Consider the following 72,089-nt stretch of genomic DNA (forward strand, 5'->3'; position numbering starts at 1 on the left):
TTTTATCATTATAATTTTTTTAAATTTTTATATAAAATATAATAAATAATTTAAAATTTTCTAATCTTAATATGAAATTAATATTAAAAAATTATATTATAATAATATTTTATTTATTATTATTTAAAATATTTGATCTCATTTTATCTGAACTACGTAACCAGAGGGAGCTTAATTCTATTATTTGGTACACGATGATCTCTCTTTCAAGTTTTTATTCGAGTTTAAAGTTTTATAAACTTCTGGGTTTCAAGTATAAGCTAGAAAAGAGGCACATCTACGTTTTATTTTATATATATATATATTGTTGTTTATGGGAATTTCTCGGTACCATTAAATGCTCAAAATGATAAACAAAAGGTATATATGGAATGCATTTGTTTTCATAGTCATTCTCATTTTATCTAATTATTATAATTTTTTTTAAATTTTTTATAAAAAATGAATTAAATAATTTAATTTTTTTTTAATTTTAAAATAAAAATAATATTAATAATATTTTATTTAACTTTTAACTTTTATCTCATCATCTCATAAATAAGCCAATCGATTAATGATGAATTAGAATGGCTACAAAAATCATGTGCTTAATCATGACCACGCACTATAAGTTGAAAATCCATTCAATATTTTGAACTCCAAATTGAAGTGCTAACCACGAGATGAAAGGATGTAATTAGTTGATTAAAGTAAGAAAGCAACGCATGACAGCGATACGGCGCCGCCGCAGAAACTAATTTAGTCGACTTTGGTACATAGAAAAGTATAAGTGGAGGAAAGCGATTGGTTGTCATCGTGCCAAATCAGCAACAACCCTTCTTACTGCTTCCCGGAAGGCAGCCTCGTCCCAATCGTTCCCCTACCAACCACGAAAGTTTCAATATATAAGTACTACCATATAATATAATATATATATGTATGTATATATATGTCACTATACTAGATATCTAGGTAAGTTTCCTCCCATTTTCTTCCTTTTATTTTAATTATATCATAATATATCTCTTTAAAAGACATCACTTTCATGCATGCTAGAATATCCATACCTTGGGTTCACATTGTAACTACTTCACATATGTATATATATATATACTTTTCTAATTAAAGTGTGAAATTAACATCCTTGTGTTTTGAACTAGTTAATTTATATAAGCTATGTTTAGGAAAGAAAAGTAACAAAAAAGAAAAAAGAAAAAAAAAAGAACCCTAGCTATTGCTATCTTCATTAAAGCGATTGAAATAATAATATTACTATTTTTTTTTCTTGATTTTGTTACCATTAATATTCATGTATGCCGATCATGTGATATATTTTAAGTGATGGTTAAATATATAAATAATTATTTAAAATAAATATAATTGTATACATACCACAATTCTTAATCTCATGGTTATGCGAGTTGAAGAGGTTGATTCTGTCATCTGGATGTTGGTTTCCATGGACACCAAGCTTACATGCTGGACCTGCTTCAGGAATTCCAAAATGTGAATGGCCATATCCTCCATTGGACATTCACCTCTTACAGTCACACGCAACTCAACCGTGCGCTCTCGATCTGGGCTACTTGATTCCGACACGGCTGAAATCCGAACCATGAGTCTTTCATTCGAGGAACCGGTTTCCTCTTCATTAGCTTCTTTAGCAGGCAAAAGCTGTTGAGCCTCCAAAAGCTGGTTTCTCCGAGTAACCTCTGCAACTTGAGCTTTCAATGAACTTAAATACTCCCTTGTCGAAGTAAGCAGTGAAGCTTTATCTTTCTATTCAATCACAATTAATATTTATGTCAATTGGCGGAAAGGAAGTGATACATATATAAATAAGTAGATATAGAAGACGAGAGAGTTAGAGAGATCTAATACATTGCTAATTAAGAAGAAATGCTGAACTGAAAGTTACTCATGTACCTTAGTTCCGGGAGGAAGAAGTGATCTCAATGCCTGAAAGCTTTCATTGAGTTTTTCACGCCTTTTGCGCTCTGAGATCATGTGGTGCAACTGAGTGCTTGTGGGGCGGGTTGTTTGCATGCGTTCACGAACTCTGAGAAAATTCAAGCTTCTATAGAACAAAACCGATCTATTAAGCATGCTTTGCCTGCGTGCATTATTTGCTCTAATTTGGGTACTGGTTCTTGGTCCTAAAGCCGAAACATAATTCTTGAAAGCACTAGGCTTTGAGTTTACTGGATGACTACCATAGGGTAAATTTTGTTGGGTTTGATTCGATGATAGAGAAGAAGAAGATAGAACAGTGAGAATGGCTCTTGCAATAGCAGAATTTTCAGTTTCAGGTGCTGGGAATTGAATATTTGCTGCTGCTGCAAGTGCTTGGAGGGTTTGATGGTGAGGACTTGTGCTTATTGGCATTTGAGGCATTGTGGGAATCTGATGCTCTCGAAGGGCTTCTGGGAAGTGGGAAGTGCTGGGAATGTTGAACAGAAGGGATGAGTACTCGGGGCTATCGGTTAGTGATCTCAAGGATGACGAAGATGATGAAGGCAGGTTTTGATCCGGACGCCAGAAAGGCTCTGCAATTGGAGAAAAACTTCGGGAGAAATCCTCGGGGAACAAGTTTTTCATTTCCTTTTCAATGTCAAGCTACAAAACACAGTTGATTGGAATCATTTTACTCGAAAGAAAACTTGATGGTATGTATATGGCTTTGAATTTATTCCAATGATTTTATTTTTTGGAAAATATGATATGGATCGATTTAATATTCTGATTACCTGAGACACATTGGCAAAGCCTATCTCAATCTCCCCACTCTTACACCCCATAAAAACTGCAGTCTGCAATCAGTAAAGGCAAACGAATTGCATCTTCTGTTAGCATTCATGCATGCTCTAAATTATAAAGTTTAAGAAACACCGACAAAATTCCAGATTGTGTTTCAGCTACAAACCTTAATCCTCGCTTCCTGTGACAAAGCACACACAAATAATTAATTAATTAAGCTAACATAGGGTCGAAGAAGAAGATCTAAAAACTTAAATCCGTTGTCTGAACCAACAAAATGGAAGACCTCTCCCTCTCTCTAGCTAGCTAGCTATCTATCTATCTGCTAGTTAGTTTCATCAATCAACTAGCAATTACCTGATAGAATTGTCGCTGTGCTTCGGTTGATGCCAGACGTTGAAGGTTCAATTCTTGGACTTCCATATACGGACGACTGTTCCTGAAAGCAAGTCCCGGAACACATCTGACATAATAGAAAAAGAATCATTTAATTTAGAGCAATTTCCTATACATAGCAGCCATGTTCTAGCATGTATATATGTATATATATCCAACATCGATCACGAGTACTGGTATTTTACTTACTCATTTTCGACCATCGGAAACGAGCTCTTCCGGTACTCATCAAAAAGTCTCCGAGCTCGACTTCCAGAAGAAGAGCTAGGCTGGTTGTTCTCTTCGTAAAAGAATCCATCCATGAAGTATAAACAGCTGCAAAGAAAAATCAACATGCAATCAAGCCATCGGGATCACAAACAAACCTATACGTATATATATATGTATGAAAGAAGAGAGAGAAAGAAATATGGCTAATACTTGGAAGGGTGGGGCGAATATAACCAAAGGCAGATGTGAGTGTAGTGCCCAATTGACTGCATTATCAACCGGAAGAAGTTTGCACGGTCGGCTTCATCGAGTAGAAAGGTTGTGTCCATAATCATCAGCTGCTCATGCGGCAGCTAATTCTGCTGCTGCTGCTGCTGCGTGACATCCCTAATTCTGACCTCTATATACACTGCCCTTTTTCTGTGGTTTTTATGATTGCGTACCCGCCTCTGTGGTCATCGGATGATGGCACCGTTTGAAAGCTATGCATATCTTTGCTCTGGGAAATACAGAATACGCATATTTATGTCTAGGGAAAAAAGGGAAGAGAAGGATATTAATGGAGGAAGCTAGCTCAGTTAATTCAAGAAGCTTTATTCAGAGATAATTGGGTTTGGTGGCCGGAATGAACGCAGGGCATCCGACAACATGGTGGATGGATACAGATCAAAGCCAGAAGGCTTATGCTCACTTGACAATTAGTATATGGAATAATCCAAGGGTGCTAGCTAGAGATCGAAAGAGATAGATTTGAAAAGTGGGCGTAGTAGCCAGGGAAAAGGCTACCGATCGATGCTGTGGGGGTGGGGAGGGGGGAGGAAAAGTAGAAAGCAGCAGAGTGCAGGGACCCCACCAAAATAAGGGAATTGCTGATGAGAGATCTTGAGAGAGATAAGAAGAAGTTGTCTATGGTAAGTGTGAACTTGAAAAGTAGTAGAGAGAGAGAGAAGCAGCCAGGCAAGGAATAGGTAGAAAAGTAGTGGTCAAAGTCCACCCTCGCGAGGGTTTGAAATGAGTCAAGGGAGGAAGGCAGTATGTCGTTTTCTTTCCTTCCTTTCCTCATTTTTTTTTCAAATTTTCCTTCACCACAGTTTCCAACCTTCCTTGGTCCCCATACATTATTTGGGGGCAAGACTAATTTTTCTTGCTTTTCCATTTTTGAACTTCAATTACAAACCTGCTACTGACACACCAAACACACAAACACGATGAATACACCAATTATCAATATTTGAACTTCTAAATTCACGTAGACACTCCATCGGTTATGTCATCGCGCTCTTTCTAGTTGTTCAAATTTCGATGGTAAAATTTACCATTTTTTTCTCTAAATTACCAATTTAAATAATTTTTTTATGAAAACTATTCACTCTCACTTCTAGAAATGATTTCTATTTTGATTTGGGCAAGATTTTTTTGTAAGATTCTTATTTTATTACTTGCTTTATTTTTATGTAATAATTAAGATTTTGCAGTAGATTTCTCATTATATTTAACTCTAGCGCCTTGAGGGGTTGAGAACCGGATCTTGAATTTTATCAATAGAATTTACTCTTAGAACTTTCTTTTTGTTTTGCATCTTTTCTCAGTCTCAAACCTTAGTTTATGTTGATTAACTCATGTATCAGAATAACTCTAATTCTATACTACATGATCAATATATATTTGTGTATAATTCAAACACTCCTACAATCTAGTATGACTACTATTTTAAACGAACTTAACCTATGAGATAGGTTTTTTCTTTTTTCTTTAAAAGAATATGAGGTAGTTGATACATGAGGAGGTGCATGCATGCTGAAATTACAAACGGTATAGAATATAGAAAATAGTTTGACCTTTTCATGAATCAAGAGGCGGTCTAGTAATTTTTGTCCCCCAAAGTATCTAAAATATAAGCAGCAGCTAGCACACCTTAAGGCTTATTCATTAAGATATATGAAGATCAGATCATCATCAGCCCGCCCGTTGAATTGACTGTTTGAACTTTTCTTTAATCCATTAATGAATTTTTTTAGGACAAAAAGAAGTATGGAGGTGTACGTAGATAATTTGCCAACGTTGACAAGTACTAAACCCACGACTTGACCAAGAAATTTAGATAAAAAAAGAAAAAGAAAAAGAAAAATGATCTATAAAATATACAAACAAGGATATTTCGTCCTTGACCGAACTTTTTGTTGATAATTAGAATCGATCTCCTGTTTCCTGCCATCTAAACTTGACCAATATTATTACAAACATACCAGTCAAGATTTAAGTACTCGATCTTGAGCTCCTAAAACAATACAAATATTTTCTAATTATCTGGTTGAATTATTAAGAATATAATACAAATAATTAAATTTACATTTTCATATATGTTTAAGTTTATTGGATAAGTGCTAAGAGCCTAATGGATTGATGACATATGATCCGGTTTTCCAAATAGAAAATCTGAGTTTGAAACCTCCCATCCTTGTATTAAAAAAAAGAAAAATTATGGAACAAGTAATGATTTTACATGATATCTGAACAGACATCCTGAATTCACTTGGATCATACACGTGATATCCCAGGATTTTTTTATAACATTACGAGAAGGGAACAGATGATTTGAATTACAACCAAGTTTTACAACTTTTTATTTTTTTGGGCCCATAAATTTTGATGTTTTTCCTCTAAGCTATGTTAATAATAGATGTAGATGGACTAATTAGTAATAAGCTTAACCTTCTTGGCCTTTTATTTTTCATATGGACAAGGTTATAATTTAAAGCTTAATTAATTCTATGGTTAAAATGATCATTAGAAAGACATGTAGATTCTAGAACAGAAAAATACTCCAAAAACCTAAGGAGTGCTTCATGTCAAGTGGGAATTAAACAGCTATGAAATACGAAAGACTACGTAATGTTTTATTGCTTTGACGTTCTCTCCCTCGCGCAAATTAAGATCTCCTTAATTATTTTTTTATTGGATCAATTCATTTAAAATTTTCAGATTATTGCACAAGTTAGAATTTCTTAAATCTTAATCATTGTCTCAACAATTTAATCAGAAAAAAATTGAGATTAAATGAATATTAATTAATACCCATTAATTCTAGATCAACTATACTTTTCATGTATGTAATCCCCATTAATTCTAGATCAACTATACTTTTCATGTATTAATTTATCTGTCTATGCAATAATGATAGCAATAAGAAGAAAATAACTTGTTACATATAAAGTACTTGCAACACTAGGTCGTTGAAAGTTCTAGTTTTCAAATATTGAATAAGAAATGTCGTTGAAAAAGTTTACCAGATTTTATATATATCATCTTTCCGAAAGGTGGATAACAAAAACTTAATTTGATATAATTTCCTATCTTAGTTTACCCATTTTTCTTCGAAAAAAAGTCGATGTAATTAATTATCTGATCAGGACTTTTCAGGACTTCTCCAACACTACTTTTTGTGTATGGAGATTGGCAAGACAATCATGGCCACCAGTTCATATATCTATCTAATTTGCATAGATTTATTTTCACACTCTGATATTAATGTTCTAACCAATTGTACAAACCTGTTTTCTAGGACTATGTTTGTTTTTTATATTTGCGTTTGAGTAGTGAGGTGATCTCAAATATTTTGTAAATAATAGTGAAAAAAATAATAAAAAAAATAATGATAATATATTGAATAGTAGTTAATAATAGTAAAAAATAAGGAAAATAATAAATAATAATAAAATAATAAATAGTAATAGAGTATTTTCAGAATACTTTAATACCCAAACTAGCCAGAAAGGACATTAATGTCGATGGAAACTAGTCTACACTTAGAGTGGTTCGACGGTCTTCATGTTTTTGTTCATTTCAATTGCTTTATTGGTATAAAATGTACATATTGTAAAGGATATATATGTCTCACCACTAATCGTGATCATCAACCTGCAAGTTGTTATGTGGGTGACACTATGTGTTTGTGACAACTTTGATGCTTTAGTCAATAACAAGTGATGGATAATAATTCAAGAATATATAGTTAGATTGTTTAAGAGTTATTACCTGTTACTCTCCCATATATAGGCGTAGAGATCCAAGGGATAAATGTCATAAATAGATTAAGTTCGCTCAATACTTGGTTATGAGGAGGCTTATCCCTAGGGAATCGGAGTTATCTGATCACCATGTCGTGAATATTCATAGGCTGAGGATTCATCCCCCTAATAATTAGGGTGGCTAGGCCTATCTTAAATCACACGACTTCCTTGGATAATTATCCTTTTGTGTTAATGGGCTTGGGTTTTGGTTTGGGCCAGACCAATATTGACCCCTTCAGTTATCTTGCTAATTCCTCTTGCATGTAAGCGAGGAGAATTTACTAATATAAGGCATGTACATATCTTTGTTTTTTTTCCTGAAAGCATTTCAAATTATGAGTTATCACAATAGCTCATTTATTCTCTTGCTTTGTTGTTCCTTCTTACCAAGAACTAAGAAGTGGAATTTCAAACTTCGGGGGACATGCATACATTACCCAGTAACCGTCACCACGTTCCCTTTCCATCTCATCACCTAGTTGATTAGGTAATAATGAGATTTTCCATTTCCTATTTCTCCCTTCATTTCCCGACTTCTTTTCACTTTCATTTTCTTCCCAGTTTCTTTTCACTATCTTTACTTTATTGAATTCTACTTGTTGAACCTAAAATTTCAAGTTTTGTGTAATTATATATCTACACATGGATTTTGATGATAACAAATAAATTCAAAGAATAAAGGAGTCTCAAACTCAAGTTGTCTACACAATGGAGTCAAATACATAAAGGAAACAAGCATGAGCAAGAAGGGAACAAGTTCACATTAAAATCATAGAGTAATGTTGTAAATCTCTTAAAAATTTAAAATTAGGATTAAGACTCAAAATTAATATTTTATCATAAAACATTAAAATACATTTTCCACATGTGCATGAATATTTTGAAAATTAAATTTGAAAATTTTGAAAGATGATTGATTGTCATCTTTCACATATGCATACCTTGATTAAAGGGTTGAATTTTGAAAATATTTAAGATGATTGATTGTCATCTTTCACATGTGCATGTTTTATTTGAATATTTTCAAAAGTGATTGATATTTTTTTTGACTTATGCAGAAGGTATATGATTTTGTTTGAAAAATTTAAAAAGTAAAGTGTGCTCATTTTGTCATATGCAAAAAGTAAAAGATTAGGTTTGAATTTTTTGAAAAGTAAAATGTGCTCATTTTGTCATATGCCAAAAGTAAAAGATTAGGTTTGAACTATTTGAAAAATGAATGATGTTGTCTTTGACAATTGAAAAAATTTGAATTTTTTTGAAAAAATGAATGATATTGTCTTTGACATGTGAATCTTTTTAAATTTGAATATGAAGTCTTATATGCCTATAAATAGATTATTTGAGAGCTTCACATTCACAACACAAAGAGCATACAACATTCATTCAAAATTTTTACTATCTCTTCTCTAAGCATTGGACCTTAATTCTTGTTCATTTTGAGAGATATAGTTTATGCTGTATTGTTCTTATTTCACTCATTGATGAGTGTTTTCTGATAACCTACCGACTATCAGCTCTTGTATAAGTAAAATGATGTGTATAATCCTTGTGCGTGTAGAAAGTGTTCTACATAGGGAATAGTTGAATCATCACGTGTAAGGTGATTGTAATTGTAGAGGATGTTTTACACGGATCTTTTGTTGCGGTGTTGTTCAAAGGTGTAATAAGTTTCTATTTCCACCTGAAGGAAGTTAAATAGTGAATTTGGGAATCCTCAAGGGGTAGCTTGAGGTGAGGACGTAGGCAGTGGGGCGAACCTCATTAACATACTGAGTTTGCTTCTCTCTTACCTTTACTCTTTATATTTATTGCTATTCGTATTTTGTTTATATTTTATATTGTATATTTGATTTATAATTGTTATTTTTTTAATAGAACTTAATTCATCTCCCTCTTGTGTTAGTCATTTGGGCAACAATTGGTATCAGAGCTAAGAGCTCTATTATAAGATTAACTATCTTTTGAGTTAAGATCTTATGGCTAACATTGCAGTTTCATTTGATGAAGGTCAATTTAGTAGTCGGCCTCCACTCTTTTATGGAGACAATTACTCATTCTGGAAACTTAGAATGAGAATATTCCTTCAGGCTTAAGGTCGAGAAATTTGGAAATACATTGTCAATGGACCTTATATTCCAACAAAAGTGGTTGATGGAGTAAAGATCAAAAAGGAAGAAGAAGAAGAGTTTGATCGTGAAGACGATAGACTTATACTTTGAATTTAACTGCTATGAATTTATTATTTAATGCTCTCAATGGAAATGAGTTTAATAGAATAATGACTTGCGCTACTACAAAAGAAATTTGGGATAATTTGGAAGTTATTTATGAAAGAATTTCGCAAGTTAAGGAATCAAAAATTTATATTTTTACTCATGAATATGAAATGTTTAAGATGAATGATGATGAATCTATTTCTAGTATGCACACTCGTTTTTCTAACATCATAAACAGCTTGACAGTTCTTGACAAAGTTTATTCCAAGGTGGAGATAGTAAGAAAAATTCTCAACTCTCTACCAAAAAGCTGGGAATCAAAAGTGACAGCGATTCTTGAAGTTAAAGACCTCAAGAAACTCGAAGTGAATGAACTTATCGGATCAATTATCACCCATGAGTACACATTGAAAAGAGGAGAAGAAGAAAGAAAGTCAAAAAAGAGTTTGACACTTAAAGCTGTTCCTCGTGCAAGTGAAAGTGATGAAGATGAGGAAAATGACGACAAAGATGAAGAAGTTGCAATGATAACAAGAAGAATTCAGAGGTTCTTAAAGAAAAATAAAACTCCTCCGAGGAAATCATTCAAAAAGTTTTCCAAGAAAGATTTAGGTAAAAATGACACTTTAATTTGTTATAAATGTAATAAGCCTGGTCATATCAAGTCAGATTGTTCTCTGCTAAATAAAGATCGAAATAAGGGCAAGAAAGCAATGAAAGCTACATGAGATGATGATTCAAGTAGTTCAGATAGTGAAGCAAGCAATGGAGAATCAGCAAATTTTTGTCTTATGGCTAAAGATGACATTAATGTAACAAATCTTGATAATATTAAAAATCCTTCATATGAAGAATTGCAAAATGTTTTAGAAGAGATATATGAGAAACTTGAAAAATTGGGTATCAAGTATACTGCTTTGGAAAAAAAAAATTTCTTTAACAAACGAAATTGATATTTAAAAAAATGAAAGTATCGTTTTGAAAGATGAAAATCTTGAGTTGAAGAAGAAGAAAACTGATTTAGAAAATATTGTTGAAAATTTTATGAATGGAAAAAGAAATTTTGAAAAACGTCTTGGTAGTCAAAAATGTGTTTTTGACAAGGCAGACTTAGGATATATGCCAAAACAAAAATACAAATCATATAAAAACTTCTTTGATAATTCTTCTACATCAAAGTCTAATATTCAAAATTATTTTCATAGAAATAATTTTGTCAAAAAAAGATATTATTATAATTACTCAAGTTCTTCATATATGCTATATGCTATTTGTAATTTTTGTAATAGAAATGGTCATAATTATCATGCTTGTCCTATTAAAAGAAAGCATACAATGACTATTAGGGCCATATGGGTACTTAAAGATCTTATTTCTTCTAATACTAATAAATAAAAGATCCAAAGAACTTGGATACCAAGAAAAATCATTTTAATTGTTTTTATAGGTATGCATGAAATCCTCCACAAACAAAAACAAATGATTTTTAGATAGTGGATGTTCAAGACACATGATGGGAGACAAGACTAAATTCTTTGATTTTAGATCTAAAGAAAAAGGACACGTGACATTTGGAGACAACTCGAAAGGGAAGATCATGGGAATATGTAAAATTGGTAATGAATCTTCTCTCATAATTGAAGATGTTCTACTTGTTGAAGGTCTAAAACATAATCTTTTGAGTATAAGTCAATTATGTGATAAATGATTTACAGTTACTTTCAAAATGGATAAGTGCATTATTTTGAATAATTATAATTGTAATATTTGTTTTATTACTTTTAGAAGTAACAATATTTATACAATCGATTTTGAAGAAATTACCTCACAATATGCTATTTGTTTTTCAGCTCAAAATGAAACTTGTTGGCTATGGCATAGAAGACTAGGTCATGCTAATGTGGAACTTATTTCCAAACTTTCAAAAAATGATCTTGTGAGAGGTTTACCAAAAACAAATTTTCTTAAAGACAAAATTTGTGATGCATGCCAATTTGGTAAACAAACAAAAACTTCTTTTAAAACAAGAAATATATTTTCACTACTAGACCATTGCAACTGATACACATGGATCTTTTTGGATCAAATAGAGTTACAAGTCTAGGAGGAAAATATTATGCATTTGTTATTGTTGATGATTTCTTTAGATATACTTGGGTCATCTTTCTTGCTCATAAAGATGAGGCACATAATGCTTTTACCAAGTTATGTAAGAAAATTTAAAATGAAAATGGTTATACTATTTCAAGTATCTGAAGTGATAGGGGAAGAGAGTTTGGTAATAAAAACATTGAAACATTTTGTGATGAAAATGGTTTTGTGCATAATTTTTCTTCTCCTCGAACTCCTCAACAAAATGTGGTAGTAGAGAGGAAAAATAGATCTCTTCAAGAGATGGCAAGAACAATGCTCAATGAGAACAACTTGCCTAGTTATTTTTGGGCCGAAGCGGTAAGCACTGCATGTTATGTTATAAATAGAGTTATGCTAAGGTATAAGTTAGATAAAACCCCCTATGAGCTTTGGAATGAGAAAAAGCTCAACATTGGTTACTTTCAGCCTCTAAGAAAAAGCCCAATATTGAGAAAAAGCCCAATATTGAAACATTGTAGCTGCTGAGAAAAAGCCACAATAGAGGAGGAGTAGCGAGTCCCAAGACTCACCAAGTCGTAGATAGCATCGGAATTTGACTTATTAGCCAAATTATTATTTTTTTGTTGCAACATGGCACCAATGGCAGTTGCAGAAATGACAGGAGATTGAGGTGCATAATACCTCATGGATGAATGTAGAAGAATGTTAGAAGAATGAGCCATTGAGAAAAGAATTGAGAGGTTAAAGTGAGAATGTTGAAGGAATGCAGATGAGTTATAGAGATAAAAAGAAAATTTGATGCGGATTGGATGAACTTTAAGACTGATTTTATAGATAGAGCATAAAGAACAAGACAAATTATTATCCAAGTCAAGGAGAAATGTGATTTTTTTTACCGATCGGTGAAAATGACATTGTTTTTAGAAATTCAGAGCCTTCAATATCGTTTGTCAATAACATCAGACGATTTTTTCAAATCGCCAGCCACACTTGTCGGGTCCTATTTTTTCAACTATCTACAGTTTCTACTAACGCACCGTTTTCTTCAGTCCATTTACTTGTTACGAATCCTTTTTAATGATGCCAAAAGGGAGAGAAGTGTTAGACTAAAATATTAACATTGTTTGAATTGCTAAACTTGTTATATATGCTTGGAATTATATTTATACTTTTGCTTGAAAAACTAACGCACATTTTCAGGAGGAGTTTAAGTATTAATACATGTTTCAGGTTCTATCAAGTATTTGTCATTATCAAAAAGGTGGAGATTGTTGAACCTAAGGTTTCAAGTTTTGTGTAATTATATATCGACACATGGATTTTGATGATACCAAATAAATTCAAAGAATAAAGGAGTCTCAATCTCAAGTTGTCTACACAATAGAGTCAAGTACATAAAGGAAACAAACATGAGTAAGAAGGGAACAAGTTCACATTAAAGTTATAGAGTAATGTTGTAAATCTCTTAAAATTCGAAATTAGGATTAAGGCTCAAAATTAATATTTTATCATAAAGTATTAAAATACATTTTCCACATGTGCATGAATATTTTGAAAATTAAATTTGAAAATTTTGAAAAATGAATGATTGTCATCTTTCACATGTGCATACCTTGATTAAAGGGTTGAACTTTGAAAATATTAAAGATGATTGATTGCATCTTTCACATGTGTATGTTTTATTTGAATATTTTCAAAAGTGATTGATGCTTTTTTTAACTTATGCAAAAAGTAGATGATTTTGTTTGAAAAATTTGAAAAGTAAAGTGTGCCCCTTTTGTCATATGCAAAAAGAAAAAGATTAGGTTTGAATTTTTTGAAAAGTAAAGTGTGCTCATTTTGTTATATGCTAAAAGTAAAAGATTAGGTTTGAAGTATTTGAAAAATGAATGATGTTGTCTTTGAAAATTGAAAAAGAAGAACCTTTTATTTGAATTTTTTGAAAAAGTGATTGATATTGTTTTTGACATGTGAATCTTTTTAAATTTGAATATGAAGTCTTATATGCCTCTAAATAGATTATTTAAGAGCTTCACATTCACAACACCAAGAGCATACAATATTCATTCAAAGTTTTCATTCTCTCTTCTCTAAGCATTGAGTCTTAATTCTTGTTCATTTTGAGAGATATAGTTTGTGCTGTATTGTTCTTATTTCACTCATTGAGGAGTGTTTTCTGAAAACCTACCCACTATCAGCTCTTGTATCAGTAAAATGATCTGTATGACCCTTGTGCATGTAGAAAGTGTTCTACGTAGGGAATAGTTGAATCACCACGTGTAAGGTGATTGCAATTGTAGAGGGTGTTCTACATGAATCCTTTGTAGCGGTGCTGTTTAAAGGTGTAATAGGTTTCTATCTCCACCTAAAGGAGGTTGAATAGTGAATTTGGGAATCCTCAAGGGGTAACTTGAGGCGAGGTCATAGGCAGTGGAGTCGAACCTCGTTAACATACTGAGTTTGCTTCTCTCTTACCCTTACTCTTTATATTTATTGCTATTTCGTATTTTGTTTATATTTTATATTGTATATTTGATTTATAATTGTTATTTTTTTAATACAACTCAATTCACTCCTCATCTTGTGTTAGTCATCTGGGCAACACCACTATTGTGGCCCCTTACTCTCTCTGCAACCTCTCATTTCACTCTCATTTTTGCTCTCTCTGCAATTCTCATTCCACTCCCCTTTTTGCTCTCTTTGCAACTATCCAATGGCTCAACTAAGCATATCACAAACCCCTACTTTTCTGGAGTCTTCTTCTGTGAAAGTGTCCCAACCTTCGAGGATTATGGGTGGCGCTCCTCCCTTATGGTTAGGGATTTGAAGAACTTGTGCAGCTAGTAGGGGATCCTAGATTCGGTACTCCCGAAACTCCCTAATCGTGGCTGTGTCGACCAAGAAGGGTTGGTAGAAAAGTTTCCCTTCCTGTTTGCGCCCTAACTCAAGGTTTGAGATTCCTCTTTTGTTGCCCTATACGCAATGGTCTTGATGTTCTCCGGATATCCCTTGCACAACTTCACTCCCATGCGTGGAGGGTTATCCTTTGCTTGTGTATAGTGTTTTGAATGGTTTTGAAGCACTTTAAAGAAGAATACCCCGATCCAATTGCATGAGAGTTCTTGGCATTTTACTCCCTGAGACCTTCTCCGGGCAATATTCTGAGCTTTTGCATCAAGAATTAATGGCTGGTCCGTTTTAAGGGTTGCCATTCAAATGCCAAGCATTGAATGTTTCTTGATTTCTACAACTGGCTGGGAATTCCCTAATTTGGAGGCCATTCAATAAAATTTCCTCGTTAAGGCTTCCTGGAGTAAGGTTCCAAATGTAAAAGGCTTGGCGACAGCCTTGGAATCACTATCTGAACTGGAGCGAGCCCGTATCAAGATGGCATGTGCTTGGGCAGCCGACCATGAGGATGCCCTTTGGATCAAGGCCCTGCTAACCCTCACCAATATCGATCGTTTTTTGATGGTGCCTGACCATTAGAAGGTCAAAGGGTGTCTTTTATTAATTAAGGCCATGGTGCCACCTCTTCTACTGAAGCTTTCCTCAGCAGCTACCCAAAAGCTTCACGGAAGTGCTCTTGCCCCACCAACACAAACACATCTTCTCTTGCAGCGAAGAGGGAGGCTTTAGGCACAGGTGGTAGTGCCTCCTGTGCATCCAACAAACCTAAGGGTACTCCATCTTCCACCCCCAAACACTTGCCAGTGAGCAGGCCCTCTCCAAGCCTTGACAACTTCAAGGGCTTGATGGGCCAAACCCTTTCTAACTTGGCCACCTCACTTGATTTTGACCTTCTTGTTCAAAATCTTGATTTTGTGTCTAGCCCCACCTTTGAATTTTCCATATTTAAGATCCGATTGGGGAGAGCAGCGAGGTCAATGTTGACATTGAAGTCTCCTTTTCCTTGTGTTTGGCTGGCAAGGGGCGTTTAGGTGAAGAGAAGGATGTTGCTCTAGGTAATAAGGAGGGTCTCGCCTGGGGCGGCAATGAGGATGTTGCCCAGGGCAGTATGGAGGATACCACCTGGGGTTGGCGAAGAGGTCACCGCCCAAGGCCACAAGAAAGATGCCACATGGGGCAAAGAAGAGGGTGGCAACAAGAAGGACACCACTTGGGGCAAAGAGGAGGGCGGCTAGGCCGTTATCATGGAAAAGGTACCAAAAGAGGGCGAGGGAGGAAGTTCCACTCCTCACTTTTTGCCGACCACTATTTTTAGGGGAGTCACTCCTCCACTTGACCTAGGTGTAAGTGGCGAACAAGTTTATATTCCTTTTCATTTCCCTTCGTCTTTCGGAGATGATGTCGAGTCCTTTCTACTAGAGGAGGGTACTCGTCTGGGTGGCCTCGTGAGTGAGGGCGTTATCTATGCAGACCTTGCCTACGATAATGCTTCTTGCCATATGAGGAGTCTTGGTGAAAACCTTGCGATAGGTATGGGTTCAGTGGCGTTGTTGCCTAAAACTTTCTTTCTTGGCCCTCACTATGTTCCAGAAGCTAGGGGGATGGGGAGGTTTTGGGAGGTGCCTTCTCTTCCACTGCCACTGCCCAAAGTGAAGTTGTTGGCAACATGGCCAACCGGCTCAAGCATTTTCTCTCTAAGGCACTTCTAGTTCTCCTTCTCTATTTTATTTACTCTCCTTTGGTCTTATCTTTGTAGGGCATTGATGACTTAGTAGCCTGGATTATGGTGAACCAGACTGACTTGGAAGATGAAGTTTGCTCTAGGCTTGTTTTCTCTTTTTAAGCCAAAAGGAAGTTTGAAAAATGTAGGGCTGAGAGGGCGAAGTTGGAGATCCTGCTTGAGCAAGCTGATGGCTACACCCACTCCCTAGTGAGCGACCTAGAAATTCTCCTTGACAAAGTTTTCTACCTTTGAGATGAACTTCGTCGTGATTGGGAGGTGAAGGTTTCGGACAACTTTTTCCTTGGGGCTTCTAGAGTCAGAGTGGGACTTTGCGAGGACTCAACTTTCCCTCGCTCAAAGGGAATTTGAGTTAGAGCGAGGTCGCGTCAGTTCTGAACTCTCAACCATTAAGAAAGAGCTCAGATCTATCTGCTAGGAACTATCTAGTTCCCAATTGCGTTGCTCTAAACTTGTGGAAGCATTGGCGGCTTCGGAGGAGAAGAGGCGGCAAGTTAATCTTGATCTCTTAGAGGCACGCGACTCTCTAGAGGAGTTGAAACAACGGCACGAGGAATACAAGGGAAGTTGAGCCAAGCTTGATTAGCAGTAGAGGAAAATTCATGAAGTCCTTATTCACAAGGATATGCGCCTGAAGGAGAAGACTCAAGAGACACATGCGTTGGAGTTTGAATTGTTGGCATAAGGGAGGAAGTCATCCACCTTCACCCACAGTTGGCGTCAGCACGTGCTGTGAGGGATCGTGCCTTTGGTTATGCTTATGGTGTTGGCATGTTGTGACTTACGTCTCATTTGCTAGTCAATCCCCTTGCCGACTTGAGGTGCCTAGATCTAGAGTTGTTCAAGCCTGATGCAGCCTCACTTCAACTTGTTGATACCTTCAGCTAGGACACTATGCTCAATGTGTTTGACAGTCCTCCTCCACCTCCATCTTCTAGCGGCTCCACTACTTGTTTTTTATAATTTCTTTTGTTTGTTGTACAAATCCCTGTAAATAATACAAACACTTTCATACTTGTACTTTGGGACCTTTTAAGGGCTTGGTAAACATACTAAACTTTGCTCTTATTGCTGCTTTCTTTTGTACTTTTATCGTTGTTGTCATTTGTGCTTTTCTCATCTTTTGATGGTGGCGTTTTCTGCTGACTTATGTGCCCTTTTTTCTTGGAAATGCGAGTTTTTGGACTCGTCATTGGTGTTTAAGGGTGGTGTGGCCTGCTAACTTTTGCGCTCTTTTTACTTAGCATCATGAGTCTTTGGACTCATTATTTGTGTTTAAGGGTGACATGGTTTGCTAACTTCTGCGCCTTTTTTACTTAGCACTGCGAGTTTTTAGACTCGTCATTGTTGTTTAAGGGTGGCATAGTCTATTGACTTCCATGCCCCCTTTACTTGGCACTGCGAGTCTTTGGACTCATCATTAGTGTTTAAGCGTAACTCAAGACTAGCATGGAATGGACACTTTATTCATTAAAAAGAAAATCAATAATGTTGTTCTAACAAATGTTCCATGCAAAAAATAAAATATCATCAAGGGTAAAACTTATTCAATTGCTTCACATTCTAGGGGTGTTATAGCTCTTTGCCTTGGCTATCCTTCAAATGGTAGGACCCTGGTCTGTGGCTGGTCACCACCATGTATGGTCGAGTCCTTCCCATCGGGGTCCCAACTTGCCTTTTTCTTTGGTGGTGACTCTTCTTTCTTTTGAAACTTGGTTTCATAACTTAAATATCCTAGGCTTGACCCTCTTGTGATGGTTTGCAAAGGTTTTGCCTTCGCTCACTTAAAGTAGTTGACTGCTATGATCATAAACATAACTCCAACCTTTCTGGGTAGGAGGGGCCCGACTAAGTCCACGCCCCTTTGAATGAAAGGCCAAGGGGCGATCATGGTAGTCAGCTCCTCTGGGGGGGCGTGTTATACTAGTGTATATGTCTGGCTTGACGCAATTTTTGCAAACTCTTTAAAGTCCCTGAGTGTGTTGGGCCAGTAGTATCTTTTCCTCACCACCTTCCTAGCTAGTGCCTTTTCTCTGGAGTGGTTTCCACATATCTCTTCATGTATTTCAGCTAGAACATACTGTACTTCTTGCGGTGAGATGTGTCGAAGTAAAGGGGTGGCAAAGCCCTTCTTGTAAAGGACCTCATCTACTTTTATAAATGTCGCCGCCTTCCTTCTTGTTCATCTTGCCTCCTCTTTCCCCTCAAGGAGTTCACTTCTGTCTAAGTACCTGATGAGATCGTTAGCCCACTCGAGATCACATTGTTGCTTATGACACAAACCTCCAATCCTATCGCTGGGACTTTAATTATTCTCTTCTCGACTTCCCAGGGGAGAAGGGCGTCCTCCATCCCAGATGCTGCATGAGCTAACCTATCAGTTACTACTTTGTCATCCTTAGGCACTTGAGAAATGTTAAAATATAAGAATCAGTTGCGTGCCTCCCAAACCTGAGTTAGGTACTTCTTCAAAATTTCCCCCTTGGTGGTGTACGTTCCTAAAACTTGGTTGAAAACCACTTGTAGGTCGGGCTTCACTTCTATCTCGGTCGCCCTTACTGCTTCGGCCACTGAGAGCCCCGCCACGAGTGCCTCGTACTCTACTTCATTGTTGGTGGTTTTGAATATAAGTGTTGCCATGTATTGATACTCTAGCCCTTCATTGTTAATTATGTGGATTCCTACCTCCATCTTATTTGACAGGAAGAGCCATTCACAAAGAAAGCCCATGGTTTTCCTGTCGGGGTGGCGACCACTTCTGGTGGGAATCCTGAGAATTAGGTGACAAAGTTTGCCAACCCTTGCCCCTTGCCCCTTCATGGCCTTTCTTGGTAAATACTCTATGTCAAACTCGCTGAGCTCAACTGACCATCCTACTAGCCTTCTTGAGCTATCTGGCCTCTGTAACAATTTTAGTAGTGGGCTTTCCGTGAGTATTTTGATCGTGTGGGCTTGAAAGTACAGATGCAGTCTCCTAGCCGCTGTCACCAAGGCAAAAGCTAGCATCTCCACTTGTGGGTACCTTACTTCTACTCTCCTTAAAGCTCAGCTTACATAATACACGGGCAGTTGAGCAGTCCCCTCTTCCTTGACCAGGCTGGCTAAAACTGTATGGGGGGATACCGCTAAGTATGTGTAAAGTATATCTCCCTTTATGCGTTGCCTCAAAAGTGGTAGGTTGGCCAAATGCTGCTTTATTTTCTGGAAAGCTTCGTCGCACTCCTCATTTTAGGGGTGTACTTTGTGTAACACCCTAAAAAAGGGAAGGCACTTGTCGTTGGCTTGTAGACAAACTTGTTCAGGGTTGCTAAATCCCAATAGGAGTTGAGTGTTGTTTAGGCTCTTCGGCGGTTTCATATTCAAAATTGCTTCAATAGTTTCTGGGGAGGTTTCAATCCCTCTTTCAAACATAATGAAACCCAAGAATTTACTTGACCCCACTCCAAACATGCATTTTGATGGATTCAGCTTCATCTCGTACTGTCAAAATATTGTGAATGCCTCCCTTAGGTCGGCCAGATGTTGGGCAGGCTCTTTGCTTTTAACTAACAGATCATCCACATAAACTTCCATGGATTGTCCTATTTGGCTTTTAAAATATTCGATTGACCAGCCTCTGGTAGGTTGCCCCCGCATTCTTCAGGCTAAATGGCATAACTTGATAATAATACAGTCCATGGTTTGTGATAAACGACGTCTTCTCTTCATCTGTTGGGTGCATTCAGATTTGGTTATAGCCTGGGTAGGCGTCTATGAAGCTCCACATCTTGTGCCCTGCGGTGGTGTCTACGATGACATCAATTCATGGTAGGGGAAGCTGTATTTCAGGCAGACTTTGTTTAGGTTGGTGAAGTCTATGTACATTCTCCACTTCTATTTCACTTTGTTTAGGAGGACAACATTAGATAGCTACTCAGGGTAATGGGCCTCCCTGATGAAGCCAGTGGCGAGCAAGCGTTCTACTTGCTTAGTGATGGCTACATACTTTTCAGTGTTGAATGATCTCCTCTTCTAATGCACATTCTCATGTATGGGGTCTACACAAATATGGTGTTCGATAATACCATTGTCAATCCTAGGCATATTGTTAGGGACCTTGGTCAAGTCCCTAAACCCTGTAGTCCTCTTGTCCCGCTATGCCTTGTGATGACCGAATGTTTCTTGTCCTCTTGCTTGGCCTTGGCTTGAATATGGCAATGGAGGGTCGTTAGGTTAATGGAGGTAAGGTGTTTAGTGGTGGAATGGTTGATGATTATGAGTTCGGTTGATCTAAGTGATGAATTTGTGTGTTAGATGCAATGTGGCACGACTTGATGATGACCTTGGGTGTTGGCACCACTTGGGTGATGATTAGGGTTGGTATGGTGAAGTGAGGCTAGGGTTTGAATGGTGGATGAAGGGGATTACGAATTTTGAAGGAATTGTTTTGGGACATCTAGGGTTTTGGCTAGGTTAAAGATGGAAATGATCTTAGGGTTTGAATGAGTCTAGGAGTAGTCCTAGAATTTAGGGATTTGGGTATGAAAGATAGGTTTTGGGTAATGGATAAGGTGGCTAGGGTTTGGATGTTGGAAGATGGACACCTAACATGTAGGAGATGATTTAAGGATTGGGTATTTCGTTTAAGGCAAGAAAAGAAGGTTGTTTTAAGGTTTGAGTGATTCTAGGGTGGTTCCTAGAATTTAGGGATTTGATATGGAGGGTGGGCTAGGGTTTCCTAAAATTTAGGAAATTCTTATGGAAGTTAGGGCTTTTGGCTAGGGCTTAATGAATGAAGGAGGCTAGGGTTTTATGCATAGGAAGAATAAGAGATATATGGACTTGGCATGGAGGAGGAGTGATATATGTTTGTGAGGTGAGAAAAGTGCAAGATATGTGTATGGAATGATGGAAAGTAAATTTTGTCTTTGATAAACAAATGGAAGATGAAGACTTTATTTTTGGTATGTATGGATATTTTGAGAAATCAAAGATTAGGAAGAATAAGGCGTATGATATGTTTGATATGCAAGAAAATATATATGAACAAACTAGGAAATATAAGAACAAAGATAGATAATTGGATCCAAAATAAAGGAAAATACTTATAAGATAGATAAATAATTTACCACCTATTCACGAATTGCAAGGTGATGAATTGAGATAAATGGAGTCACCGCCTATTTACAAATTGCAAGGTGATTATCATCTCTTTGGGATTCATGAATTGCACCCAAGTAACCTAAGTGCAAAGGCACATAAAGGATCTTAAGAACACAGCTCAAACTATCCACAATGGAAAATGTGCCAAAAGATGTAAATGAAATGACTAAGAGTCCTATTTAAAGCAATTATATAGGTGGAAACCTTAAAAGACCCTTTGGTAAAATAATTAAAATAAGTAAAATAAATAAATAAAATAAGACTTGCATGGGCCTTTGATGGCTCGTGGTATGCCTTGATCCAAGGCTAGCCCATGGCATGGGCCATGGGTATTGTGCTATATGTGTTGTTGACATGGCCCAGGCAAGGGGCTAGGATGCTCAGGTTGCCTACTGGGCTTGCTGATAGGCTGTTGGTGTTGCTGGGCATGTTGATGGGCGCTGGGTTGCTGTTGGGCGTGCTGCCTAGGTGTTGGGGCTACTTGCTGGGTGTGTTGATGGGCTGCTGGGCATACCATGGCATGTTAACGATAGTGACATGGCATGACCCACGAGACTGTCAGGGCATGTATCTGACAATGTTATGGCATTGCCACGTGGGGCTATCAAGACATGTCAAGGCATGACCTACGAGGCTGTCAGGGCATGTATCTGACAATGTCATGGCATTTCTTGTGGGGCTATTAGGACATGTCAAGACATGATCCGTGTGGTTGTCAAGGCATGTCAACAATAGTGTCATGGGGTTGTCAGGGCATGCTAACAGCAGTGTCAAGGGGTTGTCAAGGCATGTTAGTGGCAGTGTCATGAGTCTACCAAGGCATGTCAGTGGCAGTGTCATGGGGCTATCGGCGCTGAGCCATGGTATGGTCAAAAGGGAAAACGTGAGCCACCTTCCAATTGACCCATGTCTTTCTTGTAAGCTTCCTAGGACATACACTAGACCCCTCGGGAAGTCCTCCAAAGCTAGGCTTGACCCTAAAAGTGGCACGGTTTCGATTGTCCATGCTTGTTTAGGATCTTGTCCTAGGGCATTTTTTATAGGGGTCCTGACACATATCTTCATGACTCTAGGCGAATACGTCTCGGTGCTCTACTAGCAGCCATTTTAAGGCTTCTCGGTCTTTTGGGGGGATTTGAGTTCCAATTCGGGTTATGGCATTGGGGTGGTTTGGGTACAAAGTTATAATCTCCAAAGGCTTGTTGACTTTTGCTTATTGTAGGTTGTGCTCGTCCCTAACCTCCATGACCCTTTCTAGAAAGACTGCGAGAGGTGGGGGCAAGGTATTATGGCCACCCTCTCGAGTAACTTTGGTGTTGTTGCTTGTGATAGTACACGCCTCTCCTCCTTTGCTCCTTAGCTCCTGCACATAACATTCCTGCACTTGGGCCTGCTTGTTTCGTGCTTCTCCCACTCTGTCTTCAGTTGGAAACTTCATTTTGAGGTGGTATGTGAATGTAACTGCCATGAGGTTGTTCAATGTTGGTCACCCTAGTATAGCATTATATGAGGAGGGTGCCTTCACGACCAAAAAGTCGGTCATAGTATTGGCAGTAAGTGCTCCTTTTCCAGTAGTGACTGGGAGAGTGATGGCACCCACTGGCTGGATCAAATCTCCAAAAAAGCCCTTCAAAGGCATTGGAGAGGGTCTTAGCTTAGCCACATCTATGCCCATTTTCATGAAGGCTTCCCAAAATTATTTGTTTGCCAAGCTGCCATTGTCAATGAGGATTTTCTTGGTGGTGTAATTAGCAACCAAGAGGGTTACCACTAGCACATCATCATGCGAATACAACATCCCTTCAAAATCTTCTTCCCCAAAAGATATAGCTACTGAGATATTAAGCCTTTGATGCTTGGGAGACTTGTCCACCACATAAAGTTCTTCATATCTCACCCTTCGAGCTTGGGCCCTCTGTCTAGACAAAGTCACACCGCCCCCAGCAAATCCACTTGCTATTGTCCTGATTTCTCTTAGGGGCGCCCTATCTTTGTTATTGCCACGAGTATCTTCCATTGGTGGTCGCTGCCTGTATGGGCTGTCACTTCTATGAGAGTTGTGTCCTCATTCATATCGACGCTTGGGCTTCGAGCACTCTGCAACCATTCGCTCTAACTCCCTAGTGCCTGCCAATTCAGTTACCCTCTTCTTCTTGGTCATGTAGTCTTTTGTCTGGTGCAAGTCTATTCGGTGGTACTTGTAGTAGCAGTTTTCGGTTTTGGGCTAGCAGTGTTCTCTTTATGACTCCCATTTTTCGTGTATATTCAAATTGTTGTGGATAAGTCTAGTGTTATGCTCTTGTCGCCTCTCGCACTTCTTGTCTTGATGGTTTGATGTAGACTTCTTGTCCCCTAAACTAGCTTTGCATTTTGTCTTAGGTTCCCCTTTCTTTGGCTTTACAATGGCTTGCAACGTGTTTTCATTGTTGACGAAGTTGTCTACCTATCATGACCTCTCTCAAGGTAGATGGGGTCTTTCTAACCAACTCTGACATGAACGAATTGAGTGGCCAGATTCCGCCCAACAAGGCAGCTAGAAATCTACTCATCTTGATCGTCCGTTGTCAACTTTCCTTATTAAAGTAGGTGAGGCATGCCTTCAGGCTCTCATCTTCCCTTTGTTTGACTGTCAAGAGGTACTTTTTTGGGCGTTGATGCTTTCTATTGGGCATAAACTTTGTCGGGAACTACCTCGCCAGCTCTTCAAAGTTTTCGATCAATCAAGGTTAGAGTGTGCCAAACCACCCCTTGCCATTCCCCTTAGAGTCAAGGGGAAAGCCCAACAAGCGATTTCTCTTGGGAACCAGTATAGTGTGATATGCACTTTGAAGTTCTCCAAGTAATCCACAGGGTCTTTTGATCCATCGTACATCTTTATCTTTGGGACTTTGAATTTGGACAGAAGTGACACGACCATGATTTTGGCCCTATAGGGTAAATCCATCCGACTTAATAATTTTTCAACTGAGGAAGATCTTCCCATCCTTTTTGCAATCTCTTTGTACTTCCCGGCGAGGCTACGTAGTTCATCATGCATGTTTTTCTTCTCTATATCTTCCACGTTTAATCCTCCATTGCTATGTGCCTCTTCTTCCTCCTGCTAGATGTGGCTAGGCATGGTAACGTCACTAAGCTCGAGGTTGTGGTGTTTCAGCTCTTCATTCTCTTTCCTCAAGTTTTCCTTGGCTTCTAATGCCATCTTTTATTTCTTTTATGTGACTGCTAAGCATGTCTCCATATTAGTAGCCATTGTTTCCGGTTCACGAGTTACTTGAAAATGTGTCACGATCGGCATGGAGGAACCATGTTGACGTCCAATGAAAAATTGAAATAAGAGATGATAGAATCCCACAAACAGCACTACTGTAAATGATGTGTCCCACCATGAATCGTGATAGTCAACCTGTAAGTCTTTATGTTGGTGGCATTATGTGCTTGTGACAACTTCCATGCTTAAGTTAGTATCAAGTGATAGATAGTAATTCAAGAATATGTAATCAAATCGTTTAAGAGTTACCCGTTACCTCCATATGTAGGTGCATAGATCCAATGGATAAATGCTATAAAGAAATTAAGTTCACTCAATGCTTAGCCATGAGGAGGCTTATCCCTTGGTATTAGAGTTATTTGATTGTCATGTCGTGAATATCCATAGGCTGAGGATTCATCCCCCCTAATCAGGGCGGCTAGGCCTACCTTAAATCATACGACTTCCTTGGATAATTATCCTTTAGTTGTAATAAATCTTGGGTTCTGGTTTGGACCAGACCAATATTGACCCCTCCATATATGATAAACAAAAATGCTATACGCAACCGGCTTGGGACCCCGACGCGGCCTCGGCTTATACCACGTCAGCCTATTTAATTTACTTTAATTTATTTTAAGAAATTAATTTTTTTTTTTTTTTGTTTGGGGGGAAGGGAATACGATGGGATCAAAAGTTCCTAAAAACACAAGGTTCTTCTTCCTTCGAACCTTTGAAACCCCATCCCGAACGTTGTCCACCGTCCACCATCTTCCCTCATCTTGCCCCATCACGAAACAGAGTCCACCGTCCACCATCGGCTTCGGGCCATCAAAATCCCAAAACCCCCATCCCGGAATGATCCCCGGCGTGACCTTCGAAGCATCACAAGACCTTCGAAAACCCATACCGACACAGAAGAGTCACCGTTTGATGCTTCGCCCCATCGGCTTCGAGCCATAAAAATCGTCATCGTCGTGGTCAGCCAACAAAAACCCCCATCCCGGCAGTCCCGATCTACTCCCCATCAAAACCCTCAATCTATTTCTCCCCTTCGAAAACCCATACGGACACATCGTCACCGTTTGATGCTTCGCCCCATCGTCTTCGAGCACTCATCTGAGTCGTCGTGTTCAGCCAAGAAAGACCCCCATCCCGGCCTTGTGATGTACTCCCCATTGAACACCCACGAGCCCTAGAACACCCACGGCCTTGTGATGTACTCCCCATCGAACACCCACAAACCCTAGAAGAACCAGGAACCCTAGAACACCCATGGCCTTGTGATGTACTCCCCATCGAACACCCACGAACCCTAGAACACACACGAACCCTCTCAGAACCCGGAACCCTAGAACACCCACGAACACCCCCCCGTTTCGAAATTTTTTTTTCTTTTTTTCCGTTGGCCTGTGGGACCAAGGAACCAAAGAACTTGTGGGAGCGGCAGATTTGAAGCTCAGATTCGATAAATTTCTGTGGTATCCTTTTCTATACTGCATATTTAGAAATTAGATTTTATCGGGTATAGTTTTCGAAGGGTACCCTCTTGAGTTCTGTTCTGTATTGTTTATTGCATAGGAAAATAAAAATTACTTGTTTAGTATAACCTGGCTTTGTAGGGGCCTCAGTATTCTCGGTGAAAATCATCTAAATGCTATCTTTGTTTGTTTGTAATCTGGTTTGCATCTTGAAAGTGGTAGCTGATTGCTGATTGTAACAAACTGGTAGCTGATTGTGTTTCGATTTTGTTTTCTTATCCAAGTAAATCTAGTTGGTTCAAATGGATGCCCTGTACTAATTGACCCTCCCTGTTCCGAGTCTTCACTATATTCGAGTTTGTAGAAATTGTTTGGCTTTGTAAACAAAAACCAAGGACACCCATTTCCATTTTCTTGACTGGGTTAATTGTTTAGTATGCTTTCTATATATCTGCTCAGGCTTGGATGAAAACAAAAGGAACTAAAGCACTTCAGACAAAGCTTTTATAAACTTAGTATTTAGATCAATTGATTGATAATTTGTGAAACATATTTGAATAGAAGTATAACCATCACTTATTGAATGCCTCTATTAATGTTGAAGTAGATATTATTCGAGCAACACATGGTTGGGAGATTGACAATTTTGGCCTCTTTTTCTGTCGAGTTATATTTTGTTGTGGGTTATGAAATGATTTTTTGGGATTGTATAAATCTTCTAATTCTGTTTCTATGTTTTTTGCATTTCTCTCATCATGTACTCACTGACAAGTACATGCACAGAAAACTCTTTTGAAAACTCTCTCCAAGTTAACTACTTTGTGATTTTGGGGGATCTAACAATGTCAGCATCATCAATTTCTTCTGCATCCTCTACTAAATGTTACTGTGAGGTTGAAGCCACGATGAGATATGCAAATACTGCAAGAAATCCAGGACGACCCTTCTTAGGGTGTCCAAAGTACAATACACAGGTAATCCATTTAAATTTCTACACAAGATACATTTTTTTAACATGGAAATTCTGTCTAAACTGAATCATCTAACATTTTTGGGCATTTGCTGCATTTGAGTAGGGATTACCATATTGCAAGTTTTTCAAATGGGTAGATAGAGATCAGATGGGAGAGCTTGAACTTCGAGAAATGACCATCCAAGCATTATTAAGGAAGCTGAAAGAACTTGAAAAAAAATTGCTTGATGTCGAGAAGAGGGAGATTGAGCTAGAAGGGAGGGTGGTTGAGATTGAAAATAGAGAAGCTGAAATCAGGCTCAGACGCACACAGCTTCCCCTTAGTGTTTGAGCATTTGCATTTTTTGTTGCATTCTATCTTGTAGTATCCAAGTAATTATTAACTAGTGTTTGTAAACCATCACTTATGTTGGCTTTGTGGCTTTTTACTCGACTTTTGCACTTGTATTGGACGTGCACTTCACGTAATATGAAGTGTTTGTAGTCAGTTTGTAGTCAACCGAAGTATTGGATGTAGAACTTAGTAGATGATGTATAAATCGCCCTTCTATTTGTGTCATTGAACTGATTGTTGACAAACTGGTCCACACACTTAAACAAAATGTTAAACGAATTTCAAACGAGAAAGTCCTGAAATATTCCATATGAATGTTCCAAACTAATTCATAACATTTCATATTGAAATATTAACAAGAATTTTTCCAAGATAATGCCATTAACAATATTCATAACATTTCATATTGACATAGCAAAAAACCATATCTAGAAAAACTCCATCCCTCGATACAGTTTGGCATAACTGTAACCAAAACATTAATAACTCAATAACATCAACTAAAAATACTCTACTAAATGTCCTGAGTTTACATGTGGCTAAGTTTACATATGAACTCAATCTACCTACATGCATTAAATCCACAAAATGTTTTCCATCCAACTCTCTCATCCAAGCCACATAATATTTTCCATCCACAAGAATCTGCCCACATTCCCATACAAACGTCATGGATTACATTCAATCTTAAGAAATCTATTAACTCTAATAAAGGCCACCAATAATACAATAAAGTCCAGTAACCATAAACTAAAGTCCACAATATGTGATTAAAGGCCACAAAAAAATACATGAAAATGCCCATAAATCATTCCCTGCCTTGTGATCCATCCATGTCATTTCTATAAATCGCAAATACTTCAGATGGTGCTGATCCATCCAATCCAAGCTGCATCTATAAAGAATTAAAACCCAAATATTAACGTCGTGTCGATAAATACAATCAAACGAAGAGGGAAAAATAATTCCACTTACACTTTCTTGACTCTGAATCACCGTTTCTCGGAGCTGGGATCCAGTAACATCAACATTGGGCATATCCATCTGAGTAATTCCAAATAAATTTCTGCAAGTGTCCACGGCTGGTATATCTCCTCCATCTCTCTAATAATCAACAAACAAGCAATATGTGATTAAATACTCATTAAGTACGCAGAGAGTAAAATATAAAATACACGCCACCCAATATTTATACCTCTTTACGTTTTCCTTTTGATGGTGCTTTCTTCGTCTTCGCCTTAGCTTTTCGCATGTCTATCTCCATCCTTGATGCTCTCCACAAAGAGGGGGGTCTGCCTTTCCCGCGCACAACATGTGGACTGCGTACTTGACCAGAACCACTTCCTGTATTTGTCTCCTTTGCCGTACTACATGCATTGGAACCCGTTTGGGTCATCGATGGGGGTTCTTGGTTGGCATCATACAACTCAATCATTGCATATAATTTACTTTTTGCATCCTCAGTATGCGCTCTAGTCCCCGCTGCACGAGTAATCATTTGGTAACAAATATTCAATAATTCTGAATATCTATTAGAATTTGCCCGCTGTTCCCCTCCATCATAGCTACTATGGATTAATGTGTATCGTCGTTTAATATCCTTCCTCCATCGATCTAGAATGTATTTATCTGGCAAAACTTTTATCTCGTTAGATCTAAAAACAGCGTAAATGTGTCGAGACAATATTCCCCTCATCTCAAATAATCCACATGAACAGGCAGTTGCATCTACCGTACTGAAAGCCACAGAATGTGTCACTGGCTTAGTGAACTCTTCCAAACGAATTTCATCTTCAACCCTATAAATGTGTAATGCACCATCACTCTCAAGTAACTTTGGATTCAAATCGATCATGCCAGTAACTTGCTTTTGAACTTTGCATTCGTGTACAACTCTTGAAATCTCTTCTCAATCGGTGATCTAGAAATGCAGGGAATTGTGACACTAAATGAGTGGAAGTCTGCGGCATTTTCATTCTCAATTTTTTTCTTCAATGCGTTATCAAACTGGTCCACAAACTCTTTTAAATTTGTTTTAGCATGAACGTAACCATCAAAAAATGCATTCATGCTCTCACTCCGCTGCGTCGTACTCATTCCAGCCCAAAATGACTCTTTCAAAAATGCCGGTACCCAATGCTTACGGTCAACGTATAGGCTTCTCAACCATGCATTCTCTTGCAAGTTGTAACTGGTAATCAATTCATCCCAACACTTCTCAAACTCGTCAATAGATTGAGTGTCATACACGCACTTCATCAATTCATTTTTCATCCCATTTTTGTATGAAGCATATGAGCCAAGTTTCTCTGGAACTTTCTTTAATATATGCCACAGGCAAAATCTATGTTTCGTTTCTGGAAAAACAATAGCGATTGCATTTTTCATCGCTCTATCCTGATCAGTGATAATAGCTTTCGGAGCTATACCATCCATACACTGCAGCCAGGTTTGGAATAACCAAACAAAAGTCTCAGTATCCTCGCTGGAAATCAAGCCTGCTCCCAACAAAATTGATTGCCCATGGTGGTTTACACCAACAAATGGGGCAAAGGGCATCCCATATCTATTCGTCAGGTAAGTGGTGTCGAATGTGACCACGTCACTGAAATATTGGTAGGCTGCTCTACTACGGGGGTCTGCCCAGAAGACATTCTTTAACCTCCCGTCATCATCTAAATCCATCAAAGCAAAGAACCCAGGATTTCTATACTGCATCCGCAAAAAATACTCATTAAGTGCTCCGGCACCATCAGCTCCAAGTCGTAAAGGTCTTGCCTTATCGATATAATTACGACAATCCTTTTCTACAAATGGAAGGTTCTCGAATCCACCCGCACCAACAACAAGAGATCCGAAGCTTTTATTCATTCGGATTCCAGCCAAGTCATTTGTATCTAGGATTCTTTTTACCGATTCACTCACTTCTCTATTACATTGAAAGAAGCGAGATTTTTTTGGACTGAGGCCATGGTTATGGATATTATGAACTGTAGTCAATCGAAGCTTTCCATCAATTCTTAAGGCATTAATCTTTGCCTTACATTCAGTCTTCCCTGTTGGACGTGGGTTGGTGACATTCAATGTCCTATTCCGAGCCTTTCCACCCCGGGCACAAGCAAGAGTGACATATCTAACACCCTCATCTTCTCCCCTCTCAGTCCTTTTCGTCATCACCCCAAAGCCACATTTCTTACCATATTGCTTATAATAACTCAATAAATCTTCAAAGGAATTAAACTCCATCCCCTTGCTTGGCTCCTCAACCATATCATTCTCATCCATTACCACATTCTGAGATGTCCCAGCACTACAATCTACCTCTGTTTCCCGTGTATTCAGGTAATCCTCAGTACTTTCTTCAACTCTTGGAGAATCACATTGCACTTCAGTTTCCCCACCATCAGGGCTATTATCTTTTGTACCTTTATAGTTGCTTGTAGCAAAGCTTGTACTGATGTGAGGAGTCGAACTTTCCATGCCATCTTGAAATGGGTATTGGTTGCCAACATTATACGGTAGAAAAGCCGGTGACCACGCAGGCACCGATCCAAAGTACCCAGGCATGTCATTTGGAATGTTTGGACTAGTTGATGGTATGCCCTAACATATGAATACAACATCTTGTTAGTGACGTAACTTTCTAATAAATAAAAACTCATTAAAGTCCAAATATTTTTCTATTGATATATACCGCAAATGAGGTGTTTGAGCTGCCAGGTGTAAGGGAGGGTGGTTGTTCTTTCTCGTTTCCCATGCTGAAAAGAAGACAAATGCAACTCAATTTATATCTTATCATAGAATAAGAGTATCAATACATTCAAGCCACAAAAATTAATACAATTTTTATAAATTGTGGTACAAGTTAAAAATTTTAACACACATATATTTGTTACAAAATATGTTGGTAGGCTGGTAAATATATGCATACAAGATATTAGATATGAAATATCAGTACATATGAAAAAATTGGCCATTAACATATGGGTATTTTATAAAAGTAATAAATATAAAATAAAATCATCCGTATATTGTATTACTATAAATATTCTTATTTATATTTATTATCTCATTTACACTTAACTCAAACAAAATAATCCAACCCAGTAAACACTTATCCATAAATAATACTTCATCAATATCTTGATTCCTTTGGGAAATTAAATTTCATTTTTCAAGTTTCCTAACCAATCTGTTTTTTTTTTTTTTTTATAAGTAAAATAGAGTTTTCAAAACCCCCAGTTCAAAAGCAACCAATTCATTCTCCTTTCTTCATCATGAGAGGTCCAGCATATGATGTCAAACACTGCTGAAAAAGTCCACATTAGGAAATTATAAATGGAAGGACGTTGAGTTAGGCCAATTCAGACTATTATACCTCTTAAAATAGGTTCAACATATTCATTGAAGTTGGAAATCCATTACTAAATCAACCAGGCAAAGTAAATGCACTTGACTGATTGTCAAATAGGAATTTCTTATAAATGGAGTCTTTATGTTTTAACTCAAATTGCTGGCCATAACGTTTTTGTTTTGGAATATTCACACTTAATTAACTCAAACACAAGGAAACAAACCCAGTACAACATACACAATAATCCAACCAGGTCTAATAAATTCGTGTAAATAGAAATCCAACATGTCTATCCAACGCACTGATAAATTAGTGTTATAATAATTGAACACTACAAAAACCACAAACAGAGCCACCCACCAGCCACAAACGTGGACTTTGTATGAACTTATCTTTTTTTTTTTTTTTTTTTTTGATAACAACTCTCATTCATTCATAAAATAGAGTCATCTAGAGAATTACAAGCTGGCCTCATGCCAAACAATTTGGGAAATACACTCGGGAATTGATTCCCACCAAACTGTTAAATCCTCTACAAATCTTGCTAGTTTTGCTAGACCATCAGCTGCTGCATTGTGCACTCTGCCGGCATGTTGGAATGTCACCTTTGGTAGCTGTTTAGAGAGGCTGAGTATGGAATAGATCAGGTTACCATGGGGAGACATGGACTCCCCTTCTGCTGTTAAGGCTCTTACACTGAGCATTGAGTCTGTTTCCACAATCAACTCACCAATGCCCAACGGGATACACAGCTGTAGCCCCCTCAGGATGGCAAGAAGCTCCACTTCCATAGGGTCAGAGAACTCAGGTTCTTTTTTACACGCAGCCAGAATTACCTTTCCTTTTTCATCTCTCAAGATAACTCCCACACCTGAGGTACAACATCCCTGAAACATAGCCCCATCCGTGTTGATTTTTAGAGCTCCTATAGGGGGGGGGTTTCCACCTCATATCCCTTACCATGTTCTGTTTAGTGCTGGCTTGAGCTTCTCGAGACTCCTTAAACAAAGACATGGCATGATCCACAGACTGTTGTGGGTGCTGAACCTGCTCTTCAAAGTAAAAAAGGTTCCTTCTATACCAAAAGGACCAGGCCATAAGAAAAAACTTCTCAAGATCTCTTGGCTGCCCTTCCTTTGTCACTCTCATGGCTGTCTCCATAAACCCCTGCTGGTTTCCTCCCCGAAATAAAAAACCAAACAAAGACTTCCATAAGGGTAAAATGGATGGACAATATATCAGAGCATGACTTGTGTCTTCCCTTCCCTCATGGCAGAACTTGCAGGTATCTTCAGAAACAACCTTCCTGACCCTCAGGTTTTGCAAGGTGGGCAGTCCATGCTTGCATGCTCTCCAAGAGAAGACTCTAACCCTGTGTGGTATTGGCATTGACCATAACTGCTTCCAGAATCCCCGCAGTGCCTGATAGTTTGAGCAACCCCCTTCTACCCTATGGTTCTTTATAGACCAGAACAGCCTATAAGCACTCCTCACTGTGTATTCTCCTGAGTTTTCATAGTGCCATATGAGCTTATCCTCTCTAGGTGAAGGTCCTAGGGGAATCCTCAGAACATCAGAAGCTTCTCTTGGAGGGAGAGTTCTCCTAACTATCTCAGTATCCCACCAACCTGTCTCCCCATCAATCAATTGTGCAACACGTTGACAACTGCTTCTACTTTCTTGATATAGGCCTAAAGGGGTTTGATTCTGTCCTGGTAGCCAGATATCAGTCCAGATATTTATGGACTCCTCATCCCCTACTCGCCACCTGCACCCCTTCACCATTAGTCTTGTAGATTCCCATATCCCTCTCCATGCATATGATGGGGCATTTCCCAACTGTGCGTACTGGATGCATGAATTGGGGAAGTACTTGGACTTGTAGATTCTATGGAGGAGAGAAGACTTTTCATTCATTATCCTCCATGCTTGCTTTGCTAATAGGGCCATATTGAAACTATGCAGGTCCTTAAACCCCATTCCCCCATCTTGCTTAGGAGCACACATTTTTGTCCAGCTCACCCACCTGATTTTGTTTTCCTCCCTCCTTTGGCCCCACCAGAACTTTGCCATCATATTCTCTAGCTCTTTACACAAACTTTCAGGTAACTTGAAGCAACTCATAGAGTATGAAGGGATTGATAGTGCTACTGCTTTAATTAGTACTTCCTTCCCCCCTTGTGAGAGTAGCCTCTCCTTCCATCCTTGAAGCTTCTTCCAAACCCTGCTCTTGATATTTGCAAAGGCCCTTTTCTTTAATCTTCCTACCACTGATGGGAGGCCAAGGTACTTTTCATACTTCTGAGCCTGCTGTATCCCCCAAGATGCCATAATTTCCTGCTGCAGTTGGGGGTTAACATTGGTGCTGAAAACCATTGCTGTCTTCTCTTTATTGACTTTCTGACCCGATGCCAGTTCATACTCCTTTAGAAGTTGGTGGATATGTGCATTAGTTTGCAAAGTGGCCCTGCAAAAAAACAAACTATCATCTGCAAAGAGGAGGTTGTTGATCCTTGGGCTGCCTCTACAGATTTTTACTCCTTCCACCCGCTTGTTCTCCTCTGCTTGTCTTAGCATAGCTATCAACCCTTCAGTGCACAGAAGAAAGAGATAAGGGGAGAGAGGATCCCCTTGCCTCAGACCTCTCGAGGGCTTGATAGGGCCCTTTGGACTACCATTCACAATAATAGAGTATGTAACAGTCTGCACACAGCACATTACAAGCTTTCTCCACCTTTCATTGAACCCCATCTTGCCCATTATATTATCTAGGAATCCCCACTCCACCCTATCGTACGCTTTGCTCATATCCAATTTGAGTGACATATACCCTTTCTTCCCTTTCCTCTTCTGTCTTAAGTAATGGACCAATTCATAAGCAACTAGCACATTATCTGTAATTAGTCTCCCGGGTACAAAGGCTGATTGAGACAAGGATATAACCTGAGGCAGGACTTGTTTTAGCCTATTGGAGAGGACTTTGGATATAAGCTTGTAGGCAACATTGCACAGACTGATTGGTCTGTATTCTGCTACTGTTTCTGGTTTATCCTTCTTAGGAATTAAAGCAATGTGTGTGTGGTTAAGTTCAGCTGGGAAGACCCCTTCATTTAGTACTTTCAGCACAGCCTCGATGACATCCTTTCCTACCACAGTCCAGTACTTTTGGTAAAATAAAGGGGGCATGCCATCAGGTCCTGGGGCTTTGGATGGTTCCATCTGGTTTAGAGCCTGAAACACTTCTTCTGCTAAATACTGCTGCATCAGAACCTCATTCATTCCTTCAGTTACACAAGCCTGCAGATTATCTAGGAATCCCACTTGTTCTTGATGGCCTGAAGAGGTGAAAATGGTTTGAAAGTAATCCATTATGATTTGGTCCCTTTCTTCTCCCTCCTGCCAGGTATTATTGCTATCTCTTACCCCTTTAATATAATTTCTTTTCTGTCTTTGAGAAGCTTTTCTATGAAAAAACTTTGTGTTCTTGTCCCCCTCCTTTAACCATAATGCATTCGATCTCTGCCTCCACATGATTTCATCTCTTTCCAACCAAGTTTGCAACTCAGCCTTTGCTTGCTTGTGCTCTTCTGTTCTCAGGCATCTTGGATCAGTTTGGTACAGCAGGTTCATCTTGTCTCGGGCCTTAGCAATATGTCTCTTCACGTGACCAAAGCTGCTCTTATTCCACTGCTGGAGCCTCTCCCCACAGCCCTTTATCTTCTTCATAAGTGAAGAGATGTCCTTGTCCCCTCCCTCTAGGTTCCAAGTAGAAGACACCACCTGCTTGCATCCTTCTGTCTCAGTCCACATGGCCTCAAACCTGAATCCAGGCCCTCTACTACTCAGATTGGGATCGACTTGGCGTTTCAATATAACAGCAAGGTGGTCCGAGTAGGCAATTGGCAGATGAACAACATGCCACATAGCAAATTTGGAGCTCCACTCTTGAGTAGCACAAAATCTATCTAGCCTTTCTGACACACTGTGTTCTTCCTGTCTCCCATTCCACCATGTGAATTGAGGTCCACAGAACCCCAGATCCAATAACCTGCGCTCAACCAGCATGTCACTAAAATCCTCCATCTGCCACTCAGGTCTGCTTCTTCCTCCCCTTTTCTCCCCCATATGCAAAATTTCATTAAAATCCCCCATTACAAGCCAAGCACAACCTGCTGGTACCATTAGGGACTTTATTAATGACCATGTATCATGTCTTCTTGCAGCTTCTGGGTGACCATACACTCCAGTCAAGTACCAGACAGCTTCCCCTTCCCCTTGCAATTTAATTTCAGCATGTATATGAGACTTTGAATATTGGGTAATCTTAAGATCAATACTGTTTTTCCATAAGAGAGCAATACCTCCCCCTCCTCTGTCATTACTCACTGCTAAACAGTTTGGAAAGCCTAAGATATACTTAATTTTCTCCATTCTATTGACACTCAATCTTGTCTCTTGTAGAAACAGGATTGTGGGATCTTCCCTTCGAGTCAAGTCTCGAAGTACTCGAACTCCCCGTGGGTTCCCAAGCCCACGTGAGTTCCAACTGATGAATCTCATTGAACGTATGAACTTATCACTATAACAGAATTGCCATGAATTCAAGACAAAATCACAGAACAAACCAACGGCAAGCACAGATGCCGCCGACAACCAAAAACAGAGAAGGCTGACAACCAAAACAGAAGGCCGACCGTCGATGGTTGAACACCTAAGTTACTTACACGACGACGACAGATCTGGAAGCTGGGAGGCGTTTACGGCATGAACCACGGCGACCAAAGCTGGCTGAAGACGGAGACGAAATACGGCTTTGCTCGGCGACCGAACCTGGGGGAATCTCAGATCTCCTCTAACGTTGACTGATTTCTCTCCTCTCCTCCGGTCCAAAATGCTCAAAATGCCGCTCGTACTCGTTTCCCCCCTCTTTCTGTTCTGCTTTTTTTTTTTTTTTACTTGCTCAGCTGACGTGGCATATCAGCCGGGGACGCAACGGGGACGCAACCCCGGTGGTACGTAGAAGAACTGTATGATAAAAGGGTTTTTGATGCTTCTACTGTTTCAAAGGTAGCAATGTGAAACCAAACCTTATTATATATTATTAATTCACCCAATAATATGAAACGTACCGATCCAGCATGAATAAAACTTTGAAATTAGCCAGTTCTAACTAAGAAAAGTATTCATTTGTTTTATTCTTGAGATTGGCCGTGACAGTAGTACTTGATTAGTCTACGACTCTACACATAATGTTAGGGCTAACCTAATTAGGTAATATCATGTTTGGATGTAAAATATTTTTATGAATAGTTTGTGTTTAATTGCAAATAGTTTAGAATCGGTTTCATTGAGTTTTAAAAAAGTAAGGGTACCCATTGAAATTATGTTAATTTTTTCACAGAATTTTTAGATGATATAATAAATACCTTTTTCAAAAAATATTTTTTAAAAGGAGATAAAATTACTTTTTTTCAGCCACCACCACGAGGTGGGTAGAAAACTCTAGCCACCATGGTGGCCCGATTTGGCCCACCCTTAGCGACTAGAGACACTCGCCAAGGTCTAGCTGGATGTGGTGGACATCATGAGGTAACAAAAAATGACAAAAAAAAAAAAAAAGGCTACCATGATAGCCAAATTGCACCGCCCATGGTGGCCACCATGGGCAACCAATCGTGACGACTAGGGACTAGGCCACCCCATAATGGCTAGGCTTTGTATGGCGTGGCTGCTATATTTTTATTTTCTAATATGTTTAATTTTTTTAAATATTAATTAGGAGATTCGATTTTGAATTTTTGAAAACCTTGAGGATTTTTTAGATGTTTTATATTTTTTAATAAAATATCTTTGACTCAAAATCATTTCTAACGTTAGAGAGATTCTAATTAACTTGCCAAACAACACCCTCTAGTAACATGATCAATTCTAAACGTACATTAATCTTTTCATGAAATTAGATTATAACTTAATATAAAACCCCATGTATACTGGGTCAGTTCGTATATATTTGCATGTTATGGCAATCCTAATAGATCAGGGGATAAAGATAAAGTATTTTAACTACTTGACTTACAAGAAGGTCTTAAATTCTTTGAACCCGCAGGTTCAAGCTGTTAATTAGACTAAAAAAAAAAAAAAATCCAAGCCCTTTATAGTCTCTTCCATTAATTTAATATTAAAAATTTCCTAAGGCTGAGTTACTGAAACGCGGAAAGACTTAAATACCACTAGTTTGAAAATCTAATAGAAAATACGAAAAACAAATTAAAAAAGAAAAAAGAAGAATGCAAAAGCGAACATTGGTTGAAGAGTCCACCTCACATGGGAGGAAAAGGGGAGGGAATAAGGTACAAGCCGAGAGCCACTTGCACTATTCTCCAACACGTGAGGTCTGAAGGGATCGCTTTAACCCCTTCGTCTAAAGAATATGGGAAGATGATGATATCCAAGGTGTTGAGCTCACGCGGTAGTTTGGCCGAATTTGCTAGCATTTTTATTAATATATTAATAAAAAAATATGATAGGGGAGAGATTTTTATGAATTTTCTTGAAAAAAGAATATAGTTTATAAGGCTGGTTTATACAGCAAAAAAAGTGGCGCGAAGAACTCCTATATATGCGCGCAATGCAAAAAAGGAAAAATAAACATATGACATATTTTCAGGTCAATCCATGCATGCATCAGCCACCTATAATAAGTCACCTAGCAAAGTATGAAGCAACGAATTTCTTTGCTTGACACAGATAGATAGAGAACCTTAGAGTTTTGACTCAACTCTAAGATGTAGAATTGAAGAGAGAGAGAGAGATGCGTGATGTATTTATCGTTCTTATATATCTTTCTATCACTCTTAAATCCTTGACTGTAGGAGATCCAAATTCTACTCGACACCTAGCTATAAAGGAGCTGTCATCCTTCTTTCCACCATGTAGTTTGGAAGAAGGATGACAGATGTTTCTTATACATTTCCTGATCTCCTATATGTTTGAGGAGTAATTCATGTCCTAGTCAAAACTTGCTAAATAAAGGGAATTTGAAATATATAATTATTGTTAGAATATTACCATATATCCTCAACATGGTGCTTTCTTGTAAGTAGCTTAACCAACATTAATTTTCTAGCCTGATGAAGTATATTATATATTATTACAAAGTTTATGTCATTTTCCGTTCATTAATTCTCTCTTCGCTATCGCACCGGTACTTGTCTCTCTTTTCTCTACCACAAAACATATGTTGAATATGTAGCATAAAGAATTGAAGTTTTGTTTCTAAAATCTGGTATTGAGTGCAAAGTCCCACTTGAGGGACCAACTTTGGATTTTTCATGCATGCCTCGTTAAGAGCATTCACATTGGAATAGTCAAACTTTTAAGCATTTTATTTTTACCTAATATTATACAATTTCTTGCAACTTGTCTAGGCTATTCAAAACCTCACTTCATGTGATGATCCATTTTGAGTGTATTTTCGCTGAAATAGTTATTTTTATTTTAATTAATATTTTAGTTAATTATTTTAATTTATTTACGTTTTAAAATTATTTTTAATTTAATTGATGTTGTGTTTTATTTTTTTAGTTGTTTTGTGAGTTTTAATCTCTTTTTGGCGGTTTAGTTTCGTTTCCCGGAATGAGGATCAGACCTCATCTTTTCCCTACATCTCTTTTCCTTTTTCTCTTCTTTTTTCTTTTTCTTTTTTCTTTTTCCTTCTTTCTTTTTCCTTTCTTTTCTTTTTTCTTTCTTTTCTTTTTTTTTTCTTTTCTTTCTTTTTCCTCTCCCCCGCGTCGAGCACCCCCCCGGTTTCTCTCTCTCTTCTCTCTCCCTCACGCCGGAACGCCTCTCACCCCCGATCTACCGCCGTCCGGCCACCGTGCGGCTCACCGCCGGTACCGTTCGGTTCGTCTCCCTCCGGCGCACCTCCCCACCGATTTCCACCCCCATCCGGCCGGCCGTTTGGCCGGAAAAGCTCTCCAAAGGCTGCACGGATTTTGCCCCGATCCGCCGCCGTCGCTCCACCTCCGGCTACCATTTCTTCACCACTTCATCACCGGTCCCTTGCCGTCCTAACCCACCCATTTCCGGCCTCCAACGACCACCGGAACAGCTCCCACGAGCTAGCTTTCCTTTTTGGGAAATCCGGCCTCTTTCCGGCGATTCCGCCGCCACCCACGGCCAACCACCACTTCCAATAGCTTCACAACCATCCCTAGACCATTCCCTATCAATCCCAAGCCCTAGTTTGTCCCCGTTCAAAAGTGGGTTTTTCACAACCCACGGCCACAGTGAATTTTCACTGTGACGTTGCTTTTTCGGCGCCGTTTGCAACGCCGCGTGCTTTCTAAAATTGCCATATAGCGCTGTAAGTATTTTCCAAACCCTATTTTCAGATTTAAATATATATTGCTCTTTCAATTAATTAATCTGCTGGTTGGTTGATTCCGGACTGAGTCCGAGGAGTTCGGGGGTCGGATGGATGGAGGACGGAGTTGCTTGATTTATTGTTTTATGGTTGGTTGTTTGTTTTGGAGCATTGATAATTGCATTTGCATGGCGCATGCATGTGTATTTATTTTATTTGAGAAACCCTGTTTTGCTGACGTGAATGGATTTTCGGGTGCGTGTGTCTCACGAGTCCAAGCCGGGATGGGTTATTATCTCGGTGGAGCTCCTCTGGTCACTCGGGAGTGGATAATACTGAGTGACGTCCCCTGAGTTGTCGCTGGGCGACGACGGGAGGGGGCTAGAGGATGGCCCGGCCAGGTACGCGCGGGGCGCGAGTCTGGGCATCGCTCTACTCACCGACTCCGTGGCCCTTCGCTGGTGAGGGCTAGAGGATGGCCTGGCCAGGTACGCGCAGGGCGCGAGTCTGGGCATCGCTCGTTTAGGTGTCACATGCGTAGTCGTTACCTGCGGTGTGGCACGGAGCCAGGGTGTGCGGATGATCCCTAGGGGAGATCATGGTGCATGCATAACCGATTTGTTTTTATGGTTTTCGGATGCGGGCTATTTTCTGGGAAAATGGCGAGTTTTGGATTTGAGGCTTTTGATCCATTTTCTAGGAAAATGGTGGTTTGGGGCCATTATCTGGAATAATGGTGAGGCGTGGTTTTTAAGAATATGTTTTTATTGGGCCAAATGAGTTTTTGGCGTGCGTGGAAAAAATGTGGTTTTGCGGGGCATGTGCATTGGTTTTTCTTGCATCCATGTTGTTTGAGTTCTATGTGTTTTTATCTGGTGGTGTTTGGGTTTTACTTACCTGCGGTACCATTTTTGGTTCCGTAGCTTTTGGTGCAGAGTTCGAGGAGGAGGAAGGGGAGGCTGAGCCCGAGGATGCGGCTCCGCCGAGTTGCTGAAGTTATGCTTTGTATTTGATATTTTATTATATGCGTGTTTTGTAATATTTTATTTATGTACGTTTTGGAATAGCTTTGTATTAAACAAGAAAAAATTTTGGTACTTATTTATTGACTTGTTTATCCGCTGCGTGTCTCTTCGTGCACATCTGTTGCCTTTGCACACACTTGGCACCCGTCGATGTGATGGTGACCCGTGATGTCATCATCCGGACGTCTCGATTTCCCCGTGTCCTTGCGTGGGGATTTGGGGGCGTCACAGGTGGTATCAGAGCGGTTTGGCTCTGGGTAAAACCACATGTCCCGTAGGCAGTACCGGAATACTTTTTAAAGTTGTGTTTTAAAAAAATTATGTTAAGTACAGTTGTTTTATTTGTTTTATTTGTTTGAGCTTGTTTGTTTGTTTGTATTTATTTGGTTATGTTTTTACAAGCTGGTTTCTTTTGTTTCTTGCTGTGTGGTGTGGTTTTGTTTTTGTTGGTTTTATTTGTTTTCTTAAAGGAGGGTCAAGAGTGGTGTTGTGGCAGGAATATGGGGAGACCAAGGAAATCTACCCAGGAACCACGGGACAATACCTCCAGGGATGACTCTCTAGCCGAAGCAATACGGCAGATGACGGAATTTATGCAGCAGAGTGCGAGGTCTCAACAGATAGGGCCTTGGCCACAACAAGGACCTTGGCCACAATAAGGGGGTCCTTGGCCACCATCAGGAGGACCTTATCCACCGTCAGGAGAGCCTTGTCCGCAACAAGGAGGGTTTTGGCCACAACCAGGAGGTCCTTGGCCATATCAGGGAGGGCCTTGGATGTATCCAGGAGGGTCCAGTAGCATGGTGCAAGCCGGATGCACCTATGAGCGCTTCCTGGCGCATAGGACTCCACACTTCACTGGAAATGAGGATCCACTTCAGGCTGGAAAATGGATCAAAGATCTGGAGAAAACCTTTGAGGTGTGTGGATGCACTGAGGCGCAACAAATACTCTACACCAGCTATCTCTTGCAAGGTACCGCTTCTGATTGGTGGGATACCAAGAGGGTGTTGTTGGAATCTGAACTGGGATCTTTCGCTGCGGTGACCTGGCAGCGTTTCAAGAAGGAGTTCGATGACCGCTTCTTTCCCGCATCGGTAAGGAAGCAAAAGGCAAGAGAGTTCTCCAATCTGGTCCAAGGGGGCGCGACAGTGGAACAATACGCTCGGAGGTTCATCGAACTTGAGCGATTTGCTCCTCACCTTATCGCCACAGAGGAGATGCGAGCTGATCGTTTTCAGGAGGGACTGTGCCCTGATATACGCCGTATGGTGGTCAGCCATCGAATATCCACTTTTCAGGAATTAGTGGATGTGGCCACCTTGGTGGAATGAGAAAACAATCTGAGTATGGGCTCCCCTCCAGGGCATAAGAGGCGGAGTTTTTCTGGTGAAGGAAGCAGCTCGGGTTCGCCTCAGAAATTTGTTCAGCGGACCGGGACTCGACCGCAAGCATCGTCAAGTGTTCGCATGGGAGGACGTGTGCCTGTATGCGGAGTTTGTAATAGAGCTCATGTGGGTGAGTGCCCTTCTGGTGGGGCTCGATGTTATAATTGTGGCCAGCAGGGTCACTTTGCCCGAGAATGTCCAAGAGTAGCTCAAGGAAGCCGTGGAGGTAGACGCGGTGGAAGAACAAACCCGAGACAAACAGTGCAAGCCCAGGTTTATGCTGTCACACCCGGAGAGGTGGATGATGAGGCACCAGCGACCCATGATGCTGGAGTAATCACAGGTATGGATTAATTTAATTTTAAGTTGGATTTATTTCTTTTGGTGTTTTTGGTTTATTCTTTGCTTTTTGGATTTCATGGGTTGTGTGTTTGGTTCAGGAAGAGTCCGTTTGTATGAGTTTTATGCTTGTACCTTGTTTGATTCCGGTGCTTCACAATCGTTTGTATCTTCCACGTTTGCACGGGTGTGTGATTTGGTCACGGAAGCGTTGCCGAAGGCTATGGTAGTGGCTCTACCCGATGGTGAGATGGTGTGGTGTTCCAAGGTTGCTTTGGGATGCCCGTTAAACTTTGAGGGAAGATTCCTGGATGCTGATTTGGTGGTGTTCAAACTGTTGGGTTTTGATATCATCCTCGGGATGGATTGGCTATACCGATATTCTACGAGTATTAATTGCAGAAGTCGGATAATTAGCTTTCAGCTTCCAGATGGTGATTGTCTGGAATTTGCGGGGAGTAGATTAAAAGAAAAGCCGATGATTATATCGGCGATTCAGGCAAGGAGAGAGATTGCATGGGGAGCGGATGCATTCTTGGTTCAGATGGTGTCCACGCCGTCTGAGAAGAAGTCCTTGGCAGACATTCCAGTTGTGGAAGAATTCCCTGATGTGTTTGTGAATGACTTGCCCGGACTACCCCCTGTGCGAGAGATGGAGTTTGTTATAGACTTGGAACCTAGAGCGGCTCCTGTGCATAAAGCTCCTTATCGCATGGCCCCGGCTGAATTGAAAGAGTTGAAGACTCAGTTGCAAGAACTGGTAGAGAAGGGATTTATTCAGCCTAGTACGTCGCCGTGGGGTGCACCAGTTTTATTTGTTAAAAAGAAAGATGGAACCCTCCGTATGTGCATTGACTATCGGGAATTGAACAAGGTGACCATCAAAAATAAATACCCTCTCCCGCGGATTGATGATTTGTTTGATCAGCTTCAAGGAGCAGCCGTGTTCTCTAAAATTGATCTGAGGTCAGGATACTACCAGCTGAGAATCAGAGACCAGGACGTGCCTAAAACTGCTTTCAGGTCGAGGTATGGGCATTATGAATTTAAGGTGATGCCGTTTGGGTTAGCTAATGCCCCTGCAGCTTTCATGGATTTGATAATCGAGTGTTTCGACCTTATCTGGATTCCTTTGTGGTAGTATTTATTGATGATATATTGATTTATTCCCGAGATGTTGAAGAGCATGTGTATCATCTTAGTCTGGTACTTGAGAGATTGAGAGAACACCAGCTATACGCCAAGCTCAGCAAGTGTGAATTCTGGTTGGAAGAAGTTAAATTCCTTGGGCACGTAATTTCCCGAGGCGGAGTGGCAGTTGATCCTAGTAAGGTAGAAGCCATTTTGTCATGGCAGCGCCCGACAACAGTGCGCGAGGTCAAGAGTTTCTTGGGGCTCGCCGGTTACTACCGAAGATTTGTAGAGGGTTTTGCTCGCCTATCCGGACCTCTCACAGCTTTGACTCGGAAGAATACAGAATTTGTTTGGTCAGAGAAATGTGAGAGAAGCTTCTAGGAATTAAAGAACAGGTTGACAACGGCACCAGTGTTAGCACTCCCAGAACCGCATAAGCCATTCGTAGTCTTCAATGATGCGTCTAAGTTTGGTTTGGGTTGTGTCCTTATGCAGGAAGGACGGGTTGTAGCCTATGCATCTCATCAGCTAAAGGACCATGAGAAGAATTATCCGACGCACGATCTAGAATTGGCTGCGATTGTTTTTGCCCTTAAGATCTGGCGGCACTTCTTGTATGGGGAAGCTTGCGAGGTATTTACTGATCACAAGAGCTTGAAGCATTTGTTTTCCCAGAAAAATCTGAATATGGGGCAGAGGCGATGGTTGGAGCTAATCAGTGACTATCAGTGTGAGATCAAGTACCATCCGGGGAAGGCTAATATAGTTGCTGATGCTTTGAGCCGGAAGTCGCATTTGGAAGATGAAGTCGAGCCGTCAGAATTGGAGTCGTTGCTTTGTGGGATGAGAAGGCTCCTTATAGAGAGTTCGCAGCATGTAGAGATTTTGTCTTCAGTTCTTGATATTCGGGTAACTGATTTTGAAGAATTGAAAACTCTCTAAAGAAAGGATCCGAAGCTGCTGAACATCAGGAAAAGATTCAGAAAATCTCGAGGGCCGTTGCATTATAGCATGGATAATGATGGGATACTTCGGTTCCGAGATCGCAGAGTGGTCCCAAAGGACTCAGATTTCAAAGAACGGATCATGGCGGAAGCTCATGCGACCCCGTATTCAGTTCATCCCAGCAGTACAAAGATGTATCGAGACTTGAAGAAAAATTACTGGTGGGATGGAATGAAGAAGGACGTTGCCTTATATGTGGAGAAATGCCACACATGCCGTCAGGTGAAGGCCGAGCATCAGAGACCTGCAGGTATGCTCCAACCCCTCCCTATTCCTGAGTGGAAGTGGGATGACATCACAATGGACTTCGTAGTGGGTTTGCCGAGAACGCCTAGTGGGAAGAATTCTGTTTGGGTGATTGTGGACTGGTTAACGAAGAGTGCTCATTTTTTGCCTGTTAATAACACCGACTCTTTAGGTAAGTTGACCCGTTTGTATGTCAAAGAGATAGTACGGCTACACGGCGTACCAAAGAGTATAGTGTCGGATCGAGATCTGAGGTTTACGTCGCAGTTCTGGAAGAGTTTGCAGGCAGCTTTGGGTACTAAGTTGAAGTTCAGTACTGCTTATCACCCGCAGACAGACGGCCAGTCAGAGCGCACCATTCAGACCTTGGAAGACATGTTGCGGGCATGTGTCATGGAATTCCAAGGAAGTTGGGAAAACCATTTGCCGCTCATCGAGTTTGCATACAATAACAGCTTCCATGCGACCATTCAGATGGCTCCCTATGAAGCTCTTTATGGGAGAAAGTGCAGGTAGCCCTTGTGTTGGGATGAAGTTGGGGAGAGTAGGGTAATTGGACCCGAAATAATTCAAGAGATGCAAAGTCAAGTCCAGATCATTAGAGATAAAATGGCGGCAGCTCAGAGTCGTCAGAAAAGTTATGCTGACACCAGGAGGAGAGAGTTATCTTTTGGAGTTGGTGATTGGGTTTACCTTAAAGTCTCTCCCATGAGAGGTGTTAAACGTTTTGGTAAGAAAAGGAAGCTAGATCCAAGGTACGTCGGCCCTTTTCAGATTCTTGAGAGAGTAGGGTCCGTCGCCTATAGAGTTGCTTTGCCAGATTATTTTGGGAATGTTCATGATGTCTTCCACGTATCATCCCTGAAGAAGAGCTTTGGACAGCAAGAACCACGCTTCGTCGACCCAGCGGGTATTCAGTTGCAACCGGATCTCACTTATGAAGTTGTTTCGTCGCAGATTTTGGATTGGAAGGAGCAACAGTTGAGGTCCAAGACGATACCTTTGGTTAAAGTGGCTTGGGGAGATCCGTTAGCTCAAGACTTCTCTTGGGAGCGAGCAGCGGACATGAGGGAGCAGTACCCGTATTTGTTCGAATAGAGAAGGTATGTGTTTTAATCTTGATCACAGTTGGTTTATGGGCTTTCTTGTGACTTGCTTTAAGTTGGTGGTTGATCTGCAAATTTCGAGGACGAAATTTGTTTTTAAGGAGGGGAGGATGTGATGACCCGTTTTGAGTGTATTTTCGCTGAAATAGTTGTTTTTATTTTAATTAATATTTTAGTTAATTATTTTAATTTATTTGCGTTTTAAATTTTTTTTTAATTTAATTGATGTTGTATTTTATTTCTTTTAGTTGTTTTGTGAGTTTTAATCTCTTTTTGGCGGTTTAGTTTCGTTTCCCGGAATGAGGATCAGATCTCATCTTTTCCCTACTTCTTTTTTCCTTTTTCTCTTCTTTTTCCTTTTTCTTTTTTCTTTTTCCTTCTTTCTTTTTCCTTTCTTTTCTTTTTTCTTTCTTTTCTTTTTTTTTTCTTTTCTTTCTTTTTCCTCTCCCCCGCGTCGAGCACCCCTCCCGGTTTCTCTCTCTCTTCTCTCTCCCTCACGCCGGAACGCCTCTCACCCCCGATCTACCGCCGTCCGGCCACCGTGCGGCTCACCGCCAGTACCTTTCGGTTCGTCTCCCTCCGGCGCACCTCCCCACCAATTTCCACCCCCATCCGGCCGGCCGTTTGGTCGGAAAAGCTCTCCAAAGGTTGCACGGATTTTGCCCCGATCCGCCGCCGTCGCTCCACCTCCGGCCACCATTTCTTCACCACTTCATCACCGGTCCCTTGCCGTCCTAACCCACCCATTTCCGGCCTCCAACGACCACCGGAACAGCTCCCACGAGCTAGCTTTCCTTTTTGAGAAATCCGGCCTCTTTCCGGCGATTCCGCCGCCACCCACGGCCAACCACCACTTCCAATAGCTTCACAACCATCCCTAGACCATTCCCTATCAATCCCAAGCCCTAGTTTGTCCCCGTTCAAAAGTGGGTTTTTCACAACCCACGGCCACAATGAATTTTCACTGTGACGTTGCTTTTTCGGCGCCGTTTGCAACGCCGCGTGTTTTCTAAAATTGCCATATAGCGCTGTAAGTATTTTCCAAACCCTATTTTCAGATTTAAATATATATTGCTCTTTCAATTAATTAATCTGCTGGTTGGTTGATTCCGGACTGAGTCCGAGGAGTTCGGGGGTCGGATGGATGGAGGACGGAGTTGCTTGATTCATTGTTTTATGGTTGTTTGTTTGTTTTGGAGCATTGATAATTGCATTTGCATGGCGCATGCATGTGTATTTATTTTATTTGAGAAACCCTGTTTTGCTGACGTGAATGGATTTTCGGGTGCGTGTGTCTCACGAGCCCAAGCCGGAATGGGTTATTATCTCGGTGGAGCTCCTCTGGTCACTCGGGAGTGGATAATACTGAGTGACGTCCCCTGAGTTGTCGCTGGGCGACGACGGGAGGGGGCTAGAGGATGGCCCGGCCAGGTATGCGCGGGGCGCGAGTCTGGGCATCGCTCTACTCACCGACTCCGTGGCCCTTTGCTGGCGAGGGCTAGAGGATGGCCTGGCCAGGTACGCGCAGGGCGCGAGTTTGGGCATTGCTCGTTTAGGTGTCACATGCGTAGTCGTTACTTGCGGTGTGGCACGGAGCCAGGGTATGCGGATGATCCCTAGGGGAGATCATGGTGCATGCATAACCGGTTTGTTTTTATGGTTTTCGGATGCGGGCCATTTTCTGGGAAAATGGCGAGTTTTGGATTTGAGGCTTTTGATCCATTTTCTAGGAAAATGGTGGTTTGGGGCCATTATCTGGAATAATGGTGAGGCGTGGTTTTTAAGAATATGTTTTTATTGGGCCAAATGGGTTTTTGGCGTGCGTGGAAAAAATGTGGTTTTGCGAGGCATGTGCATTGGTTTTTCTTGCATCCATGTTGTTTGAGTTCTATGTGTTTTTATCTGGTGGTATTTGGGTTTTACTTACCTGCGGTACCATTTTTGGTTCCGTAGCTTTTGATGCTGAGTTCGAGGAGGAGGAAGGGGAGGCTGAGCCCGAGGATGCGGCTCCGCCGGGTTGCTGAAGTTATGCTTTGTATTTGATATTTTATTATATGCGTGTTTTGTAATATTTTATTTATGTACGTTTTGGAATAGCTTTGTATTAAACAAGAAAAAATTTTGGTACTTATTTATTGACTTGTTTATCCGCTGCGTGTCTCTTCGTGCACATCTGTTGCCTTTGCACACACTTGGCACCCGTCGATGGGATGGTGACCCGTGATGTCATCATCCGGACGTCTCGATTTCCCCGTGTCCTTGCGTGGGGATTTGGGGGCGTCACAGGTGGTATCAGAGCGGTTTGGCTCTGGGTAAAACCACATGTCCCGTAGGCAGTACCGGAATGCTTTTTAAAGTTGTGTTTTAAAAAAATTATGTTAAGTACAGTTGTTTTATTTGTTTTATTTGTTTGAGCTTGTTTGTTTGTTTGTATTTATTTGGTTATGTTTTTACAAGCTGGTTTCTTTTGTTTCTTGCTGTGTGGTGTGGTTTTGTTTTTGTTGGTTTTATTTGTTTTCTTAAAGGAGGGTCAAGAGTGGTGTTGTGGCAGGAATATGGGGAGACCAAGGAAATCTACCCAGGAACCACGGGACAATACCTCCAGGGATGACTCTCTAGCCGAAGCAATACGGCAGATGACGGAATTTATGCAGCAGAGTGCGAGGTCTCAACAGATAGGGCCTTGGCCACAACAAGGACCTTGGCCACAATAAGGGGGTCCTTGGCCACCATCAGGAGGACCTTATCCACCGTCAGGAGAGCCTTGTCCGCAACAAGGAGGGTTTTGGCCACAACCAGGAGGTCCTTGGCCATATCAGGGAGGGCCTTGGATGTATCCAGGAGGGTCCAGTAGCATGGTGCAAGCCGGATGCACCTATGAGCGCTTCCTGGCGCATAGGACTCCACACTTCACTGGAAATGAGGATCCACTTCAGGCTGGAAAATGGATCAAAGATCTGGAGAAAACCTTTGAGGTGTGTGGATGCACTGAGGCGCAACAAATACTCTACACCAGCTATCTCTTGCAAGGTACCGCTTCTGATTGGTGGGATACCAAGAGGGTGTTGTTGGAATCTGAACTGGGATCTTTCGCTGCGGTGACCTGGCAGCGTTTCAAGAAGGAGTTCGATGACCGCTTCTTTCCCGCATCGGTAAGGAAGCAAAAGGCAAGAGAGTTCTCCAATCTGGTCCAAGGGGGCGCGACAGTGGAACAATACGCTCGGAGGTTCATCGAACTTGAGCGATTTGCTCCTCACCTTATCGCCACAGAGGAGATGCGAGCTGATCGTTTTCAGGAGGGACTGTGCCCTGATATACGCCGTATGGTGGTCAGCCATCGAATATCCACTTTTCAGGAATTAGTGGATGTGGCCACCTTGGTGGAATGAGAAAACAATCTGAGTATGGGCTCCCCTCCAGGGCATAAGAGGCGGAGTTTTTCTGGTGAAGGAAGCAGCTCGGGTTCGCCTCAGAAATTTGTTCAGCGGACCGGGACTCGACCGCAAGCATCGTCAAGTGTTCGCATGGGAGGACGTGTGCCTGTATGCGGAGTTTGTAATAGAGCTCATGTGGGTGAGTGCCCTTCTGGTGGGGCTCGATGTTATAATTGTGGCCAGCAGGGTCACTTTGCCCGAGAATGTCCAAGAGTAGCTCAAGGAAGCCGTGGAGGTAGACGCGGTGGAAGAACAAACCCGAGACAAACAGTGCAAGCCCAGGTTTATGCTGTCACACCCGGAGAGGTGGATGATGAGGCACCAGCGACCCATGATGCTGGAGTAATCACAGGTATGGATTAATTTAATTTTAAGTTGGATTTATTTCTTTTGGTGTTTTTGGTTTATTCTTTGCTTTTTGGATTTCATGGGTTGTGTGTTTGGTTCAGGAAGAGTCTGTTTGTATGAGTTTTATGCTTGTACCTTGTTTGATTCCGGTGCTTCACAATCGTTTGTATCTTCCACGTTTGCACGGGTGTGTGATTTGGTCACGGAAGCGTTGCCGAAGGCTATGGTAGTGGCTCTACCCGATGGTGAGATGGTGTGGTGTTCCAAGGTTGCTTTGGGATGCCCGTTAAACTTTGAGGGAAGATTCCTGGATGCTGATTTGGTGGTGTTCAAACTGTTGGGTTTTGATATCATCCTCGGGATGGATTGGCTATACCGATATTCTACGAGTATTAATTGCAGAAGTCGGATAATTAGCTTTCAGCTTCCAGATGGTGATTGTCTGGAATTTGCGGGGAGTAGATTAAAAGAAAAGCCGATGATTATATCGGCGATTCAGGCAAGGAGAGAGATTGCATGGGGAGCGGATGCATTCTTGGTTCAGATGGTGTCCACGCCGTCTGAGAAGAAGTCCTTGGCAGACATTCCAGTTGTGGAAGAATTCCCTGATGTGTTTGTGAATGACTTGCCCGGACTACCCCCTGTGCGAGAGATGGAGTTTGTTATAGACTTGGAACCTAGAGCGGCTCCTGTGCATAAAGCTCCTTATCGCATGGCCCCGGCTGAATTGAAAGAGTTGAAGACTCAGTTGCAAGAACTGGTAGAGAAGGGATTTATTCAGCCTAGTACGTCGCCGTGGGGTGCACCAGTTTTATTTGTTAAAAAGAAAGATGGAACCCTCCGTATGTGCATTGACTATCGGGAATTGAACAAGGTGACCATCAAAAATAAATACCCTCTCCCGCGGATTGATGATTTGTTTGATCAGCTTCAAGGAGCAGCCGTGTTCTCTAAAATTGATCTGAGGTCAGGATACTACCAGCTGAGAATCAGAGACCAGGACGTGCCTAAAACGGCTTTCAGGTCGAGGTATGGGCATTATGAATTTAAGGTGATGCCGTTTGGGTTAGCTAATGCCCCTGCAGCTTTCATGGATTTGATGAATCGAGTGTTTCGACCTTATCTGGATTCCTTTGTGGTAGTATTTATTGATGATATATTGATTTATTCCCGAGATGTTGAAGAGCATGTGTATCATCTTAGTCTGGTACTTGAGAGATTGAGAGAACACCAGCTATACGCCAAGCTCAGCAAGTGTGAATTCTGGTTGGAAGAAGTTAAATTCCTTGGGCACGTAATTTCCCGAGGCGGAGTGGCAGTTGATCCTAGTAAGGTAGAAGCCATTTTGTCATGGCAGCGCCCGACAACAGTGCGCGAGGTCAAGAGTTTCTTGGGGCTCGCCGGTTACTACCGAAGATTTGTAGAGGGTTTTGCTCGCCTATCCGGACCTCTCACAGCTTTGACTCGGAAGAATACAGAATTTGTTTGGTCAGAGAAATGTGAGAGAAGCTTCTAGGAATTAAAGAACAGGTTGACAACGGCACCAGTGTTAGCACTCCCAGAACCGCATAAGCCATTCGTAGTCTTCAATGATGCGTCTAAGTTTGGATTGGATTGTGTCCTTATGCAGGAAGGACGGGTTGTAGCCTATGCATCTCATCAGCTAAAGGACCATGAGAAGAATTATCCGACGCACGATCTAGAATTGGCTGCGATTGTTTTTGCCCTTAAGATCTGGCGGCACTTCTTGTATGGGGAAGCTTGCGAGGTATTTACTGATCACAAGAGCTTGAAGCATTTGTTTTCCCAGAAAAATCTGAATATGGGACAGAGGCGATGGCTGGAGCTAATCAGTGACTATCAGTGTGAGATCAAGTACCATCCGGGGAAGGCTAATATAGTTGCTGATGCTTTGAGCCGGAAGTCGCATTTGGAAGATGAAGTCGAGCCGTCAGAATTGGAGTCGTTGCTTTGTGGGATGAGAAGGCTCCTTATAGAGAGTTCGCAGCATGTAGAGATTTTGTCTTCAGTTCTTGATATTCGGGTAACTGATTTTGAAGAATTGAAAACTCTCTAAAGAAAGGATCCGAAGCTGCTGAACATCAGGAAAAGATTCAGAAAATCTCGAGGGCCGTTGCATTATAGCATGGATAATGATGGGATACTTCGGTTCCGAGATCGCAGAGTGGTCCCAAAGGACTCAGATTTCAAAGAACGGATCATGGCGGAAGCTCATGCGACCCCGTATTCAGTTCATCCCAGCAGTACAAAGATGTATCGAGACTTGAAGAAAAATTACTGGTGGGATGGAATGAAGAAGGACGTTGCCTTATATGTGGAGAAATGCCACACATGCCGTCAGGTGAAGGCCGAGCATCAGAGACCTGCAGGTATGCTCCAACCCCTCCCTATTCCTGAGTGGAAGTGGGATGACATCACAATGGACTTCGTAGTGGGTTTGCCGAGAACGCCTAGTGGGAAGAATTCTGTTTGGGTGATTGTGGACTGGTTAACGAAGAGTGCTCATTTTTTGCCTGTTAATAACACCGACTCTTTAGGTAAGTTGACCCGTTTGTATGTCAAAGAGATAGTACGGCTACACGGCGTACCAAAGAGTATAGTGTCGGATCGAGATCTGAGGTTTACGTCGCAGTTCTGGAAGAGTTTGCAGGCAGCTTTGGGTACTAAGTTGAAGTTCAGTACTGCTTATCACCCGCAGACAGACGGCCAGTCAGAGCGCACCATTCAGACCTTGGAAGACATGTTGCGGGCATGTGTCATGGAATTCCAAGGAAGTTGGGAAAACCATTTGCCGCTCATCGAGTTTGCATACAATAACAGCTTCCATGCGACCATTCAGATGGCTCCCTATGAAGCTCTTTATGGGAGAAAGTGCAGGTCGCCCTTGTGTTGGGATGAAGTTGGGGAGAGTAGGGTAATTGGACCCGAAATAATTCAAGAGATGCAAAGTCAAGTCCAGATCATTAGAGATAAAATGGCGGCAGCTCAGAGTCGTCAGAAAAGTTATGCTGACACCAGGAGGAGAGAGTTATCTTTTGGAGTTGGTGATTGGGTTTACCTTAAAGTCTCTCCCATGAGAGGTGTTAAACGTTTTGGTAAGAAAAGGAAGCTAGATCCAAGGTACGTCGGCCCTTTTCAGATTCTGGAGAGAGTAGGGTCCGTCGCCTATAGAGTTGCTTTGCCAGATTATTTTGGGAATGTTCATGATGTCTTCCACGTATCATCCCTGAAGAAGAGCTTTGGACAGCAAGAACCACGCTTCGTCGACCCAGCGGGTATTCAGTTGCAACCGGATCTCACTTATGAAGTTGTTTCGTCGCAGATTTTGGATTGGAAGGAGCAACAGTTGAGGTCCAAGACGATACCTTTGGTTAAAGTGGCTTGGGGAGATCCGTTAGCTCAAGACTTCTCTTGGGAGCGAGCAGCGGACATGAGGGAGCAGTACCCGTATTTGTTCGAATAGAGAAGGTATGTGTTTTAATCTTGATCACAGTTGGTTTATGGGCTTTCTTTTGACTTGCTTTAAGTTGGTGGTTGATCTGCAAATTTCGAGGACGAAATTTGTTTTTAAGGAGGGGAGGATGTGATGACCCGTTTTGAGTGTATTTTCGCTGAAATAGTTGTTTTTATTTTAATTAATATTTTAGTTAATTATTTTAATTTATTTGCGTTTTAAAATTTTTTTTAATTTAATTGATGTTGTATTTTATTTCTTTTAGTTGTTTTGTGAGTTTTAATCTCTTTTTGGCGGTTTAGTTTCGTTTCCCGGAATGAGGATCAGATCTCATCTTTTCCCTACTTCTTTTTTCCTTTTTCTCTTCTTTTTCCTTTTTCTTTTTTCTTTTTCCTTCTTTCTTTTTCCTTTCTTTTCTTTTTTCTTTCTTTTCTTTTTTTTTTCTTTTCTTTCTTTTTCCTCTCCCCCGCGTCGAGCACCCCTCCCGGTTTCTCTCTCTCTTCTCTCTCCCTCACGCCGGAACGCCTCTCACCCCCGATCTACCGCCGTCCGGCCACCGTGCGGCTCACCGCCAGTACCTTTCGGTTCGTCTCCCTCCGGCGCACCTCCCCACCAATTTCCACCCCCATCCGGCCAGCCGTTTGGTCGGAAAAGCTCTCCAAAGGCTGCACGGATTTTGCCCCGATCCGCCGCCGTCGCTCCACCTCCGGCCACCATTTCTTCACCACTTCATCACCGGTCCCTTGTCGTCCTAACCCACCCATTTCCGGCCTCCAACGACCACTGGAACAGCTCCCACGAGCTAGCTTTCCTTTTTGAGAAATCCGGCCTCTTTCCGGCGATTCCGCCGCCACCCACGGCCAACCACCACTTCCAATAGCTTCACAACCATCCCTAGACCATTCCCTATCAATCCCAAGCCCTAGTTTGTCCCCGTTCAAAAGTGGGTTTTTCACAACCCACGGCCATAATGAATTTTCACTGTGACGTTGCTTTTTCGGCGCTGTTTGCAACGCCGCGTGTTTTCTAAAATTGCCATATAGCGCTGTAAGTATTTTCCAAACCCTATTTTCAGATTTAAATATATATTGCTCTTTCAATTAATTAATCTGCTGGTTGGTTGATTCCGGACTGAGTCCGAGGAGTTCGGGGGTCGGATGGATGGAGGACGGAGTTGCTTGATTCATTGTTTTATGGTTGTTTGTTTGTTTTGGAGCATTGATAATTGCATTTGCATGGCGCATGCATGTGTATTTATTTTATTTGAGAAACCCTGTTTTGCTGACGTGAATGGATTTTCGGGTGCGTGTGTCTCACGAGCCCAAGCCGGGATGGGTTATTATCTCGGTGGAGCTCCTCTGGTCACTCGGGAGTGGATAATACTGAGTGACGTCCCCTGAGTTGTCGCTGGGCGACGACGGGAGGGGGCTAGAGGATGGCCCGGCCAGGTATGCGCGGGGCGCGAGTCTGGGCATCGCTCTACTCACCGACTCCGTGGCCCTTTGCTGGCGAGGGCTAGAGGATGGCCTGGCCAGGTACGCGCAGGGCGCGAGTTTGGGCATTGCTCGTTTAGGTGTCACATGCGTAGTCGTTACTTGCGGTGTGACACGGAGCCAGGGTATGCGGATGATCCCTAGGGGAGATCATGGTGCATGCATAACCGGTTTGTTTTTATGGTTTTCGGATGCGGGCCATTTTCTAGGAAAATGGCGAGTTTTGGATTTGAGGCTTTTGATCCATTTTCTAGGAAAATGGTGGTTTGGGGCCATTATCTGGAATAATGGTGAGGCGTGATTTTTAAGAATATGTTTTTATTGGGCCAAATGGGTTTTTGGCGTGCGTGGAAAAAATGTGGTTTTGCGAGGCATGTGCATTGATTTTTCTTGCATCCATGTTGTTTGAGTTCTATGTGTTTTTATCTGGTGGTATTTGGGTTTTACTTACCTGCGGTACCATTTTTGGTTCCGTAGTTTTTGATGCTGAGTTTGAGGAGGAGGAAGGGGAGGCTGAGCCCGAGGATGCGGCTCCGCCGGGTTGCTGAAGTTATGCTTTGTATTTGATATTTTATTATATGCGTGTTTTGTAATATTTTATTTATGTACGTTTTGGAATAGCTTTGTATTAAACAAGAAAAAAAATTCTGGTACTTATTTATTGACTTGTTTATCCGCTGCGTGTCTCTTCGTGCACATCTGTTGCCTTTGCACACACTTGGCACCCGTCGATGGGATGGTGACCCGTGATGTCATTATCCGGACGTCTCGATTTCCCCGTGTCCGTGCGTGGGGATTTGGGGGCGTCACACTTCATATTGGATTAGTAATCCTAACTCACTATAATAATAGAATAATTGATCAAATAATTGCACGAAGGAGCACGATCTAGAGAAAGAGCAATAAATATAAAAGACTGATCTAGTACATTGATGTCAATATGAGACTTAGGTAAACAAAATAAAATGCCATATTCAAAGATCATTTGGTTCATGTCCATGACTAGAATACATATGTCTTGGACAATTCTTTCATCTTCAATGTATGCAATCAAAACCTTCTAATATGTATGGAAAGCTATGGCGTTGGCCAACAAGAAGTAATCTTGCAATGTCATTGCAATTGCAATTGCACTGCCCTTGATGGCCATCACAAGTAGCCCAACCGTGGTGGCAGGGATTGGGCCATCCCGTGGTGGCCAGGCTTTGGCTATCCATTGTACGGTACTGGCTGCTATATTTTTCTTTTCTAATATGTTGAAGTTCTTTTAAAAATATTATTTTAGGAGACTCTTTTTTAAATTTTTGAAAATTTTGAGGAGTTTTTAGATTTTTATATTTGCCAATGAAACATCTTTAACTCAAAATCATTTATGATGTTAGAGAGATTTTAATTAACTTGCCAAACATCACCTTCTAGTAACGTGATCAAATCCAAACAATAGTCTTTTCATGAAATTAGATTATAACGTAATAAACAAAAAAAAAAAAAAAACCCAAATCACAAATCCTTGAATTCTTATTTGCATGTTATGGCAATCCTAATAGATTTGGGGATAAAGATAAAGCATCTTACATGACTTCCTAACATTTATGTTAAAGAGAGGGAATTCAAGATAGATTCAATTAGTTTTAAATTTGTTCAGCTCAAGTTCAAGTTTAGACTCATAAAAAATCCAGCCCTCTATAATCTTTTCCATTAATTTATAATTGAAAAGTTGCTAATTAAGGTAGATCAATCAGTTACTGAAATGTGGAAAGACTTGGATATTCCGTGAATGGAGAATTTCTCGGCCAAGTGCCACTTGCACGATGCTCCAACATGTGAAGTTTGAAGGGGTCACTCTGACCCTTTGTCGAAACATGGGACGATGGTATCCAAGGTTTTCAGCTCACTCTGTCGTCTAGCCCAACTTGATAGCATTTTTTATTATATGAAAAAAAAAAATATGGTAAGGGATCGAGAAACTTCAATGAATTTTCTTGAAAAAAATATATAGTTCATAGGGTTGGTTTTATAAAGTAAAAGAAGTGGAACCAAGAACTCCTATGCAATGCAAAAAGAAAAAAATAAACAAGTGACATATTAGTAGGTGGTCCAACCATGCATACATCTGCCACCAGCCACCTAGCAAAGTATCAAGTAAAGAATTTCTTTGGTAGATCACATGGACAGAGAATCTTGGAGAGAGATAGATACATGAAAATGTAAATGCCATAGGATCTACTCTATGTATTTATCTTTCTTATCTTTCTCTTATCACTGCAAGTCCAAGTCTTTTGACAGTAGATGATCCAAATTAATTTTACTCGACATGTAGCTAGAGGAGCTCATGTCATCTAACCTTTGAGCATGTAATTTGGAAAAATGAAGACAGTTTTCTCCATTTCCTCTTCTATGTTTGTGGAGAAATTATCAGCTTTTAGTTTGTCAAGTCAAACCTTGCAAGTAAAGGGCACCTTAATTATATATATAATATTTATAATCTCACATGTTGAAATCACGTTAATTAGATCTGTGATGCCCCCAAATCCCCACGCACGAACACGGAAAAATCGAGACGTCCGGATGATGACATCACGGGTCATCATCCTATCAGCGTGTGCTATCAACGTATGCCAAGTGTGTGAAAAAGCGACGAATGTGCACGAGAAATACACAGCAAAAAGCAAGTCAATAACTAAGTACCAGAATTTTTCTTGTTTAATACAAAACTATTCAAAACATACATAAATAAATATTACAAGACCCAAATATAATTTTAAACTAAATACAAAACATGACATCAGCATCCCGGCGGAACCGCATCCTCGGGCTCAGCCTCCTCCTCCTCATCCTCGATCTCTGCACCAAAATTTACGGTACCAAAAATGGTGCCGCAGGTAAGTAAACTCCAAATACCACTAGATAAAAACATATAAAACTCAAACAATATGCATGAAATAAAACCCAATGCATATGCGCCATAAAATATGATTTTTTTACACGCACGCCAAAAACCCATTTGGCCCAAAAAAACATATCCTTAAAACCAAGTCTCGCCATTATTCCAGATAATGGCCCAAACCACCATTTTCCCAGAAAATGGATCAAAAGCCTCGAAAACCAACATCGCCATTTTTCCAGAAAATGGCCCACATCCGAAAACCATAAAAACAATCCGGTTATGCATGCACCATGATCTCCCCTAGGGATCACCCGCACACCCTGGCTTTGTGACACACCGTAGGTAACGACTACGCATGTGACACCTAAACGAGCGATGCCCAGACTCGCGCCCCGCGCGTACCTGGCCAGGCCATCCTTTAGTCCCCGCCACTCTAGGGACCACGGAGTCGACACGACAGCGTTACCGTATCGTGCGATCCGGTCGTCGCAGGGGATGTCACTCAGTTTTATCCACTCCCGAGTGACCAGAGGAGCTCCACCGAGATAATAACCTATCCTAGCTTGGGCTCGTGTAACACACGCACCCAAAAACCATTTACGCCATAAAACGAGATTTTATCAAATAAATAAAATGCACATATACCCAAAATGCAACTCACGCCTCATGGCTCAAATAAAATCAAGCAATCACAAACAACCAAAACCAAGCACTCCGTCCTCAATCCATCTGACCCCCGAACTCCTTGGACTCAGTCCGGAATCAGCCAACCAACAACAATAATTTATTGAAAGAGCAAAATATATTTAAATCTATAAGTAAGGTTTGGAAAATACTTACAGCGCTATACGGTATTTTTAGAAAGTTTGCGGTGTTGCAAACTGCGGAAGGAAAGCAAAGTAACAGTGAAAATTCACTGTGGCCGTGGGTTGTAAAATACCCACTTTTTGAACGAGGACAAACCAAGGTTCGGGATTGATAGGGAATGGCCTTGAGATATTTATGAAGCTAAGGGAAATGAGTTTTGGCCGTGGGTGGTGGTGGAAATGGCGGTCGAAGGCCAAAAAGGGGCTGAACGGAGTTGAGCTCGTGGGAGCTGCTCCGGCAACGGATCGAGGCCAGAAATAGGTGGTTTACGTCGGTAAGAGGTAGGAGAAGAGGCTGTGAAAAGATGGTGGCTAGAGGTGGTGCGACGGCGCCGAAAATGGTGAAAAACCGTATGGCTTGGAGGAGCTCGTGGCGGCTAACGGTAGCTCGGATGGAGGTGAAACTTGGTGGGAATGTTCACCGGTGAGAGGGGAAGAAAACTGGGTGGGTGGCATAGGCCACGCCACCAGCGAGCGGCAGTTCTGGGCTGCGAAAGCAACCGGCGATAGGGGCAAAAACAGAGCAGGTGCAGCGACTTCCGGCGGCTCTCGAAGGCTAACGGCTGGTCCGATGGCTCTGAAAATTGGTGGAGATGATCTCTGGTGGAAGGGGAAGAGAATGGTGGTGACGGTGCACTAAAAGGTGGCCGGACGGCGGAGAACTGGGCTGACAAACAGGCAGCGACGGAAGGAAAAAAAAAGGGGCTGCTGCGTACGCAGGAGAGGAGGAAGAAGAAAGAAAAAGAAAAGGAAGAAAAAGAAGGAAAAAGAAAGAAAAAAAAAGACAAGAAAAGGGAAAAGAAAAAGAGAAAAGAAAAGAAATGAGGTCCAATCCTCACTTTGGTAACAAAAAACAGATCCGCCGAAAGCGATATTAAAAACCGTAAAACGACTAAAATAAATTAAACACCACCTCAAATAAATTAAAAACCAATTAAAACACATTAATTTAAAATAAATAAACTAATATATTAATTAAATTAAAAACAACCCTTCAGTGAAAATACTTGTAAAAGCGGGTCATCACATCCTCCCCCCCTTAAAATAAATTTCGTCCTCGAAATTTGCAAGATCAACTACTAACTTAAATCAAGCCACATAAAATCACATAAACCATCTGTGGCCAAGATTAAGATACGTACCTTCATTACTCAAACAAGTACGGGTATTGTTCCCTCATGTCCGTTACTCGCTCCCAAGAGAAGTCTTGAGCTAACGGATCTCCCCATGCCACCTTAACCAAAGGTATCGTTTTGGACCTCAACTGTTGCTCCTTCCAATCTATGATCTGCGACGGAACAACCTCATAAGTGAGATCCGGTTGCAACTGAATACCCTCTGGGTCGACGAAGCGTGGCTCTTGTTGTCCAAAGCTCTTCTTCAAGGACGATACGTGGAAGACATCATGAATATCCCCAAAATACTCTGGCAAAGCAACTCTATAGGCCAAGGACCCTACCTTCTCCAGAATCTGAAAAGGGCCGACATACCTCGGATCCAGTTTCTTCTTCTTACCAAAACGCTTAACACCTCTCATGGGAGAGACTTTGAGATAAACCCAATCACCAAATTCAAAAGATAACTCTCTCCTCCTGGTATCAGCGTAGCTTTTCTGGCGACTCTGAGCTGCCGCCATTTTATCTCTGATGATCCGGACTTGGCTTTGCATCTCTTGAATTATTTTGGGTCTAATAATCTTACTCTCCCCGACTTCATCCCAACACAAGGGCGATCTGCACTTCCTCCCATAAAGAGCTTCATAGGGGGCCATCTGAATGGTCGCATGGAAGCTGTTATTATATACAAACTCTATGAGTGGCAAATGGTTTTCCCAACTCCCTTGAAATTCCATGACACACGCTCGCAACATGTCTTCAAGGGTCTGAATGGTGCATTCCGATTGGCCGTCTGTCTGTGGGTGGTAAGCAGTACTGAACTTCAACTTAGTACCCAAAGCTGCCTGCAAACTCTTCCAGAACTGCGACGTGCACCTTGGGTCTCGATCCGATACTACTCTTTGGTATGCCGTGCAGCCGCACTATTTATTTCACGTACAAGCGTGTCAACTTACCCAAGGAGTCGGTGTTATTAACAGGCAGGAAATGAGCACTCTTCGTTAACCGGCCAACAATCACCCAAACAGAATTTTTCCCACTAGGCGTTCTCGGCAAACCCACTACAAAATCCATCGTGATGTCATCCCATTTCCACTCAGGAATAGGGAGGGGTTGGAGCATACCAGCGGGTCTTTGATGCTCGGCCTTCACTTGACGGCATGTGTGACATTTCTCAACATATAAAGCAATATCCCTCTTCATTCCATCCCACCAGTAATTTTTCTTCAAGTCCCGGTACATCTTTGTACTGCCGGGATGAACTGAATAAGGGGCCGCATGAGCTTCTGCCATGATCCGCTCCTTGAATTCCGAATCCTTGGGGATCACTCTGCGATCTCGGAACCGAAGTATCCCATCTTTATCCATGCTATAATGCAACGGCCCTCGAGATTTTCTGACTCTTTTTCTGATATTCAGCAGCTTTGGATCCTTCCTTTGAAGAGTCTTCAATTCTTCAAAATCAGTTACCCGAATATCAAGAACTGAAGATAAAATCTCTTCTTGTTGCGAACTCTCAATAAGGAGCCTTCTCATCCCACAAAGCAACGAATTCAATTCTGATGGCTCGGCTTCATCTTTTAAGTGCGATTTTCGGCTCAAAGCATCAGCAACTATATTAGCCTTCCCCGGATGGTATTTGATCTCACACTGGTAGTCACTGATTAGCTCTAGCCATCACCTCTGCCTCATGTTCAGATTTTTCTGGGAAAACAAATGCTTCAAGCTCTTGTGATCAGTGTACACCTCGCAAGCTTCCCCATACAAGAAGTGCCACCAGATCTTGAGTGTAAAAACAATCGCAGCCAACTCTAAATCGTGCGTCGGATAATTCTTCTCATGGTCCTTTAGTTGACGAGATGCATAGGCAACAACCCGTCCTTGCTGCATAAGGACACAACCCAAACCAAACTTAGACGCATCACTGAAGACTACGAATGGCTTATGCGGTTCTGGAAGCGCTAACACTGGTGCCGTCGTCAACCTGTTCTTTAATTCTTGGAAGCTTTTCTCACACTTATCTGACCAAACAAATTATGTATTCTTCCGAGTCAGAGCTGTGAGAGGTCCGGATAGGCGAGCAAATCCCTCCACAAATCTTCGGTAATAACCAGCAAGCCCCAAGAAACTCCGGATCTCACGCACTGTAGTCGGACGCGGCCATGACAAAATGGCTTCCACCTTACTAGGATCAACAGCCACTCCGTCTCAGGAAATCACATGCCCAAGAAATCTGACTTCCTCCAGCCAGAACTCACACTTGCTAAGCTTGGCATATAGCTGGTGTTCTCTCAATTTCCCAAGTATCAGACGAAGATGATACACATGTTCTTCAACATCTCGGGAATAAATCAGAATATCGTCAATAAACACTACCACAAAGGAATCCAGATAAGGTCGAAATACTCGATTCATCAAATCCATGAAAGCGGCAGGGGCATTAGCTAACCCAAACGGCATCACCTTAAATTCATAATACCCGTACCTCGACCTGAAAGCAGTTTTAGGCACATCCTTGTCTCTGATCCTCAGCTGGTAGTATCCCGACCTCAAATCAATCTTCGAGAACACGACTGCTCCTTGAAGCTGATCAAATAAATCGTCGATCTGCGGGAGAGGATATTTATTTTTGATGGTCACCTTGTTTAATTCCCGATAATCTATGCACATACGGAAGGTTCCATCTTTCTTTTTAACGAACAACACTGGCGCACCCCATGGTGAAGTACTAGGCTGAATAAATCCCTTATCTACCAGCTCTTGCAACTGAGTCTTCAGCTCTTTTAATTCAGCCGGTGCCATGCGATAAGGAGCTTTATGTACAGGAGCCGCTCCAGGTTCCAAGTCTATAACAAACTCCATTTCCCGAACAGGGGGTAGTTCGGGCAAGTCATCCACAAACACATTGGGAAATTCTTCCACAACTAGAATGTCTACCAAAGACTTCTTCTTGGACGGCGTGGACACCATCTGAACTAAGAATGCATCCGCTCCCCATGCAATCTCTCTTCTTGCTTGAATTGCTGATATAATTACCCGTTTTTCTTTTAACTTACTCCCTGAAAATTCCAGACAATCACCATCTAGAAGCTGAAAGGTAATTACCCGACTTCTGCAATTAATACTCGCAGAATATCGGTATAGCCAATCCATCCCGAGAATGATATCAAAACCCAACAGCTTAAACACAACCAAATCAGCATCCAAGAACCTTCCATCAAAATTTAACGGGCATCCCAACGCAACCTTGGAGCACCATACCATTTCACCATTGGGTAAAGCCACCACCAATGACTTTGGCAAAGGTTCCATGACCAAATTACACATCTGCGCAAACGTGGAAGATACAAATGACTGTGAAGCACTAGAATCAAACAAAGTGCAAGCATAAAACTCATACAAACGGACTCTCCCTGAACCAAACACACAACCCATGAAATCCAAAAAAAAAAAAAACAAAGAAGAAACCAAATACACGAAAATTAAATCCAACATAGAATCAAATTAATCCATACCTGTAATTACTCCAGCATCATGGGTTGCTGACGCCTCATCATCCACATCTCCGGGTGTGACAGCATAAACCCGGGCTTGTACTGCTTGCCTTGGATTTGTTCTTCCACCGCGTCTACCTCCACGGCTTCCTTGAGCTGTTCTTGGACATTCTCGGGCAAAGTGACCCTGCTGGCTACAATTATAACATCGAGCCCCACCAGAAGGGCACTCACCCACATGGGCTCTATTACAAACTCCGCAAACAGGCACACGTCCTCCCATGCGAACACCTGAGGATGCTTGCGGTCGAGTTCCGGTCCGCTGAACAAATTTTTGAGGTGAACCCGAGCTGCTTCCTTCACCAGAAAAACTCTGCCTCTTATGACCCGGAGGGGAGCTCATACTCAGATTATTTTCTCGCTCCACAAGGGTGGCCACATCCACTAATTTCTGAAAAGTGGATATCCGATGGATGACCACCATACGGCGTATATTAGGGCGTAGTCCCTCCTGAAAATGATCAGCTCGCATCTCCTCTGTGGCGATAAGGTGGGGAGCAAATCGCCCAAGTTCTATAAACCTTCGGGCGTACTGTTCCACTGTCATGCCTCCTTGAACCAAATTTGAGAACTCTCTTGCCTTTTGCTTCCTTACCGATGCGGGAAAGAAGCAGTCATTAAATTCTTTCTTGAAGCGTTGCCAGGTTACAGCGGCGAATGAACCCAACTCTGCTTCTAGCATCACCCTCTTAGTATCCCACCAATCAAAAGCGGTGCCTTGCAACAGATAGCTGGCGTAGAGTACCTGTTGCGCCTCGGTGCAACTACACACCTCAAAAGTTCTTTCCAGGTCCTTGATCCACTTTCCAGCTTGAAGCGGTTCCTCTTCTCCAGTGAAGTGTGGGGTCCTATGCGCCAGAAAGCGCTCATAGGTGCATCCGGTTTGCACCATGCTGCTAGATCCTCCCGGGTAAAGCCAAGGCCCTCCCTGATATGGCCAAAGACCTCCTGGTTGCGGCCAAAGTCCTTCTTGTTGCGAACAAGGCCCTCCTTGTGGCGGCCAGGGACCCCCTTGTTGTGGCCAAGGTCTCCCTGGTTGTGGCCAAGGCCCCCCTGGTTGTGGCCAAGGCCCTATCTGTTGTGGCCTAAAATTTTGCTGCATAAACTCCGTCATCTGCCGTATGGCTTGGGCTATGGAGTCATCTCTTGATATATTGTCCCGTGGCTCCTGAGTAGATTTCTTTGGCCTCCCCATTTTCCTGCCACCACAACCTTTGACCCCCTTTCAGAAAACAAAAACAAATAAAACCAACAACAAACAAAAACAGAACCAAAGACCAACACCACATCACACAAAACAAAAGAAACCAATTTGCAAAAACATAACTAAATAAATAAAAACAAACAAACAAGTTCAAACAAATAAAACAAATAAAACAATTTAAATAACTTTACTTAACATAAATTTTAAAACACAACTTTAAAAGCATTCTGGTACTACCTACGGAACATGTGGTTTTACCCAGAGCCAAACCGCTCTGATACCACCTGTGACGCCCCCAAATCCCCACGCACGAACACGGAAAAATCGAGACGTCTGGATGATGACATCACGGGTCATCATCCTATCGACGTGTGCCAAGTGTGTGAAAAAGCGACGAATGTGCACTAGAAATACGCAGCGAAAAGTAAGTCAATAACTAAGTACTAGAATTTTTCTTGTTTAATATAAAACTATTCAAAACATACATAAATAAATATTACAAGACCCAAATATAATTTTAAACTAAATACAAAACATGACATCAGCACCCTGGCGGAGCCACATCCTCGGGCTCAGCCTCCTCCTCCTCATCCTCGATCTCTGCACCAAAATCTACGGTACTAAAAATGGTACCGCAGGTAAGTAAACTCCAAACACCACTAGATAAAAACATATAAAACTCAAACAATATGTATGAAATAAAACCCAATGCATATGCGCCATAAAATATGATTTTTTTACACGCACGCCAAAAACCCATTTGGCCCACAAAAACATATCCTTAAAACCAAGTCTCGCCATTATCCCAGATAATGGCCCAAACCACCATTTTCCCAGAAAATGGATCAAAAGTCTCGAAAACCAACATCGTCATTTTTCCAGAAAATGGCCCACATCCGAAAACCATAAAAACAATCCGGTTATGCATGCACCATGATCTCCCCTAGGGATCACCCACACACCCTGGCTCTGTGCCACACCGTAGGTAACGACTACGCATGTGACATCTAAACGAGCGATGCCCAGACTCGCGCCCCGCGCATACCTGGCCAGGCCATCCTCTAGTCCCCGCCACTCTAGGGACCACGGAGTCGACACGACAGCGTTACCGTATCATGCGATCCGGTCGTCGCAGGGGATGTCACTCAGTTTTATCCACTCCCGAGTGACAAGAGGAGCTCCACCGAGATAATAACCCATCCCAGCTTGGGCTCGTGTAACACACGCACCCAAAAACCATTTACGCTAATAAAACGAGATTTTCTCAAATAAATAAAATGCACATATACCCAAAATGAAACTCACGCCTCATGGCTCAAATAAAATCAAGCAATCACAAACAACTAAAACCAAGCACTCCATCCTCAATCCATCCGACCCCCGAACTCCTCGGACTCAGTCCGGAATCAGCCAACCAACAACAATAATTTATTGAAAGAGTAAAATATATTTAAATCTAAAAGTAGGGTTTGGAAAATACTTACAGCGCTATACGGTATTTTTAGAAAGCTTGCAACGTTGCAAACAGCGGAAGGAAAGCAACGTAACAGTGAAAATTCACTGTGGCCGTGGGTTGTAAAATACCCACTTTTTGAACGAGGACAAACCAAGGCTCGGGATTGATAGGGAATGGCCTTGAGATATTTATGAAGTTAAGGAAAATGAGTTTTGGCCGTGGGTGGTGGTGGAAATGGCGGTCGAAGGCCAAAAAGGCGCTGAACGGAGTTGAGCTCGTGGGAGCTGCTCCGGCAACGGATCGAGGCCGGAAATAGGTGGTTTAGGTCGGCAAGAGGTAGGGGAAGAAGCTGTGAAAAGATGGTGGCCGGAGGTGGTGCGACGGTGCTGGAAACGGTGAAAAACCGTATGGCTTGGAGGAGCTCGTGGCGGCTAACGGTAGCTCGGATGGAGGTGAAACTTGGTGGGGATGTTCACCGATGAGAGGGGAAGAAAACTGGGTGGGTGGTGTAGGCCACGTCGCCGGCGAACGGCAGTTCTGGGCTGCGAAAGCAACCGGCGACAGGGGCAAAAATAGAGCAGGTGCAGCGACTTCCGGCGGCTCTCGAAGGCTAACAGCTGGTCCGATGGCTCTGAAAATTGGTGGAGATGATCTCTGGTGGAAGGGGAAGAGAATGGTGGTGACGGTGCATTAAAAGGTAGCCGGACGGCGGAGAACTGGGCTGACAAACAGGCGGCGACGGAAGGAAAAAAAAAGGGGCTGCTGCGTACGCGGGAGGGGAGGGGAGGAAGAAGAAAGAAAAAGAAAAGGAAGAAAAAGAAGGAAAAAGAAAGAAAAAGAAAGAAAAGAAAAGGGAAAAGAAAAAGAGAAAAGAAAAGAAATGAGGTCCAATCCCCACTTTGGTAACCAAAAACAGATCTGCCGAAAACGATATTAAAAACCGTAAAACGACTAAAATAAATTAAACACCACCTCAAATAAATTAAAAACCAATTAAAACACATTAATTTAAAATAAATAAACTAATATATTAATTAAATTAAAAACAACCATTCAGTGAAAATACACGTAAAAGCGGGTCATCACAAGATCCATATATATATAATTTGAAAGAACTAAAAATACAAAGCCATTATTTACAAACTTAATTGTCAAAATCCATGGCTTTTCATATCCAAAACATAGGGATCATATTACACATGGATGCCAAACCATGATTGATACAACAAGCTTAGCTAAAAGTATCAAAGCTTCACCAAATATTCATTCAACAGTACTGTTTTATTTTTATTTTTAAACTAAAACCAACAAATATGTTTCTTGAAAGTCGATAATTCCCCTTAAATGGAAATTTATTAAAAACTGATAAAATCTTATTTTTCTTGCTTGCAATCTCATGAGACAATATTTTGTCTTCAACATGCATGTAATGATGCCTACTTCGATGACACATGAATTAAAATCATTTGTGTTATTGTCATGAATGGCATCTCAAATTCCATCTAATGTTAATAATCATGAAATCAGTATATATATATATATATATATATATGGCTGTTAGAACTTAGAATGACCAAATATCTCTTTCCAGTCCTATAAATATGTTGACGATGACAACATGGTGCTTAATTTCTTGTAAGTAGCATGTGCTTAACCAACAATTTTCTTGCCTGAATATTAAGTATATACTATTACAAAGTTTTGTCATCTCCCATTAATTCTATCTCCTCTACCACACAATTAGTCTCTCCTCTCTCTATCACAAAACATGATATGTTGAATATGTAACATAAAATAGATGTTTTGTTTCTAAAATATAATAAAATATCCCACTTAAGGGCCAACTTTAGATTTTCATGCCTAAAAGAATTCACATTGGAATAAGCAAACTTTTAAGCATTTTAGTTTTACCTAATATATACTTTCTTCCAATTTTTCTAAACTATTCAAAACCTAACTTCATATTAGATAATTAGTCATCTAACTCACTACAATAATAGAATATTACTTCTTCACTACTTGTTTGTTCCTTTTATATACTTTTTCAACGATCATATTTTTCACATTAATGGATGTATTTTGTTCTTTTGTCTAATGTTCATTTTTTTAAAAATTTTATTTTCATATTTTTGAAAATATACCCTCCTAACTATTTCTTTTCATTTTTTTTTTTGTTTTTTTGTTTTTGTTTTTGTTTTTTTTTGTTTTTTGTTTTTTTTTGTTTTGTTTTTTGTTTTGTTTTGTTTTGTTTTTATTTTTTTTTATTTTTTTTTGTTTTTTTTTGTTTTGTTTTGTTTTGTTTTTGTTTTTGTTTTGTTTTTGTTTTTGTTTTGTTTTTGTTTTTGTTTTTGTTTTTGTTTTTGTTTTTGTTTTTGTTTGTTTTTGTTTTTTTTTGTCTCTTTTGTAGAATCTAATAGTCATCATATCTTATCCTTCTATTTGACTATCTTTTTTGCTAAGCCTTTTAAGAGTCATAATTTTCAACGATTATGTTTTTCATATTCAAGCGGTCATATCTGTCTTTTTTCATGTTAGATTTTAAGACGATTATATTCTTCTTTTCTCTAACAATTATGGGTGGGCGGCATGTCACTTAGATTCGCCCATCGCTAGGGAATAGGTAGGTAGTGGGTGGCCGGGGGTACCCACATGCTACCTACCTCAATCATATAGGTACAAAAGTTTTAAAACTCTAAGTGCTCGTATTCTCTTTCTTAGGCATGATATTGTTATTGGGCATAATGTTGTTCTCCTTGGATAGAAAGTTGTTTTCACGAATGTTGTCCAAGAAAGATATATACCATCAACAAAAAATTGTGTACTCATTATCATTGATCAAATAATTGTACAAATGAGCACGACCTTTGATAAAGAGCAATAAATATAAAAAACCGTTCTAGTGATGGTGCTACAACTTTCAAAATAATTGTTGTCTCATGTCCATGACTAGAATACATACGTTTTCAAGCACTTGGACAATTCTCATCTTCTATGCATGCAATTAGTGCCTTTCAATATTTATTAAAAGTTGGCCAACAGCTAGTAATCTTACAATGTCGCTGCTGTTTGGAGACCTCAAGTGCTAAGAAAAAATCACAAAAATGACCTAAACAAATATTTCTCATACTCAACTATGTGGTACTTTCTCCAATATTCAAATATGTGTCACAAAGATTAGCTATTATTACTCCTTACACTTGCATCCTAATTGTTGCAATCATCTTCAAAAAACTTAAGCCTTCCACTAATATCTTGTTTTTGTCCAAAATTCATGAGCTTTTATTGCAAAAGGAATACATAGAAATCCATCACAACTCATTTAAAACTTCCTCCAAAACACATTTGGTGGGTACTTTGGTAGTTGAGCAAAATACTTTGATGCTCATTTGTTAGCCATTCGTCCTTTTTCTACCACTATTATTGCAATCATATGGAATTTATAATCAGAGTAAAAGTCATGCAGAATTTCATCAATACCAAAAGAGGGGATCATCAACCCATGGAGGAATAAAATAATGTAGATGTAAAGCAACAAAAGAACAAAATACTTGGTTTGAGATAAATGTTGAAAATTAGTGAATAAATGGATCTATTTATATTAAGCAAAGGAGGCAATTGGATATAAGAAAAGTTGGTTAAAGAAGACAATTTGATAGAGGGAAATATATGACCATTAGATTATGCAAAATATGATTATTGGAAAAATTGGTGAAATAGACAGTTATATATAATCATTAGATTTTGAAAACATTGACCATTGGACAAGTGGGTAAAAAAAAAAAAGAAAAAAAAAAGAGACAACAATATAGAAAGACTTATATGACTACTAGATTATGCAAAATATGAGAGTTAGAAAAATTGGTAAGAAAAGAACAATATAACCGTTAGATTTTGAAAAAATATTACCATTGGAAAAGTTGGTCATAAAAACACATTTAGATAGAAAGAATGGGCACCCAACTTAAGGTTTAGAATTTTTTTTCCCCTCTATGGCCTTGAGCTTGTCACTTGAGTTTCTTCCCCTATCCCTAGTTCTCAATCCTAATTGCAGATTCTCTTCTTTGTTTTCTTCTAATCTAATCTTTCTTGAGCTCTATTTTCATTCTCTGCATCTATTGTAAGTTTTCTAGTCTTCGTTTATGGATAAATCAACCTCATTTAACATAATCCATTTGACTCACTAAATCTCAATGAAACTGGTGTGACTCCTCCAAAGTCACATGATGTTGCTAGGGTAGAGTTATCCTTAATCCTAATATCTTGATATCGAATTGCTTTTGAAGCAAGCGATATATGTCCTATCTATCTATATTTTTTCCAACTTTTTCATTGATAATGTTTTTCAAATTCAAGCAGTCATTTCTATCTCGAACTGTCTTTTTATACCAACTTTCAAGACAGACATATTCTTCTTTTATCTAACATTTAGGAGTGGGCGGCATGTCACATTGACCTGCCCATCGCTAGGGAATAAGGGGTACTCGCTCGTACCTGCTTTGATAATATATGTACAAAATTTTAAAACCCTAACTACTTGATTTTATTCTCCTTCTTGGACATGATATTCTTCTCGGGTATAATGATGTCCTCCTTGGGTAGAATGTTGTTTTTATGAATGTTGCCCAAGAAAGAGCAATAAATATAAAAAGACTAATCTAGTACATCAATATCATTATGAGACTTAGGTAAACAAAAAAAATGCATGCATGTCATATTCAAAAATAATTTTCCATGACTAGAATACATATGTTTCCTAGCACTTGGGCATTTCTTTCATCTTCAATGCATGCAATCAAAGCCTTCCAATATGTATGGAAAGCTATGGCGTTGACCAACCACTAGTAATCTTGCAATGTCATTGGATTGCACCACCCTTGGTGACTAGCTTGATAGGTGTGGATGATGTGTCATTTATTTATTTAGTTTTGCAATGATCTTTTATTAAAATTAAGACCAAAGAATAATTTTTTCCATAAAAAATTTATATAAACAATTGGAGTGAAAATAGCTACTTAAATAGGATAAAAATATGTCTAAAAAATTCATTATCTGGTACTTTAGAAAAGTAAATAAGGATTAGTTTGGGTAATCAAGTATTTTAAAATACTCCCAGATATTTCATTTCCAAACATAACTTAGATACGAAATAACTTTTAAGTTCAAATTTTTAACTTTTTTCATATAATCATTACTTAATCATTATACATTTTCCAAAATTCTAAACAAAATATAATACAAACTTTTTAATTTAAAAACAATTATATTAAAAAATTATATTAATTTTTGTTTTAACTTAATAATATTTAATTCAACCTTTTCTTTTTCCGTTTCCAAAATTTAATAAACAACTCAACTTAAATCATTTCAATACTATTTACAAATAATTTACTACTATCAGACATCACGATAAATTTTAAATTTCCAAACCAACCCTAAATTAGTTTTTTTTTTTCCAGTCAGATTTGTATAAAAAAGTAGCTTGTTCACTACAAAGAGCATTATAGTTAGTCGTAGTTAAATTTTGGCCAAAATTTAGCTAATTTAAAACACATCTACAACAAGCTCAATGTTTGTACAATAATTTTAGTCATCCCCTTTTTCACTAGCCAAATCTAACTAGCCCGAAATAATTTTTCATCCATAAAAAATTCTTCCCGCTTTCATTGCGTGCGAAAGGCTCTTCTTCTCCACAAAAATTGAAGAACATTTGTAGCCAATCTCTCCAAAATAACTCTTTTGCCA

At 40.6% G+C, this 72,089-nt stretch overlaps 2 protein-coding genes across 2 annotated transcripts; one reads left to right on the plus strand and one right to left on the minus strand.

Moving 5' to 3' along the window:
- Positions 1–594: 594 nt before the first annotated feature.
- LOC122304350 (putative transcription factor bHLH041) lies at positions 595–4,215 on the minus strand. Its single transcript, XM_043116576.1, has 8 exons — positions 3,553–4,215; positions 3,322–3,447; positions 3,094–3,199; positions 2,903–2,917; positions 2,727–2,789; positions 1,906–2,595; positions 1,372–1,758; positions 595–859 (listed from the first exon to the last, which is right to left on the minus strand). The coding sequence occupies exons 1-8, from the start codon at positions 3,675–3,677 to the stop codon at positions 791–793; spliced, it is 1,581 nt and encodes a 526-aa protein (XP_042972510.1). The 5' UTR covers positions 3,678–4,215; the 3' UTR covers positions 595–790.
- A 22,436-nt stretch (positions 4,216–26,651) lies between these two features.
- Positions 26,652–27,550, plus strand: LOC122304850. The gene is made up of 2 exons (XM_043117115.1): positions 26,652–27,220; positions 27,323–27,550. The coding sequence occupies exons 1-2, from the start codon at positions 27,002–27,004 to the stop codon at positions 27,548–27,550; spliced, it is 447 nt and encodes a 148-aa protein (XP_042973049.1). The 5' UTR covers positions 26,652–27,001.
- Positions 27,551–72,089: the final 44,539 nt, after the last annotated feature.

This window comes from Carya illinoinensis, chromosome 3, assembly GCF_018687715.1.
Source record: "Carya illinoinensis cultivar Pawnee chromosome 3, C.illinoinensisPawnee_v1, whole genome shotgun sequence".
Lineage (NCBI taxonomy): Eukaryota > Viridiplantae > Streptophyta > Magnoliopsida > Fagales > Juglandaceae > Carya > Carya illinoinensis.

What these genes read in the sequence shown, in the direction of transcription:
- LOC122304850 (XM_043117115.1), top strand. Translation starts at nt 27,002, where the DNA reads ATGTACTCACTGACAAGTACATGCACAGAAAACTCTTTTGAAAACTCT. An exon ending in GTCCAAAGTACAATACACAG is followed by an intron (nt 27,221 to 27,322) that starts GTAATCCATTTA and finishes GCATTTGAGTAG; the next exon opens with GGATTACCATATTGCAAGTT.
- LOC122304350 (XM_043116576.1), bottom strand. Translation starts at nt 3,677, where the DNA reads ATGATTATGGACACAACCTTTCTACTCGATGAAGCCGACCGTGCAAAC. An exon ending in GCTTTGCCAATGTGTCTCAG is followed by an intron (nt 2,596 to 2,726) that starts GTAATCAGAATA and finishes TGTGTTTTGTAG; the next exon opens with CTTGACATTGAAAAGGAAAT. An exon ending in TTCTTCCTCCCGGAACTAAG is followed by an intron (nt 1,759 to 1,905) that starts GTACATGAGTAA and finishes GTGATTGAATAG; the next exon opens with AAAGATAAAGCTTCACTGCT.